The sequence below is a fragment of the Oryctolagus cuniculus genome, chromosome 7 (assembly GCF_051225735.1).
Source record: "Oryctolagus cuniculus isolate XC-2025 breed Fujian yellow rabbit chromosome 7, ASM5122573v1, whole genome shotgun sequence".
Classification (NCBI taxonomy): Eukaryota; Metazoa; Chordata; class Mammalia; order Lagomorpha; family Leporidae; genus Oryctolagus; species Oryctolagus cuniculus.
In genome coordinates, this window is record NC_142873.1 from 29,564,576 (window position 1) to 29,632,048 (window position 67,473).

The window sequence follows — 67,473 nt, forward strand, 5'->3', positions numbered from 1 at the left end:
GGATAATAATAAGCATTTGAAAGACTATTAGCCAAAAACTCCCAGATGGATGCAGTGATAGCTAATGTGGGACATAAGAGTTGATCTATGAGACCTTACCAGCAAAGTATGCAAGTGCCAGCAAATTTGTTCAAGGTCCCAAAGCAGGCAGAGGACCTGTACAGACAAAACAAAAGTGGAAGGGTCTCCCACTTCCAATTCAGGCCTTTGCAGGACGTCGTTTCTCCTAGGCAGGTAGATGAGGATTATAGTTTGTATGACGGACAGTACCAGACACTCTGGCACACAGGTATGTTCAGAGAAATGGTAAGATTAGCAATGCGAGGTAGAATGTGGATGCCAGTGAGAAGCTCCCGTCAGTCCCTAGAGTGGGTTATAGCATCACGAGTGGTTTAGGAAGATTAATTCCCCAGGGCCATTTAAAAGCCCAGTTTCAGAGCAATCTCCCTAAGAAGGAGAAAAGGAAACATCCCTGAAAACAAAAGAGCTCCCTACAAAGAAGAGAGCTGAGACCAAGTTCGTTTGACAGGGTACCAGTAGTCCCAGGAAGACAGAAGGAAAGGAAAAAGGATTCTACTTGGGGCCGGCACTGTGGCGCAGTGGGTTAACGCCCTGGCCTGAAGTGCCAGCATCCCATATGGGCGCCGGTTCAAGACCCGGCTGCTCCACTTCCTGTCCAGCTCTCTGCTATGGCCTGGGAAAGCAGTGGAGGATGGCCCAAGTCCTTGGGCCCCTGCACCCGGGTGGGAGACCGGGAAGAAGCTCCTGGCTCCTGGCTTCGGATTGGTGCAGCTCCAGCCGTTGCGGCCATCTGGGGAGTGAACCATCGGATGGAAGACCTCTCTCTCTGCCTCTGCCTCTCCTCTCTCTGTGTAACTCTGCCTTTCAAATAAATAAATAAATCTTAAAAAAAAAAAAAAAAAAAAAGGATTCTACCAGTCTGCCCTTTAACCTTCCTCACTGAACAGCCCTCTCTGCTTGGCCCAGAGCCCCCTCTTGGCTAACTTGAGGGATCACTAAGAGATGATGTGTCATAATATACTGTTATTGGAGGAAACTTCCAGAAAGGAGATTAAATCACCTTCCCCAACTCCCTCTTTCTATTCCTAGGATCAACAGAACCAACAGAATCACAAAGCCCGGGTCCCAAGCTTGGGAGGCCATGTGGTAAGAGTGGTCCTGGAAGGAAACGTGATGGATGAAATCCAGAGATCTGTAAATCACAACAAGCCAATGCCTCTGGCTACTGTTGTGGGCCCCCCAAAACTCTCTTAGGTCCAGAAAATAGAATAATAAGAAATATAAAGTGCAAAGTCATCTGGAAAAATCTCCCCAAAACCTCACAGATTATGCAAAAATTGAATTGCATGGATAGCACCAGCATTTCCCACACTTTAATTTGCTCGTCTCCCAAATATCCTGGAAATCAGATGACAGAAACCTGTTCAAATCACTCCTGCTCAGCCTGGCTTTCAAACTATGGATTGTCTATTGAATTTGGAAAACAGAAAACTGAAGTTCATAGAGAATCCAAGAGACTTACCAGGTAGCTTCCTGATGACCTCTTACCATATTAAACCCTTAAGCACTACTCCAGGACAGAAACTGAGATTTTAACAATCTTTTTAAAATCTGTTCCAACATCCTAGTAAGAGGTGGAGCTCTGTAAGTTCAAACCATATAGCCATCCAATAATTTTTTGAACACCTGCTATACACTTAGCTGGACCCTAGTCAGAGAAATAAGAAGATGAGTAAGGTGCAGTCTTTGAGTTGAAGACCCAATTATGAGATAATGCAAAGTTACTGAATTATTTATAGAGACCAGAAAAGTCAGAAGATCAGAAGGGGGAGTATTGTAGAAACTGGACTATTAGAAAGAGCTAATTGCCCACAGAGCATCACCACCTATGTGAATGCAAACGCTAAATATGCAGAAATCCCGGTTGGAGACATTTGCTCTATCTGAGAACTTTGGAGAAACAAAAAGAAAAGGCACGAAGATATCTTGCTTTGCTTTGTTTTTTGTTTTTTTTTTTTTTTTAACAAATCCATTTTATTTATTTATTTATTTGACAAGCAGTTACAGACAGTGAGAGGGAGAGAGAGAAAAAAGTCTTCCTTCCGCTGGTTCACTCCCCAAATGGCTACTATGGCTGGCACTGCACCAATCCGAAGCCAGGAGCCAAGTGCTTCTTCCTGGTCTCCCGTGTGGGTGCAGGAGCCCAAGCACTTGGGCCATCCTCCACGCCCTGCCCCGGGGCAACAGCAGAGAGCTGGACTGGAAGAGGAACAACTGGGACTAGAACTCGGCATCCACATGGGATGCCGGTGCCGCAGGCAGAGGATTAACCAAGTGAGCCACAGCGCCAGCCCACAAAAGGTATCTTATAAGAAAATATTTTCCTTACTAGTTCTGTCTCCTTATGAAGTAGAACTGCTCAACAAATAAATTGAGTCTTACTGAATGCCAAACAGTTTTCATTTACTAGATAAAGGTTTTCAGGGACTAGCCCCACATGTCCTATAGCTAACTTAGCACAGCAGCCCACAGGCAGGAAGGCAGCTGTGTTTGTTACAGGCTGAATGAGCCTCTGGGATGGACTTTGAGCAGTGACAGGAGCTTCTCTTACAATGAGCAAGGTGAGGTATCATTTTTAACTAAACCAGACCATTTTTAGAGTAAGAGATGGCACTATTAATAAAGATACCAGCACAGCTGATGTAACTTAGGACTGTCAGGAACAAACCAGGATGAGTGGCTACCCTAACTGTGGGAAAACACGCTCCCGAATTTCCACAAATGCTTGAAACCCCATCATTAGAAGTATATTACTTCAGTTTAAAACATTCCTGTTTCTGGGCTGGTGCTGTCGTAGCTGGTAAAGCTACCACCTGTAGAGCCAGCATCCCATATGAGTGCAGGTTCGAGTCCTGAATGCCTACTTCTGATCCAACTCTGCTATGGCCTGCTAAAGCAGTAGAAAATGCCCCAAGTCCTTGGGCTCCTGCACCCACACCCACCTGGAAGAAGCTCCTGGCTCCTGACTTCGGATTGGTGCAGCTCCGGCCATTGAGGCTAATTGGGGGAGTGAACCAGCGGATGGAAGACCTCTCTCTCTCTCTCTGCCTCTCTGTAACTCTGCCTTTCAAATAAATAAATAAATATGTAAAAAAAATTCTTATTTCTTAAAACCCTTGTTCTACTTTTAATGATTCCTTAGTCATTAGCCACTGTTAGTCCATTTTTCATTAGTATAATGAAACACCTGATACAGGTGTACCTCAGAAGTAAAAGAGGTGTATTTGGTTCAAAGTTTTAGAGTTTAAAGGGCATGCTCCTGGCATCAGCTCAATTCTGGTGAGGACCTTTTAGACTGTGTTTCCTCAGGACAGGAGCGTACATGGGACAAAGAAATTATATCCCCAAACTGGAGGCCAGAGTTCTGAGTGGTGTGTGGGGCTCAGGCTTTTGAGAACTAACCAGGGTCTCATAAGAAATACCTTAATCTCTTTTGCAGGCATGTCCACAGCTGACCTAAGGACCCTCTATGAGGCCTTACCTCTTCAAGGCTCCACCACGCCTTCCTGGGGAGCAAACTCTCCACACGTGAATCTTCAAGGGGGCCAGGCTGGGGGCTGAGGGACAACCTCCAGACCACAGAAGCCACTTAGTGAAACTGTTACTCATAAGCCATGCTGAGCCATGGCTACCTGGGGTAAGGCTCTGAGAGATTCACGCAGGGCATGCACCTGCATTCTGACACTTGTGTTTGACAGCATGCTCACCTTCCTGTGCTCTCCCCCAGGCTTGTGGCTTGGTACCCTGGGGCTGCTAGTGCTTTTGCTAAACTCTAATCATATATTTCTCTGCATTCTTTAAGTCCTTGCTCAAACATCGAGGCAACTACGTGTCTTTATCCAGTCTTTACACACAGAGAAAACTTGTCACACTTCTGCATTTGGGGAATAATTGTTTTTAAGCCAGTTTTATGGTACAAATCATGATCAAAACTATGTTGAAATTGGCAATGTATGTGTCATCCTCCCATTATACTTCCATCTACATTTCCCAATACAGTGACTAACACCTAATAAACACTTCCTACATCTTCATTCCTTTCCCTCCTTTTGCTTTCCTTAAGTAGAGGTACCACATTGCCAATAATCCTACCAGGTGTTAGCTGTGTGGCCCTGTGCAGGTTGCCCTGAGTCTCAGTTTTGCATCTGTAAAGTGGAGAAAGTGATATCTGCCTCAGAAAGTCCTTATGAAAGTAAGTCAGCATATTTAAACTGCTGAACCAAGTGCCTGGTACCCAGTGAGTTCAGAATCAACAGTGGTTATTATTAGTGGCAATATTATTAGATAATTATAGGTATATAATTCAATATATAAAATTAAATAATATCAATATTATATCTAATTCTGATTCTTCCAAATTATGAACATGAGGTCCCATTCGTGGTGGGGAAGGGACACACAGCACACCAACAGCTGCTTCCAAAGAGATACGTGCCAAAGATTCTCTCTCCTGCTCTGCTGTCTCAACCCTCTTCACTCTCTGCTGTGTCTGTGGAAATTGCCAGCTTAGTATCGGGGCACACAGCGGGGCACACAGACTAAAAAAGTTTGCCTTAATCATTTTAATTGTATTTTTTGTTTTCCTTGGCTTATATTTCCCATCTCTGAAAAGCTTTATTGAGGCGTATGCAGCAACTTAAGATTTTCAGTGAATGTTAAAGGGGAATTAGTAATTATCTAGCTCATTTTACCAGGGAAGATCTGAAGTCCAACAAGAATTAGCCTAAAACATACAATGTAAGGGATAATTCACTGAGTTTTTGCTGTCTTTACATTAGAGAAGAATATGAGACTGTTTGAGTATTCTAAGACATGGCTGGCTTCTACTTAACACCGCATAATCCACTGGGCCAGACACTCTCTAGCTTCATTTGACATATACTACCTGGAAGGATATACTTCCTGTAATGCAAGACCCGAAAAACTAAAAACAACATTTGTATGACTTCCTTGCTATTAGGACTTGATTGCAATTTAACTTTTGCATGAGATAGACAACTGAGCTTGGAAGGGAAAAGGAAGCAGAGACTCAGTTTCTGAGCATGTTTTTGGGCAAACACATTCCAACCATTACAGGCAACTATGGCCACACAGGGGCTTCCTCCCTCTGGTAGTCTAATGTCACTAGTCCTGTGGAAGCCCCCTAATTTATGCTCCTCCAGCCCTTCTACATTTTACAAGCCTCTAATTCCATGTATTATGTCCCTTCTTTGTGAAATAGAGTGGTTTCTACTTCCTGAACTAGTAAATGAATGAAATGCACATAACTCATAACTTAAGATTTTAAAGATGGAAAAACCATCTTTGAGGCATGCAGCTTACAGTTAGTCATTAGATTCCCAAACTTCTGTTTCCCAAACAGCTCTTAGGTGCTGTTTCTATACTACGTTTTCCTGACACTGCTGGCATTCCTGTCCTTGGCACTCGGCATCTCTGGCCTAGATTATTGAAACAACCGGATTCTAGTCTCCTTGACTCTGGTCATCATCTACTCTGGTCTCCATGTTAATCTGGTCTTGTCTGATTTTGTGGCTTAATTGTTCAAAACTCCTGAATGGATCACAATCACCTAGAAGATGGTATCCAGACCCTGGAGTATGGCAGTTCAATAGCCTTTATCACCTGTACCCTGTGTGTTTAACTCATCTTCTATTCCCGTCACTTTATGGCCCAACCACACTGAACTAATTGTTCTTTGTCACGTTCTATTTTCTGTGCGTTTGCACTTATTTTTGTCTCTTCCTGTTTTGTGTTTCTTGCTTGTCTATGTAGCCAACATTTATTCATCCTTCAAGTCTCAGCACCACCCTCACTTCCTCCTGAAAACACTTCTGCTTATACTTGTCTCCCAGTTGGACTTACCTGTTCTTGCTGAAGGCTGGCACTAAACTGATTTGAAACATCCAGGTGACACTTACCATCTCTCTCTCCACTAGACAACGTGTGTCCATATGGAAAGCACTGTATCTTCTCATCCTAGAGCCTCCCAAAAGGTTAATACAATGTGTGATATATGGAAGAGAAGAAGTGAGGGAGGTATGGGTGGGAACAAAATGGAAGCTAGAAGAGCAGGTAAAGAAATGAGAGGAAGCTAGAGATCAGATTCAGTGACTTCACAAGTCTGACCTTGCATCCACTAGCTTTACAAAGGTTCATCATCGGGAAGAGTTAGCTCAGCTCCTCAGGTCAAGTTCATTTTACTTTCCGAAAATTGGACTATTTTTCACCGTTGGCACAACAAAATATTTTCTTACACTCCAGGTGCATAGCCTTTGTTTGTATATTCTTTAATTCCAGATCAAAAATAAATAAAAGAATCATTGTTCCCATAATCTCCCAGGGGTTTCATCTTACAGCTCTGGTGACCATATCAGCCACTATTTTGTTTTGTGGAACCAGGACCAGAGACCTCCTTCTTGCCCTTCCCTGTTTCTTTCTTTCCTTGCTCCCTCATTCCCTCCCTTGTTCTTCTCTTATCAGTCCTTCTCTCCTGGGATCTACACCATGAAAAACTCAAGAAAACAGGAATTTTTACTTTAAGAATAATGACTCCTCCCCCTTTCTCACTTTTTATAACAAAAAGACATTGAAGAAAAAGCCATTCTCTTCCACATTTAGAAAACAGCTGGTTCTCTAGGGAGAAGGTGGTTCATCGAGAGGTAAGGCTTTGTAGAATCAAGCATTGAAAGTAAGAAGAGGATATATGGTTTGGTGGATTTAATGCAGAAGACTTGACTTCCACTTCTGACTCTAAGACCTTGAAGAACTCATTTCTTATTTTGGAGTGAGAAAGCTTTATTTGCATTGATTTGGATTGATGATTTTCAAGGTCCTTCCTGCTACAGTATTTAATGTCTACAGTTTGGGAACATTAAACAATCAAGAGAATAAGTCAGTTTTAGTAGGAAGATGCTTTTAAAATTTCGTGGAAAATGGAATTAAAAGATAAGTATATAGTGGCACAAAAAGCCTTTTTAATGCATGCAGTGTTTTTAGAATGTGCACATTCCCATGCCCATTTTGAAGATCCTTCACATCGTAGTATCCCAAAAGTGGTAAAAATGATGAGCATAACCTGTTAATGTTCATCTATGCTTTCTTTTATTGAGGTAAGCATTCCAATACATAAACATCAACTGGTAATTTCTACTGAGAAGCCTCAAGGATTATAGGGCACTCTTGAAGAAATTCTCTCCAGACTCTCCAACAGGCGACCATGGGGAAGAGAGTGGCTGTCGTTGGAGCTGGTGTCAGTGGCTTGGCTGCCATACGGTGCTGTCTGGAAGAAGGGCTCCAGCCCACCTGCTTCGAAAGGAGCGATGATGTTGGAGGCCTGTGGAAATTCTCGGTGAGTGGCACATCACACAACACCAGTGGAAAGAAGTGGGGAGTGAGGGGAACCTGAGTAAAATAAAATCTAATCAGTTCTGGCCAGCACCATGGCTCACTTGGCTAATCCTCCACCTGCAGCGCCAGCTCCAGGTTTTAGTCCTGGTTGGGGCACCGGGTACTAGTCCCAGTTGCTCCTCTTCCAGTCCAGCTCTCTGCTGCATCCCGGGGGGGGGGAGGGCAGTGGAGGATGACCCAAGTGTTTGGGTCCCTGCACTCCCATGGGAGACCGGGAGGAAGCACCAGGCTCCTGGCTTCAGATCGGCGCAGCACTGGCCTTAGTAGCGGCCATTAGGGGAGTGAACCAACAGAAGGAAGACCTTTCTCTCTGTATCTCTCTCATTGTCTATATCTCTCTCTCTGTCTCACTCTGCCTGTCAAAAAATAAACCAGTCAATCAATAAATCTAATCAGTTCTAACTCAGGCATGAGAGGCAGATCACAAAAGCTCCACATCTGGGATTAAAATCTTATCTCCTGCATCACATTGATGTCTGACCATGCAAAACTACCTCACACCAGAAGGGCTTGTCCTAAAATAGGACATGTCTGGCTCATTTAGCATGACCACCTGCATTGTGGAGTCCAGGATTTTTTCTTTATTGACAAACAAACCTGGACAGAGGTCCTGAGATCAGCAGTCTTTAATTCTAGTCTCAATTGTTTGGTTTTCTAAGCAGACAGATTCCAGGCAAGTGTCTTTCTTTCTCGACTTTGAATGTCCATTTGACAAATATAAAGTTTGGAAATCAGGTTACCTCTAGTGTGCCTTCCAATGTCACCAGCATGCGATTCTATAATTAATGCATGTCTTTGGGGCAGGTATAAGTTATTATAAATCATCGTGTGCATTACTTGTGTAGCTATTGAATAGTTTATCAGCTCTTCCACACTCATAAGGGAAAATGACTGTCTTTGTCAGCTGGGTGTATTGTTGTAGAAACAATAGAATCGGGAAATAATCATTATAAATATAATTTCTAAATTTCAAAATACAGGTTTGGAGAAACTTCTAGCCTTTCTATCTTGAATTTCCTAGCCATTGAGTTTGGAGGCAGATGATACAAATGTGGCTTGAGAAGTACTGTATCTACATCATTCATCTTGGAGCCATATTCTATCCAGAGAATATGGGCACCGTGCCCAACCGACAACAGCAGCTTCTTCCAACAGAGGAAGGACAGCAAGGCTGAGACCACATTAATATTCATCACAACATGTTCATTACAAAAGCCTCCTTTAAAAATTTTTTGATTTTGTAATTTCAATGTATTATGTTAAATTTTTATTTCCCATTAGAGAGAAGTGAAGAGTTCACTTTCTTTCATGAAATTCTCTTGTTTATATTTTCTCAGAGAAGTGTGTCTAATTTATACTATATTATATAATGTATCTCTCTTTGCCAACAAATGCTGCTTGCATATACATCCTTTCAGAATTTAGTGCTAGGCACTGAGATGACAAACATGGCACAATCACTCAACATAAATAGGTCCCACTCTATTTGATGAAGCAAGCCATAATATATGTCCACAATCTTTTAAGAGTAAATCAGCAAAAACCCATATGATTGCAAAACCTGTGCTGTAGTAATAAAGATGAGAAACATGAGTTGAATTCACATGAGGCTAAATCTTACTTTGTTTTATGCCACAGAAACTGTTTTGCAGTGCAAAGGTGAGGAACCTTCTTCTGCCAATGGCAGTTTGAATATTTATAACATCATTTGTGAGCCATACAAAATTATCAACTTAGAGTTAGCCTGCTGGCCGGCGCTGCGGCTCAATAGGCTAATCCTCCACCTGCAGCACCAGCACACCAGGTTCTAGTCCCGGTAGGGGCACTGGATTCTGTCCCAGTTGCCCCTCTTCCAGTCCAACTCTCTGCTATGGCCCGGGAGTGCAGTGGAGGATGGCCCAAGTCCTTGGGCCCTGCACCCGCATGGAGACCAGGAGAAGCACCTGGCTCCAGGCTTCGGATCAGTGTGGTGTGGCGGCCACAGCGCGCCGGCCGCGGCGGCCATTGGAGGGTGAACCAACGGCAATGGAAGACCTTTCTCTCTATCTCTCTCTCTCTCTCACTGTCCACTCTGCCTGTCAAAAAAAAAAAAGTTAGCCTGCTATCAATTTATTGAATTTTTTGTACCTCCTGTGGTTGTCTTTTATGGCCATGGGCTATACATTCCGCAGCCCTGAATCACAAATTGTTGCCACAGGTCTCACTAGGAGTGTTATAAAGCCAGGTCCAAAAAAAAAAAAAATCATACATTGCAAAATATATCTGGTCCTTAATGTTTCAGAAGAAATTACAATAAGATATCCCTGGGTGACTGTGAACTCAGTGGACAAGTGCCTTGAGTTCTTGAAAGAGGGCTGACTACTGAAATCTTAGGTCCATCAGTCTTCCTGTGGGGATAGCTCTTAGCTGAGTCTTCAGAGATGTCCTTGGATGAGGGAAGTAGAGGACCACCACGAAACACAATTCCAGAGAGTGCCATTTCTGCCATTTCTTGAGTACCCTGTGAACGGCACCCCTTAATCTTATGTAGTCACTGGCAGTGGGGCCATATGAGGCAGGGGAAAACAGCAATTCATGAAGGGCACAGAGAAAGAGAGCTGAGTTAACCAGTGTAGCCAGATCACAAAATTTATTTAAGAAAGTAGTGACATATCAATGAGATGCAAAGTCAGAGTCTGGCTCATTCACAATAGTCTGTTCTATAAAGTCTTGTGTATAAGCAACAATTCTACTGAAAGGCCCAGTGGGTGATATGAACATATACAAATACTTGAGATTTTACCCCCCTCCTAAGCTATGCAGTTCTCTGTTATAGAAATCAGAGTCAAAGTTTTGAACACCTCACTTCTTCCTTTTCTTAAGAAAAGTTCCTTGGGACAATGTAAAATCTGAAAGGGATTTTTGAAAACTGTTATATAAGCTTTCATCTTGCAAACTTTTCATGTGCTTTTTCAGAAAAATGAACACTCAGTGGGGTTTAAACACCTAGCATGCAGAATATGAGCATGTTTTATGTTCCATACACTTTTTTTTTTTTGACAGCAGAATGGACAGTGAGAGAGAGGGACAGAGAGAAAGGTCTTCCTTTGCCGTTGGTTCACCCTCCAATGGCCGCCGTGGCCAGTGTGCTGCGGCCGGCGCACGGCGCTGATCCAAAGGCAGGAGCCAAGTGCTTCTCCTAGTCTCCTATGGGGTGCAGGGCCCAAGCACTTGGGCCATCCTCCACTGCACTCCCGGGCCATAGCAGAGAGCTAGCCTGGAAGAGGGGCAACCGGGACAGAATCCGGTGCCCCGACCGGGACTAGAACCCGGTGTGCCGGTGCCGCTAGGTGGAGAATCAGCCTATTGAGCCACGGCACCGGCCTCCATACGCTTCTATATAGGGTGAGTCTCATGTCTTCAAAAGACTTCATTGCTGCTTTAATAAGAAATTGTTCAACAAGCACTAAGTTAATATAGTTTTAATTGCAAAAGAGGAAAGCAATGGAACCAAGACTGTCTGGACTTTCTCCCCCACTCATTCATTAGTATATCCATTCAATACATATGTACTGAGTACATTATGTGAAAGGTACTGTTAGGCAGGTACTATTTAGCCAGGCAGGAAGCATTTTAAAAGTAGAGAAAAAAACAAGTATTGGAATAGACGTGAATACATGATCAGGGCATTAAAGACAAAGGGAGCTTGGTGGAAGCAGAGATGATTAGACAGTGAGACAAAGGCGTAATGAAGGAAGCTTTTCACTTGGAACTTGGGTGTATTTAGGCCTGCAGAAGGGGGGCAGATAGGTAGAGATGGAAGGTGGAAGGTCAGGACAGACTGCTAAAATGCATGCTCCACATTCTTGAATCAGCCTGGGACCTTACCCTCAAGTCATTTATGTTCTAGTGGGGAAGATGGGAGATGAACACAGTTAGGATCCAAAGCAGATGGTGCTAACATGCCCACAGCTGCTTCCGTCTCTGATTCTCCAGCAAGCTCTCTCAGCCAGGGGTACAGCTGAGCTTCATTTCTTCTGTACTGGCTCTAGCTACTCCACATATTGAAACAATGAAGACCTGTGCTCTCTGGAGCATTTGTCTGTTATATAACACCTGCCCCCCCCCCCCCAGAACAAACATGCAGGGAAAATCCCAAGCTCTTTCCTCCTTCTGTTATGATTTGCTGTGGCCATGGGTCAACAACTGAGAACTTCATTCAAGACAAAAACACTCCATGGCCTCAGCAGCTCTGTTTCCCAGAGCAGAGACTTCATATTTTTAACCAAACCCTCATCTCAGTCCTCTCTCCTTTCTATGAGCAGCTGACACATCTCCTTCCCACCTTTCCTTCCCAACTCTGTCAACAACAGTCAACAGCTGTGGTTGAACAGAGGAGACTCCATCTGCCAGGCAGGAGCCCCAACCTTCCCCTGAACTCCACAAAAATTTCAAAGAGAATCTAAAAAAGTTTAAATCTCTGAGCTTTGATGTTTATGAGAAATACAGCAACCATGAGTGTTGCTGTAAAGGAAGATGCATTATTTTCAACTTGAGCACCACTGAGTCCTCAGGCAGCCCTCCTACCCCTCACCCCCCAAGACAGAGCTCTCTATCTTTTCCCCAGTTCTCACTCCGTCCTCCAGAGGCCAGCTGGGTTAGGAGACACATAGACATAGACATCCTGCAGCCAGCAGCAACGTGGCTTTCTGTCCCTTTCCAACATTGTGCAAGAATCCCCCCAGGACGCAGGGAAGCAGGGGATGCCAGCTTTTAAATGCATTTTCAAATTGCCACATTGTCACACTTTCATTGTGTCCTTGCCTCAGAAAGGAAATATTTAGTTTTTCATTTAATCTTTGATTGCTTTCTCAAAAAGAAACCGCTTTTCAATTACTCCATGGCTTGGAAACAAAGTGCCAAGATCTAACACATGCTTGGATGCCTCTGGTTTCCTTGTTGTTTTGGTGAGGAGGGAATACCACTTGCTGGTGGGAAGAGAATTCCTCCAGCACAGAACTCATGAACAACAGAAAGGTGGTTCTCAAAGTGTGGTTCCTTACACATGCAGATGCTCAGGCTCTACTCCAGACTTGCTAAATGGGAAATTCTGGGGGTGACATCCAAGAATTGAAGGCCTTGGAGCCCTCCAGGTGATTCTGAGTAGATCAAAGTTGGGGAACAACTTCAGTGCAGGGTTCCTTTGCCAGTGAATATTCACTGGAGTCCAAATATCATCCAAATAGGCTAAAAGTCACAGCCTCCTTTGGATCGTGTGTGTGTGTGTGTATGTGTGTGCTTAACATGAGTGTGAGATCAGATCCAGTGATGGTGTAGGAGAAAAAAAAAAAGACAACTCTAAGGGACACTAAATACAGAGCTAATCTCTAAACACAGAAGTAATACTAGTGGTGTGCAGAGTAAGAGCTTGAATGTGGAGAGAGCACCAGTTCTGTGCCAGGTGCTGTGCAAAGGGCTTTCTATTCTGTACCTTACAGAGAGCCTTTGAATGTTCTTTAATTTTCTAATTTAAAAAGGTTTTTGGCACCTAAGAGTTGATTATGTGCTAAAGAGAACACCATTCTTGGCTTCTGTTTTAACCATTTTTATTCTTCGTAGGACCACGCAGAAGAAGGCAGAGCCAGCATTTACCAGTCTGTATTCACGAACTCCTCCAAAGAAATGATGTGCTTTCCTGACTTCCCTTACCCCGAGGATTACCCAAACTACATGCACCACAGCAAGCTTCAGGAGTACATAAAGTCATTTGCTCAAAAGAAGAATCTTTTAAGATACATACAGTTTGAGGTGGGAGCCTCATAGTTTGTGTTGTGGGTACTAATATGGTTTGGGCTAGAGTAGCAGTAAACCTATACAACCTTCTGTTATAGAAATCAGAGCCATATGTGTGAACACCTCACCAATCCAAGGTTGCCTCAGATGATAAAATATTACTACATTGATGTTTTTCCCTGTTAGATTCATTTGCCACTGGTCTCTGAGAATTTTTAAGACATTAGAAAATGCTGGAGTTACCTAGCCTATCATAGTAAACATTCTACCTTCATGCTTTGGTGTTTTGAATACAACATTCTCTAATGCATATTTATACTTCTGTGCCTTATATGCCAGTAAGTTGCAGTTTAAAAATGTATTTGTTAAGAACCCTGGATTATGAAGACTGTGACAATGTGATTAAAACAGCCATTGCCTTCATCCCTCACCTACCTACTTCATTAGATTTCCTCTTAAAGTGCCTGTAGAGTTATGATACAGAAGCACTGTTTATATCAATGACAATAATGTTTTACAGTTGAATGGAATCCTTAATTGTTAATTGTTAACTGCAGACAGTGTAATGGGAAAAACAATCAGAAAATCATGAATTGGGATTATTTTACATAATTATATTACCTGGAGTTGTTCTAAACATATAGTTTTAAATTCCTCATTATAATTTTTAAAAAATATTTATTTTCATCTACCAGAAATGCAGAGTAACAAAGAGAGACAGTGATAGAGAGATATCTTCCATCTACTGGTTCACTCCCCAAATGTCTGTAATAGCAAGGTAACAGTAAGTCAAAGCCAGGAGCCAGACTTTCCATCCATGTCTCCCACATGGGTGGCACAGACCCAAAGACTTGAGTCATCATCTCCTACCTCCTAGGATGTATTAGCAGGAAACTGTACCACAAGCAAAGTAACTAAGGCTCGATGCATCATTCCGATGTGTGATGCAAGCATCCCAAGCAATGGCTTAACCCCATGTTGTAGCAGGATTCACGTATAGAGACAAGACACCAAGGCCTTTAACAGGAAGTAGTCTTTTAGTATTTATGCCAGCATAAAGACAGGTAGAGTTTTTTATCCAAAACTCTGAGCCCTGAACAAAGAGGAGTATTTCTTATGTATGATTTTAGCTTCTTTGTCTTCCTCATATGGTTACATGCATACACTGGATGAATATAAGAATTGATACAACAGTGTGCATGCACATATATTCACTGATAATGTTTCTTTTAGACACCTACTGAGCTGTACACTTTCTATCATGGGTTGACATCATTGCTCGGTGCTAACACGCAAAAAAATCCAAGCAGATAGTAACTTCACAAGCAAGCCGATGACAACCACTTTTCATTCCCAAGACAGATTCCTCCCTTTTTCTTCTTTTGACTTTTGGAAGGCTTTTACCACACCTTTTATTATGTCAGTTAGAAACGAGCATAATTAGAAGACAGAAGCCACAATACCCCCAATGTTGTCAATTTATTCATTTTTTTTCATTCCATTCACTCATTTTATTGATGAATTTCCAAATGGGATAAGTAGTGTCATTTTTTTAAGATTTATTTATTTATTTTAAAGTCAGAGTTACACAAGAGAGAGGGAGTGGGGGGGAGAGAGAGAGAGAGAGGTCTTCTATCCGCTGGCTCATTCCCCAGTTGGCTGCAACAGCTGGAGCAGAGTCAATCTGAAGGCAGAAGACAGGAGGTAGGAGCTTTTTCCAGTCTCCCACGCAGGTGTAGGGGCACAAGGACTAGGGCCATCTTGTATTGCTTTCCCTGGCCATAGTAGAGAGGCAGATCAGAAGTGGAGCCCATATGGGATGTCAGCACTGCAGGAAGTGGCTTTTCCACCATGCCACAGCGTTGGCCCCCAGTCCTGTCAATTTATAGCAGCAATGTCAACAAATGTTAATGGAGTTCCTACCATCAGCTTGCTTTTACTGTATGCTGTACATCAAAAAATGAAGTCCAAGACTCAGGCCTCAAGAAACCTATACTCTAATTGGAGGTCAAAATAAATATATATAAAACAGTAACAATTAAGATTCAAGTAATGATTTAAATGAAAAGAGAAAAACTTAAACAGGTGTCTATAGCTTATAAATGAAATAATGCTATGGAAATCATGCAACAAGAGTCAAAACTTTGGAGAGAGTTATCTTTCTAGAGAAGGTAAAATTTCAGTTGCATTTGGCAAGTGTTTTAGATAAACGAATGGCTCAAGTCAAAATGGAGGTATAAATATGCCCTACTCATTTTTATAAAAGTGAGCAAAGCAAATTGCTGAGGATGGAGATATATATGCTGTGATTAGATACGGCCACATAAATCAGTAAACCAGTGTGTATTGTGGAAAATCCAGGGTGGTGGTATGCAGAGCTGATGTGATGACACCACAGCCATCAAAGATTCAGCTTCACTCTTTTCAATATTAGGTCTACATTATCAAGTTAGCTAACAGTTTAAAACAGTTGCTGGAGCTTCAGCCGTCATATCTACCTCCTTGGGAAGAAAAGAGAGGAAGGGATAAAAGACAAAAAGATATTCTCCCAACTGAATCAGCCTCCTTTCACAAAGCTTCCTGGAAAGCCTATCCAAAATTATATGCTTATGTTTCATATGTCTCTCTGTTTGCATAGGAGCGTGGGAAGTCTATCTCTTTTCCAAGTACACTGTTATCCCAAACAAAATCTGGGTCTTGTTAGCAAGGAAGAGGGAAGAATAAATACTGAGGAATCATTCAGCTGTTTTTGTCTAAGAAGAAGTTGTGGGAATATTAGAAAATAAAACCAAGAGCGAAAATTGCAGCAAAATCGTGTAGACTTTAATTATAGCATGAAATGTGTAAATAAATCCTAAAGTAACAAAAACAACTTTGAGCACAAGATGAAAATTTAATGTGGTAGATTGATTCCTCTCTGCCTCTCTCTCCCTACCCTCTGTAACTTTTCCTTCAAAATAAATAAATAAATCTTTTAAAAAATGCAGTCCTTTAAAAAGGTTCATCTAAGAAGCAGAATGAAGCACAGCCTGTAGGAAATTCAGTAGTCCATGCAAGGGAGAAATAAGGACTTGAACCACGGCTGTGTTAGCAGCCATGGAATGAAAAAAAAGATTCCAGGAAATATGATAGTTTAGATATAAAGCAAAGATGGAGAAGCAAGCCAAATAACTAAGGGTTTGAAGTCTGGGTGGCTGGAAGCATGAAAATCAGAGCCAGTTTTGAGGGGAACATTAGTAGGTCAATAATGAATATGCTACATTTGAGAAAGCATTGGTAGCAAAAGGGAGATCAAGGCTGGATATATGTATGTGTTCCTACTATGGAGGATATTAATATGTACAATGGGGAGTACCTACACAGGGCGAAAAAGAGACCACAGGTAGACTCTTGAGACATTCCCATATTTACTGAGTTGATGGAAGGTGAAGTCAGATGATGGAGCCATGTTGGGGTAAACTAGCAGGAAGCAAGCAAACTAGATTTGTTGCATGGCATTCTTCACAGTTACTCACTGTTATTTACTCCCCCTAATCAACCACCAGGTGTCAGTGAGTAAGCATACCCCCAGTGAGTAATTTTCCTGGTGAAACTGGAAGCTAAGATTCAGTGTGACTCCATATTAGTATCTTTACACACATTTCTAAGTGACGAGGTGAGTGCATAATGATTATAGGAACTTTGAAAGAAAAGAAGAACTTTGAAAGAAAAGAAAAAAAGGCGGAAAGAAATTCAAAATGTTCATGTAATAAATGGAATTCAAAGATTAGCTTATTGTGGTACAAAGAATTTTTAAATCTGTACATAGTTTTCTCATAATACACATTTTCCAAGAATTTTTTGAAGACTCTCAGAGAAATCCAAATAAAAAGATTTTTTTCTTCTGGTTTTCTTTAAGACCCTGGTTTCCAGCATACAAAAAGGTCCCAGCTTCTTAGTCACTGGCCAATGGGTTGTTATTACTGAAAAAGATGGGAAGCAGGAATCTACTATTTTTGATGCTGTAATGGTTTGTTCTGGACATCATGTGTATCCTAATCTACCAACTGGTTCCTTCCCTGGTAAGTTTGGGAACTATACAATAATCTGGGAACTTACATGTAAGCATCAATGGTTGAAACAGATCTTCCCATAAATTGTAGACAATGAATTTCCTTAAGATCCTAAAGGTTCTTTAAAAAGTTTAGATCAAATCATATGCTAATTTTAGTAATACATGACATCCTAAACCCCTATGTTAAAAGAATCAAAGATCAGCAAATCAGAAATCAGACAAAATTCTTGTTTTTAAAGAGAACTCATATAAATATAAGTCCTGATGGCACCCCATGGTATCTGAGTAGACTTATAAGAAGTCTAGAGTCTAGCTGCCAAGTGGTTTCAAGGAAGTCATGTTTTGCATATATTATTCATAGGAGAAACTTAAGCTTCTTTTTTAAAATATAATTTATATTTTTTAAGATTTATTTATTTTATTTGGAAGTCAGAGTTACACAGAGAGAAGGAGAGGCAGAGAGAGAGAAAGGTCTTCCACCCACTGGTTCACTCCCCATTTGACCGCAACAGCTAGAGCTGCACCGATCCGAAGCCAGGAGCCAGGATCCTCCTCTGGGTCTCCCATGTGGGTACAGGGGCCCAAAGACTTAGGCCATCTTCTACTGCTTTCCCAGGCCACAGCAGAGAGCTGGATCAGAAGTGGAGCAGCTGGGACCGGAACTGGTGCCTATATGGGATGCCAGCACTGCGGATGGCAGCTTTACCTGCTATGCCACAGCGCTGGCCCCACAAAACTTAAGTTTCTAATTTCTTTATCCACAATTTAGAAATGCACTTCAGAAATCTCAGTGACTTATGAATGTTAGTATGTATACATGTGTGCACACACAAGTGCATTAGTAACACACTCCATTAAACCCAACACTTGCAAATATCATATAAATACAATGCATTGAAGCCTTCCTTACTTCCTCTCTTCCTTGAAACAGGAACAAGTCCACCCAGGGTTACTACAGCCCCCATCTCCATGCACAATGATCATAACCCAAGGTTAGTAAAAAAGTTTGAGGTTCAGAAAGAATAGATTGAATCTGTTGATGCAAAGGGGCAGTTTCTTCAGCAGTTAGGACAACGGGATCACAGCACTAGGCTCAGCTCCTCATTCCACAGGTTCTTTACCACATCGTTGTCTTTATTTCACATTTAAAATATGGAAAGCAGTAACTATATTCAAGAATAGTAAACCATTGTAGCATTTATTATTAAACTATTTTTACAGATCTAGCCTGTAGTAAGTCTTCAATAACTATCAGCTATTAGTACTATCAAAATACAGGTTATCATATCTTCAGATTTATTTAGGGCACTAAAAGTAATCATTTAGATTTTTTAAAATTAAGATTGGTAATAGAAGGTATTAAGAACACAGTTAAAAATTGTACCTTCGTAATTTCTGAAGATCAACTCAAACCACTTCCTATGTTTCACTTAGGCCTAGACCAGTTCCGAGGCAACCACCTCCACAGCAGGGATTATAAGGGCCCAGAGGCTTTCAAGGGAAAGAGAGTCCTTGTGATTGGCCTTGGGAACTCAGGATCTGACATCGCTGTTGAGCTCAGTCGTCTGGCTACACAGGTATGCAGCATAAAAGGTTTGGAGAAATAAACCTAGGGAAGGCTGCGCCACTAAGTCAACAGCCTAGACACTGGGGCTGGAGTTTGCCTGCTGTATGTGCCTTCTCGGTCAAGGAGGACTTTGGGCATTCCCCAGGTGAAGCAAGGCAATGGGGCCCATGCTCGTTAAGGTTCACTTTGTTAAAACCAGGATTAAGTATAGGAATGTGTGCATGTGTAAACCAACAAAAGTGTGTGTCATTTTTGTTTGTTTGTGATCACTTCCGAGTAGAATGGCTGCTGATCAGGCTCTGTCTTTATTTATTTAACACTATTTCTTGTCACCTACCATACATGGGGTATTATGTTTACCACCTAGAAGATTTGGAAGGTATATGAAACTTGAATTTGCTATCAGTAATTTGTTCAATAACAGGTACTCAATATTGGAATCTTTATGTATAAGAACTAAACTAGGAATAAACACAGAAGAAGTTGGACTAGTTCCTGACTTCCAGGAGAAACTAATGGATGGAGGTAGGGTGACAAGTACAGGAGCCATCACAAAAAGAGGTCATGAATCTTCCAGTGAAATTAGGAATGACAATAACAACCACATGAAAAGAGAATTTAACTTGGATGCAGTCAAGACTTGCTACAGGATTCCAGGCTGAGTCACACATGACCAGTGGATCCTAAAGAGAGAACATATTTTAGGTAAACACGTACTTAATCAATAAATCTATAAATGGAAATAAATAAAACCTAAAGTATTTTTAAGCTGAATATTCCCTTCAGTTATCCCAAAGATGACAAAACAAACAAGGAGTCAGTCTTGCCTCAGAACATAGGTTGATGCTGGAAGTCCTAGGGTGTGAGTGTGTAGGCAAAGGGACACCAGGCACAGAGAACAGAATTAAACTCTTGGATTCTTCTCAGCCTAATTTCATCTGGAGAGTTAGCCACATTTTCCCACTCAGCCCATCAACCACCCACACCCACCACTCTTTGGGCACACTGGATCGGTGATCTCTACCAGACCTCTCATCTTGGGCTATGAGTACAGGAAGACTGAATCTATCACAATTAAATACAAGAGGTGTGGCTCTAATTCTCTCCACAGCTATGCACCAGTCCTCTCCCTAGTTTCATTTGCGGACTACTGATCCAGATCTAACTCTTTTGAAGTATTCCCATCTGGAAATTGAGGAAAATGCATAGAATTGCCCAGAGAATTGTGTCTCATTTGCTTATTTCTTACAGAGTGATATTGAAATCGAAATCTGTGTTGCCTTTCCCCACCAGGTCATTATCAGTACCAGAAGTGGTTCCTGGGTCATGAGTCGAGTTTGGGATGAAGGCTACCCTTGGGATATGGTGTATGTTACCCGCTTTGCATCGTTTCTCCAGAGTATCCTCCCATCGTTTGTCTCTGACTGGTTATACACCAAGAAGATGAACACATGGTTTAAGCATGAGAACTATGGCCTGATGCCTTTAAATGGGTATACAAATCACATGTATTTTACATTCAAAAGAGAGCACTGGTTCAAGTGAATAATTTCTGCCTAGATATTACTTCATTGAGGCTAGTTGGATTAAATTGGGGACTGTATGGAAGAGACAATATACCCAGAGATCATGTAGGGAGTTAAAAATCTTAATGAAATTAGTCCAGTGGGAAAGGAGTATGCAAGAATCCAAAATGAGAATGGGTAAGTGATAGATCACTCTGACATACAGAATTCACATATGATAGCTACAAACTGTTGCAAAGAACTTGGAGGGTCATACACACTGAAATTGTTTTGAAGAATCTTCTCCATGCTTATGGGTAAAGAGGGATATCAATAATAATACCAGCTTCTCAATGTTGTAGTGATATCCAGTAAGACTATATATGAAAATTATATATATTTATATAAATTTATTTGCAAACTATACAAATACACAATGTATTTAGTTTATAAATTATAAATTTTAAGGCTGGCGCCGCGGCTCACTAGGCTAATCCTCCACCTTGCAGCGCCGGCACACCGGGTTCTAGTCCCGGTCGGGGCGCCGGATTCTGTCCCGGTTGCCTCTCTTCCAGGCCAGCTCTCTGCTGTGGCCAGGGAGTGCAGTGGAGGATGGCCCAAGTCCTTGGGCCCTGCACCCCATGGGAGACCAGGAGAAGTACCTGGCTCCTGCCTTCGGATCAGTGCAGTGCGCCGGCTGCAGCACGCCAGCCGGGGTGGCCATTGGAGGGTGAACCAATGGCAAAAGGAAGACCTTTCTCTCTGTCTCTCTCTCACTATCCACTCTGCCTGTCAAAAAAAAAAATTATAAATTTTAGTAAAGCTTTATAGATATTGGTTCCTTTTTTTAATTTATGTAAGGTAAAAAGAAGCTCATGTATTTCAGATATAGATTTAGGAGTGTTGTGATAACTCCCACCCTACTCTCCCTTTTGCCCAGGCTCCCAACATGCTCCTCCTTCCTTATTCTTTCTTTTGTGATTCTAAAGATTAATTAACAAAATAGTTAATCAACATGTAAGAAATCTCAGAACAAAAGTACACACTTCCTGCACCCCTGAAGCCTGGATGTTTTTGCAGGACAGGCAGGAGGCACGGAACATGTAAAGCATTGGACAGTCACAGACCTGATGTGGCTCATAAAATTCACTAATTTATTTCATTATAGAGACAGCCCCAACACTTACTAATGAGGAAAGTATTCTGGGTAGGGGAATCAGTCTATCAGTATAAAAAAATATTTAAATTGGCAAGAAAAGAAAGGATTCACTAAGAAATTTTATCTTCTGGCCCATATTAGCCAAAAACTTTTATTATGTTTAGAGAAACAAGTTTTTAAAAAGTAAGAAGGAACTGTAAATCAGAACAGTAAACACCAGGTTTAAGAGCCAACCCTCATTCCAAGCTGCTTATCCTACTCAGTCTGTAGATTATTGTGTCCCTAAAAACTAAAATACATATATATATATGTATATATATATACACACACATTTTAAATTCCGTTAATCTAATAAAAGTTCTGAAGTTTGAGCTAGTTAAGATATTTATCTTGTAAGGATAACTGCTAGGAATATTTTGGCTTTGCCACTGAGACAATTAAAACATGATTTTGGATATCCCCTTATACTGAAACCCAGGTTCCCTCTCCAGAAAGGTTCCAGTTACCCTAACTGGCTGCTGACACTTTCTTACTTTTCCCTTCGTTGGGGAGGGGAGGAGAACAGGGAAGAATCCAGGTTTCTCTGTGATCCACCTTCTAAGGAAAAAGCAGAGGTTGCAGAGCTACAGAGGTGGAAAACAGTGTGGATGTAGAGATAAATTTCAGGATTTACAAAGCCTGTATGTGAGGTACTCACAAGAAATTCCAGAACCTTGAAAGGATGCTTCAGTCAAAATGAAGTATGTTGTCATGAAAAATGCCATTCCTAGAATTTGGACAAGTCAAGTGCCATTTCAAAGTTCTCATGCTTTCTTTTGTGACCACAGCTGATGAAAGAAAACCAAACATGGCCACAAAACATTTCACCACCATCAATCTGATTTCCTCATGCAAGACTTTAAAGTTACAACAATAGCACACTTATAATACAATGGCACTTCACTAAGTACATGGGAAAATGGAATTAAAGGCAAGTTTATTTTGGTGCAAAAATATTTGAACTCCATGCGTGACTTTATATGACACACTTTCTATTTTGAAGACCTTCATTTGCATAGATTTCATAACTTTTTGCACCAAAATAAACATGTATTTTAAATTCCATGTTTTGAAAATTTTTAAAAGTACCTTGTAATGTTATTTGCGTGTGCCAGGTACTGTTTTAAGTGCTTTATAGATTATTGTTAATTTAACTTTCACAACCCCAAGAGGAAGATTCTACCATTATCCCCATTATACACATAAGTATAAATTAATAGATGGTAAAGCATGGAGCTAGTTTATAATTATCTTGGGACAACTGGTTCCCAAGTTTGTACTCTTAACCACTTTATTGTGTCTAGAATTAGTTTTGTATTCATCTTTTTGGTGAATCCTCAAATTGTATAAGTACCTATAAGAGAATCTGCAAGTTTCCAGGAACAAAATGGACAGCTCAAACAGATATTCTTAAGGACTGTAACAGACAACAGGAAAGGAATTGCCACAGTGTGGAGAGTTCATTGCGCCTTATGCTGATGTTTAATTTTTAGAATTTGGTTTCAGTGCTGTGGACTGTTGTAGGTATTTCTCAGAAATGAAGTATTTTACAGCAAGAATGTTTACCTCTTGTTTCTGCACAGTCCCTTGAGGAAAGAGCCTGTGTTCAATGATGAGCTCCCAGCTCGCATTCTCTGCGGCACTGTGTCCATCAAGCCCAATGTGAAGGAGTTCACAGAGACCTCAGCCATTTTTGAGGATGGGACCATGTTCGAGGCCATCGACTCCGTCATCTTTGCAACAGGCTATGAGTATGCCTACCCCTTCCTTGATGACTCCATCATCAAAAGCAGAAACAATGAAGTTACTTTGTTTAAAGGCATCTTCCCGCCACTAATAGAAAAGCCAACCTTGGCGGTGATTGGCCTTGTCCAGTCCCTTGGAGCTGCCATCCCCACAGCTGACCTGCAGGCCCGCTGGGCGGCTAAAGTGTTTGCAAGTAAGTGGATCATTCTGTCTTTCATTTATTTAGTCAATGAGCATTTACTGAGCACCTACTGTGTGCCAAGGAAACAAAGTGAATAATACAAACATGCTCCTTGGGCTCACAGAGCTTAAAATTGGTGTGAGAGAATGAACAATAAGGGAAGTTTGTAGGTATTCTCAGGGAAGGGCATTGCTAGGTAATGGGTTATTCCAAGAGGAGGGATATGAGGAAAAATTTGAAGGTGAAGACCAACATGAAATATGTGAGGAATCAGAAACATTTTTGTGCAAGGGAATGTAAAGTAGAGGTAAGGAGTAGCAGGCCAGGGAGGAAGATCTGAGCATAAGCTATGCTCTCATAAGCTATGGTAAGGAAATTGGGAAAATTTTTCAAGGCTTTAAGAGAAGGACTTCAGTGGAGTAACTGTATGTCAAGGTAGGATGTTGGGAGCTTGCTGGAGATCACATCAGAATCACAGTGTCAAACCACTGCATCTCTACAGTTAATCTTCTCCCCTCTCCCTCCACTCTATCATGTCTGCTCTCCAGGGGCTACAAGGATGCTTATGTGAAAATACCAAGAATATGAAAATTACATCCAGAAAAACATGTCTCAAATAAGTTGATTTAATTTAGGACATTTATATTGATCTTTATTATTAAAAGTGTCCTTTTACTTTAGGTGCAACTTATCTAATGTAATGTTCATAGAAACTTATACTGTTGATAATGAAGAAAATATGAGCCATTTTCAAAATGTTCATGGGAAATAAATATTAGGAAAAAAAACTATGCATGGACTTCAAAAATTTTTTTACCAAAATAAATTTACCTTTTATCAACACTTATTTATTTTAATGGCAGAGTTACAGAAAGATAAGGAGAAACACAGAGAATGAGAGGCATATCGTCAATCAGCTGGTTCACCTCCCAAATGGCTACAAATGGCCAGGAATGGGCCAGGCCCAAACCAGGAGACTGGAACTCTATTTAGATCTCTCACATGCATGACAGAAGTCCAAGAAGTTGGGTCATCTTCTGCTGCTTTCCCAGGTTCATTAGCAGGGAGCTGAATTGGAAGTGGAGCAGCTAGGAGTCAAACCTGTGCTCATACAGAATGCTAGTGTCAAAGGCAGCATCTTAAGCCACTACATCATAACGCCAATCCCAAACTTATCCTTTAATTGCATTTACCACAAACTTTTTGGAGTACACTCATATTATAATCATGGAATGTGTGTATATGTTTTCTGAAAATATTGTGGACAAATAAGTTTTTATTTCAAATGTACCATGCAGGGCTTGTCATGAAATCATTTGCAAGGGTGCTCCTCTGCAATACTTCTATTGTCTTTTACTCTTGAAAGCCACAATATTGCCAAGGTGCTGAAGTTTTATGAGAATATTTGGTGCAGTTAATAAACTTAGGAAATTTACATGAAGAAAGGAGTAATTTACTCACTCAGCAAATATGTATTGGGTACTTACTATGTGCCAAGATCTGTCTTGGCACTTAGGATACAATCTTAAACAGAACATATCCAAATTTTCATCACTTTGTTGTGAGATGCCCAGCAAATATCTGACCATAAAGTTCTATTAGGCTGAGACGAGATGCCAAAGAAACTGGGAAGTGTTCATGCATTGCAAATGTCATAGCAACTTTCTTGCATCATTTTAAAGGTAAGTGAGCTACAGGCATACTAAATAAATTAATAAAATAAAACAACAAAACAAAGAAGACAAGATCAGACATGGAGTTTATTATTTTCCATAATTAGGGTGTCAGGTATTAGAAAATAATGATAGTAATAAGTTTTGAGACAGGCACATTACAGTGTTTCATTACATTTCAGCCAAGAACAGTTGATGAGGTAGGGAGAGCTTAAATCTGACCTACTGAGCTACAATATATCTTGTGAGTTAGGAATGTCTAATATTTGGTAGAAACCATCTCATCTCATTGTTCCCATCTACACTTCTCCCTTATACTGGAAATTTTCTATCTATACTATTGTTCCTTGTCTGAAATAGTGCATGTGGCTAGTGGTATATTAAGCCTGTGATTATAGAGTAGACTGAAATTATGTATTTGCAAAATTCAAAGAAAAAAAGAAGGAAGGAGGAAGATTGAGGATGGGAGAAAGGGAGAGAGGGAATTATGAATAAAAGCAATCTTTTATTTAAGGAACACAAACTTCATGTATTTCATAAGTACAACTTTAGGAATAAAGTGATTCTTCCCACCATACCCATCCTCTCACCCTCCTCCTCCTGCTGCTCCCATTCTCAGTACCATTATCCACTAAGATCCATTTTCAATTAACTTTATACACAGAGGACCAACTCTGTACTAAGTAAGGAATTCAACAATTTGCCTGAAAAATAGCAACAAAAACTGTTCCTCAACAGTGGAGACAAGGGCTGTTCAAAGTCATTGCATCTTGAAGTTAATTTCACTTCTTTTTTTTTTTTAAAGAAACTTAACTAACTTTAAAGAAGCACCCAAGAATGATATATCTTTTGCAAGCACTTAGACATAGTTATAATACAACTATTTGAGGACAGAGGTCCTGCATGGGAAGTTAGTGCACAGGGACTCCTGTTATTTTTTTTTAACAGGCAGAGTTAGACAGTGAGAGAGAAAGAGAGAGAGAGAGAGACAAAAGTCTTCCTTCCGTTGGTTCACCCCCCAAATGGCTTCTATGGCTGGTGTGTTGCACCGCGCCAATCTGAAGCCAGGAGCCAGGTGCTTCTTCCAGGTCTCCCATGTAGGTGCAGGGCCCAAGCACTTGGGCCATCCTCCACCTGCTTCCCTGGCCACAGCAGAGAGCTGGACTGCAGGAGGGGCAACCAGGACAGAATCTGGCGCCCCAACCAGAACTAGAACCCGGGGTGCCAGCGCCGTAGGCAGAGGATTAGCCAAGTGAGCCATGGCGCCAGCCTCAGTGACTCCTGTTGTTAATGTAACAATTAACACTCTTATGTATGACCTCAGTGATCACCCAAGGCTCTTGACATGAACTGCCTAGGCTATGAAGCCTTTTGAATCCACAAACTCCATCTATATTTAGACAAGGCCATAATCAAAATGGAAGTTCTCTCCTTTCTTCAGAGAAAAGTATATGGTTATCTTCTTAGAACTGTACTTTTGAAATACATGAAATTTTTTCTCTTTATGTAAGTAAAACAATTCAGGCTGGTGCCGCAACTCACTAGGCTAATCCTCCACCTTGCGGCACCGGCACACAGGGTTCTAGTCCCGGTCGGGGCACCAGATTCTGTCTCAGTTGCCCCTCCTCCAGGCCAGCTCTCTGCTGTGGCCCAGGAGTGCAGTGGAGGATGGCCCAAGTACTTGGGCCCTGCACCCCATGGGAGACCAGGAGAAGCACCTGGCTCCTGCCATCGGATCAGCGCGGTGCGCCGGCCGCAGCGCGCTGGCCAAGGCGGCCATTGGAGGGTGAACCAACGGCAAAAGGAAGACCTTTCTCTCTGTCTCTCTCTCTCACTGTCCACTCGGCCTGTCAAAAAAAAATAAGTAAAACAATTCAAAAAGAATTCTTGTAAGGCCAAAAAAAGAATTTTACAAAACTAAAACTCTCTTCTGTCCCTGAACCTGCAGGTTCATTCAAGTCTCCTGCTTCTTTTCATTTAACTCATTTAATCATCATGTACCTGAGAGTAAACAATTTCCCCAGATTGTTTCTTGATGGAAGGTTTGCTAAGAGGATGCAGAAAGTACGTATGAGATGTATTGAAGCATATGGGAGATTAGGCCCCCGTAGTGTTACAGTAATAGATCGGTGAGCTACTACCATGTCGGAGGTTATGATCTGTCTACAGGCCAGTTTGCCCTTCCCAGACATGGTCTGTTAAATTCTCAGGTGTTTTTCTGTGGGTTGTTATTCTCCTGAAGATAGTTTTTCTAAACAGAAAATCATTCAGTCACTTAGTCCATAAACAATAATGAATTCCATCACTTGTTATCAAATATTTCTTCTTAAACTGTCCAGATTCATGTACCCTGCCAACAGCAAATGAGATGATGGCTGACATTGATGAAAAAATGGGGAAGAAACTCAAGTGGTAAGCAGTTGCCTCCTAATGAAACAAACAGCCTTTATGTTGGAACACATTATACATTCTATACCGTCACTAGTCCGAGTTCATGATTTTGGACAACACTTGCAATAACTGCAAAGTATTAGATGAATAAACAGTCACCACAATTCTATAACTGTAGAACAGGGGTTCTCTAATGGGGACAACGTTGCTAAGCATCTTTCAATGCAGAATACAGTCCAACAAAGCAAAGAATCATCTCGCTCAAAATGTCAGCAGCCTGACAATCTATTGCCCAGCGTGGTGACAATAGCCAGCAACCTCACTCTGTGCATTTCAGGACAGCCAAGAGTTAAAGGTTTTAAATGCTCTTTGAGGCCATCCAGTGGGGCTAAGTGTCTGTGGACCCCTCAAATTTTGGTAGGATGTCCTGTGCAACCAGGCTGCAAGCCATGGGTGGGAGGCTTGCTTTGTGACCTATGGTCATTTTTCCCCGCTACAACACCCTGTTCTGTATGTATGAGCTTGTGTTTTTAACTAGATCTTCAATCTATTTGCAATTTTCCACCCACAACTAACAGAGTAGAGGGTTGAGCCCACCTAAGGTGAATTAGACTTTCTCTAAGAGACCCCCCCATCTCCATGTGACCCAAGTGAATCAGCATACAGTATGTGAAACTCTCATCGATGGGTACCCCTAGTAGAAAGACCCAATGAAAAGACAGTGAAGCCTTAAAAACTTTGTGCACTTCCTGAAAACCAGTGTCCCACTCCAGGCACTCCATCTAGTCTCCTCTTGAGTGATATGCTTCACTGTCACTTTGCAAAACAAAATATAGTTTCTGGGTTTTTTTCCAAATTTTTTCTTGGCTCTTTCTTTCTACACTAAGCTGAGGAAAAGAACCCACCTATGACTACCCTCCCTGCCATGATTTGTAACACTCTCAAAAAAAAAAAAAAAAAAAGTATTTGAGGTGATATTTAATTAGCCTTATTTAACCATTCTACAATGTATACATATATCAAAATGTCACATTGTGTCCTCTAAATATGTACATTTAATTCTCCATTACAAATATAAATAAATATTTTAAAATGTCAACAGTGCTGAGGGTGAGAAGTAACTTTATAGTTTTCCCCCAAGCTCCTTCTCTGCTAGGCACATGTGTGCCAGCACGTAGACTAACTGGAAATTGCATGATGTCTTCCAGTTTTTGTCATAAAAAAGCCAAGTGAATTCGCTTGTCCTAGTAATTTCTATGAAAATTATACTAACTCTGATGCATCCAAACATGTGTTTTCACATGCATCATAAACGAGATTTGTTTTTTTTTGTTTTTTGTTTGTTTGTTTGTTTGACAGGCAGAGTGGACAGTGAGAGAGAGAGACAGAGAGAAAGGTCTTCCCTTTGCCGTTGGTTCACCCTCCAATGGCCGCCGCGGTCGGCGTGCTGCGGCCGGCGCACCGCGCTGATCCGATGGCAGGAGCCAGGAGCCAGGTGCTTTTCCTGGTCTCCCATGGGATGCAGGGCCCAAGCACTTGGGCCATCCTCCACTGCACTCCCTGGCCACAGCAGAGAGCTGGCCTGGAAGAAGGGCAACCAGGACAGAATCCGGCGCCCCAACCGGGACTAGAACCCGGTGTGCTGGCACCGCTATGCAGAGGATTAGCCTAATGAGCCGCGGCACCGGCCCATAAACGAGATTTGTAGAAAGTAATTTAAGTGGTGAGATATCAGATATTTCAATATACTCTTTTGTGTTATTTTCATATTAGTAACTCCTTTTCAAATGATATGCCAAATTAAGTTGAAAGTATCATTAGTTCAGAGTTGCATTAATAAATGACCACGCTGGAACTTTGTCTCCTCTTTCAAGCCTCGAGGCTCCTAGATAGTTATTGGCTTCATGCTTACAGAAGAGAAAATGTGGGATCCTGAGATTCAATAAAACCTCCCATCCCCACATTATTTCATCCAGTTCACAGGACAGAGTTCTCAGAGGTAGGCACTCCTAAGTGCTAAGACATCGTGCAGCCTGATGCCCTTTCCTTTAGAGACCAGTAGAGACAAAGAGGAGGAAAAGAGACTTAACATCAACTTCATTACCTAAATAAATAAGCTTTTCTTCAGGTTTGAATGAAACAAATGAGGCCAAACTCCAAATAGAGCAGGAAGCAATTTATGTTAAATTGCAATAAATTGCAGAACATGAAAAACATACATAAATTCAATTTTAAGCAAACCAATATAAAAAGCTAAATGTTGTGGCAGACTTCAAGCAATGTCATTTAACTAGTAATTGTGTTTTAAAGAGTAAACTAAGTTTGTCAGTCACATGGAATTGAGGGTCGTTTTCCAGCAGGCCATACAACCAGTGGCAAGAGCCCAAAATTATGTCCAACTCAAATAGGGAATAGGAAAGAAAAAACACTTAACCAGAGAATGAATAATAAATTCAATTTTATAGAAACAAAGAGGGTGGGGAGTGGATATAATTGGAGACACTGACTGATGATTTTTCTGCAACAAACAATAAGAAACAAATGCTTCTTCTGCACCTGTGACACTCATTGCATTATATTCTTTCCTTTCCTCAGGTTTGGGCAGAGCAATACCTTGCAGACTGACTATATCACATACATGGATGAACTGGGCTCATTCATAGGGGCCAAGCCTAATATACCATGGCTCTTTCTAACTGATCCCCAGCTGGCCCTGGAGGTGTTCTTCGGCCCTTGTAGTCCATATCAGTTTCGACTGATGGGACCAGGAAAGTGGGATGGGGCGAGAAACGCAATCCTGACGCAATGGAGCCGGACAGTGAAGCCAACCAGGATGAGAACTATTTGTGAAGCTCAGCGGCCCCATTACTTTTGTAGTTTGCTAAAAATGCTTTCATTCTCAGTGCTCCTTCTGGCTGCTTGGCTTGCACTTTATTAATGAGGGAATCCTTTAGGTGTCAGAGTTCAGCCTAGTAGTTTTCTTGCAGAATGCAACCCATACCCATGCACACATAGAATCCTCTTTCCCTTCCTGAGGAATGAAAATGAATCCTGGCCCATTTAAATAGATGTATAAATAAAATGGAAAATTCCAAAACTCTCTGTTTCTGATGGTAATATGTCCTCTAGAAACCTTTCCACATGCTGACTTGGCAAGTTGGGAGTGCTAAGATAAGAAAGAAGGTGGGAGGATTGAATAGGCACTGAGCACAGATTTTCAGGCTAAACAAAATTGTAGCTTTAACTCATCAATTATAGCATATCAACCAATGAGTTTTCCATAATGGAAACTGAATTGTTAGACAATTTGACAGTGTTTCAATATGACAGATAAATTGATACCAATACAACTTATGTAAAATGAACAACGTGCTTCAAACATTAAGTATACTGCCAAAACTCTCTTGGGAAGAAACACAAAGCCTGAACAGAAATAACATCAGGACAAGACAGCTTCACTGGTGAATCCTACCAAGATTTAGGAAAATAACAATGCCAGTTATGCAAAAACTCTTTCAGAAAATTGAAAAAAAAAAAGAATACTCCCTGCTTATTGTATGAAGCTATCATTACCCTGATAACAAACCAAGACAAAAACATTAGACCCAATGAAAGCATTAAATTGCAGATCAAAATTCCTCACAAATATATATGTAAAGATTCTTTAAAAATGCTTACGAATATAATTCAACAGGATTCAAAGTGAATAACATATCATGACCAAGCAATATTTAGTTCAGGAAAGCAAAGTTGATTTAGTAGTCAAAATAATTCATGATATTTTATAAACTAAAAATGAAAAACCACATTATCATCTCAATAGATGCAGAAAAAGCATCTGACAAAACCTAATACCCATTCCTGATTGAAAACAAAAAACTGTCATATGGTTGGCAGTGTGGTACAACAGGTTAAGCTGCCTCCTGCAATGCCAGCACCGCATGTTGTTCCAGTCCCACTGCTCCACTTCTGATCCAAGTCCCTGCGAATATGCCTAGGATCCAGCAGAAGATTGTCCAAGATGGAGTTATAGGCTCCTGGATTTGCTTTGGTCCAGCCTCAGTCATTGTGACCCTTTAAAGTATGAAGCAGCCGATTGAAGATCGAAATCTCTCTATATCCATCTCTCCTCCTGCCTTTCAAGTAAATAAATAAATAAATGCATCTTTAAAAAAAAAAAAACTCTCAGCAAAGTAGGGATAGAAAGAAACTTCTTCAACTTGGCAAACAACAACTATGAAAAACCTACAGCTAACATCATACTATCACACTGAATGGTGATAGACTGAATGTTTTATTCCTAAAATCAGAAATAAGGCAAGGATGTCTACTCCCTCCAATACAACATTGCAATGGAGCTTCCAGCCAGTGCATTAAGGCAAGAAGAAAAAAAGAAATAAAATACATCCAAATTGGGATGGGAGATGTAAAACTACCATTTTATTCTTAGTGCTATGTATTGAACAGAATTTGGCTCCCGAAATTGATGCAAATGTTTAAACTCTGATGTCTTAGTATTAAGGGTCGATGGAGTAAGAGAGACTCGCAATAACTATGGTGTCTGAGAGGTGGATCTGGAGGGAAGACTGCACTGGGGCTTGCCCTCAGAAGACAGTTCCCAGGAGAGGGCTGGTTATCTAAGCCAAGCTGAGCCTCGCTTCTCTGTGCTTCCTGACTCACCATATGATTGTTCCTGCATTCCCACTCCGCTGTGCCAACCTCCCCAGACACCTGACCAACAGAGAAACCCAATCCTGAATATGAACCTCTAAACTGCATGCTGAAATAAACCTTTTCCTGCCTAATAAGTTCCACTTGTGTATTTTAGTTAGTGTATTGAAAAACTAATACACTAGGCCGGCGCCGCGGCTCACTAGGCTAATCCTCCGCCTAGCGGCGCCGGCACACCGGGTTCTAGTCCCGGTCGGGGCGCCGGATTCTGTCCCGGTTGCCCCTCTTCCACGCCAGCCCTCTGCTGTGGCCAGGGAGTGCAGTGGAGGATGGCCCAGGTGCTTGGGCCCTGCACCCCATGGGAGACCAGGAAAAGCACCTGGCTCCTGGCTCCTGCCATCGGATCAGCGCGGTGCGCAGGCCGCAGCGCGCTGTCCGCGGCGGCCATTGGAGGGTGAACCAACGGCAAAAGGAAGACCTTTCTCTCTGTCTCTCTCTCTCACTGTCCACTCTGCCTGTCAAAAAAAAAAAAAAAAAAAAGAAAAAGAAAAACTAATACACTTAGCATGACTCTTTAAGTAAAATTATTATGAAATCTAAATTTCTACATACTAAGAATTGACAAGAAATTAATTTCCAAATTATCATTTATAATAGCATCCAAAAATATTAAATATATAGGATAAATCTATAATAGCTGGTATAAGATCCAAACCCACGAATCTACAAAACACTGTTGAGAAACATTAAAATATATCTTAATTAATATAGAGATGTATTATGTCCTGGGTTTGCACATCATTCTATTGAGATGTCAGTTTTTCCCAAGTTGATTTATACTTTCAGTATATTAAGCAAATCCTCAACATAATGTTTTGTAGAAATCAAAGCTATTTCTAGAATTTATAAGGAAGGCAAAGAATCTAGAACTGTCAAACAACTTTTAAGAAAAGACCAAATATGGAGTACTAACATTAACTTATTTTAAAATTTTATGATTTTATGAAGTTACAATAATCAAGGAGGGTATTATTGGTGTAAAGATAAACAAAAGATTAACAGAAAAGAATAGAATATCCAGAAACATAACTATTGACATGAACAAAGATGAAAGAAAATTCATGGAGACAGGAAAGCCTTTTTAACAGTGATGGAAAAATTGAATATTCACATGATATTTTAAAAAATGGTCTTCAGTCAGTATCTGGTACAATATATAAGAAGCAACTCAAAGTGAATCATAAAACTAAAATCTAAATATTTAAAACTTCTAGAACACAAGAGAAAGCTTTTTTGAATTAGGGAAATATAATTTAGATACCATGCCAAATGTACAATCTATTTTTAAAAATTACAAATAGGAATTCAACAAAATTAAGAATAGTTCAATTCCTTTAAATTATGGTGATATCTATGAAATCCACATTAAATTTACATGTAACAAAATGCAATGTTTTTATTTTTTTTAGTTTATTTGGAAGACAAAGTTACACAGAGAGGTAGAAACTGAGAGAAAGGTCTTCCATCTGCTGATTCACTCCATAAATAGTCACAACAGCTGGAACTGAGCCAGTCTGAAGCCAAGAGCCAGGAGCTTCTTCTGGGTCTCCCACATGGGTGCAGGGACCCAAGAAGTTGGGCCAGGCACATTAGCAGCAATCTGGATCAGAAGTGGAGCAGATGGGACTTGAACTGGCACCCATATGGGATGCTGGTGCTACAGGCTGTGGCTTTAACCCACTGTGCTGCAGTACCAGCCCAGCAAAAATGCATTTACTAACTCAACTTTTCAAATTTGAGAAATGAACAGGGTACACTACAGAAAGCTATAACTTAAGAAGAAAATTTTAGAGACAGGATGTCATCTTCTCAACAGTACTGGCAGCAGTGGCGGGGAGATAGCAACATTCAGCCAGTGGCCCTTGTGTACACGTGTGATCCAGAGATTCTAGTGGAGGGAGTAATCCGTAGTTCACACTGACTTTGAACCTGTCTAGGGTAACTACGTACAATGGTGAGGTACCTGAAGCCTCCCAAAAGCAAGACACCTAGGCAGAGCTGTCTCAGGGAACATCTGCCTCTCTACTTTCTGCCCTGCCAGCCTGCCCAGTCAATAATCTGTATACCCAGCTACTGTGGGAGCCATGTGTGCTGAGACTGTGGGGACTCGATGGTGACATGAGAAGGTACAGAATATAGCAGATTCTCTGTGAAAACACTGGGTGCAGTTACACATACTCAGAACTCCTTGGTTGCCTACATCAGGTCATTGCAGCAGGAACTGTGCTCCGGGTGAAGACTGTGCAAATCATTTGTGTGGTTCATTCAGTGGCATGGAGCACCCTGATACTTGCCTCACCCATGAGTACTGTCCATTGGCCACACACACACCTCTTAGTATTCACTGAAAAGTGTAGACATTCCATTAAGCCACAGGGGCATAGCTCAAAGATAAAATCATCAAAGGAAAAAACAAAAACCAACTCTAAAAATGCCTAAAAATAAAAGCAGAAATTCAAAAAACAAGAATAAGAAAGACATCATGACACCTCCAAAGAAACACAAAAACATTTCAATATAAAAATGTGAAGATGAAGGTATTAATGAAATTCGAGAAGTAGAATTCAAAAAAATAATCATAGGATTACTCAAAAGGAATCAGAAGCAAATCCACAAACTAAAGAAAACCATACACGACAAGAATGAAAATTTTTCCCATGAAAATGAGATTTGAAAGGGAAATCAAAAGGAAATATGAGAAATGAAGAATTCAATTGATCAAATAAAAAATGAAGTGGAAATTTTAACAGCAGATTTGGTGAGGCAGATGGAAAAATATCTAAACAAGAAGACAAATCTTTGGAAATCTTACTATAGTAAGACCAAAAAAAAAAAAAAAAAGCAAATAGGAAATTTAAACACAGTGTTGGAGATTTATGGAATACTACCAAAGACCCAACATACAGGTGTTGGGGTCCCTGAGTCCCTGAAGGTGTGGAAAAAGGCAATGGACTAGAAGGCCTATTTAATGAAACAATTACAGAAAACTTTGCCAATTTGGAGAAGGAAAGGGACACCCAAGTAGAGGAAGCACACAGGACTCCTAACAGACAACCAGAAAAGATCTTCACCACAACACATTGTAGTCAAGCTTTCTACAGTAAATCATAAAGAAATGATTCTAAAATGTGCACAAGAAAAAAACCAAATTACTTCCAGAGGATCTCTAAGTAGATTCACAGTTGAATTCTCATCAGAAATCCTACAGACTAGGAAAGAAAGGCAAGATACATTCTAAGTCTTAAGAAACGAAAATTTTCAATCCAGAATACTATACCCTGCAAAGTTCTCATTTATGAATGAAGGTGAAATAAAGATCTTCCATAACAAACAGAAATTGAAAGAATTTGTTGCCATTCATACAGCCTTACAAAAGATGCTTAAGGATGCGCTACACAAACACAGAAAACTAGCCATCATTATGCAGAAATGTGAAGGCAGAAAATAATACAGTCAAACAACAAAAGAAATTCAAAGTAAACAATGGTCTTCAAAGAAGGAGGTACCTTTCTCTGAAGGGAGGAGAGAACCTCCACTTTGACTATGACCTTGTCTAAACAAGATAAGAATTGGAGAACTCAGAGGGCTTCCATAGCATTGGAAACTCATGACTGGAGCATAGGGAGACTACTGATGCCATAGACAGGAGTGTCAATTGGTAAAGTCAACAACAGGAGTCACTGTGCACTTACTCCTCATGTAGGATCTCTGTCCTTAATGTGCTGTGTATTGAGATTTAATGCTATAACGAGTACCCAAACAATATATTTCACTTTGTGTTTCTATGGGGGTGCAAACGATTGAAATCTTTACTTAATGTATACTAAACTGATCCTCTGTAAAAAAAAAAAAAAAAGAAAGAAAGAAATTATCAACTCCCAACTTGACTCTCACTGGGATTAAACATGACAATAGGTCGGATCTGATTTCATCATCATTTAAAAAAAACATCTATTATTTTTCACTTTATGTTTCTGTGTGGGAGCAAACTGTTGAAATCCTTACTTAATGTATACTAAGCTGATCTTCTGTATATTAAGATAATCGAAAATGAATCTTGATGTGAATGGAAGGGGAGAGGGAGTGGGAAAGGGGAGGGTAGTGGGTGGGAGGGACGGTATGTGGGGGAAGCCATTGTAATCCATAAATCGTACTTTGGAAATTTATATTCATTAAATAAAAGTTAAAAAAAGTAAACAATGGAAATATTTATGGAAAAATGACAGGGCAAAGTCATTTCTTATCAATAGTCACCTTTAATGTAAATGGTCTCGACTCTCCAGTTAAGATATGGACTGCCTGAATAGATTAAAAAACAAGACCCATCTATTTGTTGCCTACAAGAAACAAATCTCACAAAGATACATGCAAGTGAAAGTGAAAGTTTGGAAAAAGATATTCCATGCTAACAGAAAGCAAAAAAGGGCAGGTGTTGCCATCCTAAAATCAGACAAAATAGACCATAAAATAAAAACTGTTAAAATAGATGAAGAAGGGCACTACATAATGATCAAAAGATCAATTCAAGAGGAAGATGTGACTAAAATGAATGTATACACACACAATTACAGAGTGCCTGGCTATTTAAAAGAAATATCAATAGATCTAAAATGAGACATAGACTTCAATACCATAGTAATGGGAGACTTTAGCACCCCACCTTCATCAATGGACAGAGCAACTAGACAGAAAATCAAGAAAAAAAAAATAAAGCTAATCTACATTATGGACCTAATGGACCAAACTGATACCTACAGAACTTTTCAACCCAGAGTCTCAGAATACACATTCTTCTTATCAGTGCAAGGAACTTCTTCTAGGATAGACCATATGCTAGGCCAAAAGAAAGTCTCAGCAAATTCATTAAAAAAAAATCAAAAACATGCCATGCATCTTCTCTGACCACAATGTAATGAAGCTGGAAATCAACAACTCAAGAATCTCATGATCACATGAAAACACATAGAGACAAAAAAAAAAAAAAAAAAAAAAAACAACAACAAAAAAAAAACCATGTTTCTGAATGAACAATAGGTTATAGAAAAAATAAAAATAGACATCAAAAATTTCTGGAAGCAAATGAGGATGACAATACATAATATCAAAACTTATGAGAAACAGTAAAAGCAGTATTAAGAGAGATTTTAGAACTCCCTACCTACCAGAAGAAAGTAGAAAGGTACCAAATAAACAAGCGATCAATGCATCTCAAGGACCTAGAACAACAACAACAAACCAATCACAAATAGTAGGAGGAAAAAATAATTAAAATTAGATGAGAAATGAACAAAATTGAAACAAAAAATAATACAAAAGATCAGTGAAATGAAGAGCTGGGTGTTTGAAAAATAAACAAAAGTGATAAACTATTGGTCCAACTAACAACATAAAAGAGGGAGAAGACTCACCTCAATAAAATCAGAGATGAAAAAGGAAATGTAACAACAGACAATACATAAATAAGTAGAATCATCAGGAATTACTACAAAGAGCTGTATGTCAAAAAAACTGGGAAACCTAGAAGAAATGGATAGATTCCTAGACACATACCAAAATTGAGTCATGAAGACATAGGAAACCTAAATAGACCAATAACCAAGATGGAAAGTGCAGAAAAATGGATGGAACTGGAGTTCATTATGATAAGAGAAACAAAGCAGTCACAGAAAGACAAAAACCATAGGTTTCTCATGCATGAAGAAATGGATCTGAACTTAGAATGGTGATTAACAATTGGGCACGACAAGGAAAGGAAGGATGGAGGAAAGTTGGATCTGATTCCCAAAATGTAGTCGGATAGAAGAAACAAGTTCTGATGTTCCTTCAGATAGCAGGGTGCTATAGTTCATAATAATGTATTATATACTGTATGAACATATGGAAGAGAAGAGCTGGTAGACTCCAAACAGAGAAAGAGTGAGGAAATGGAAGGGCTGGGTGTCTGGTTTGATTGATTTACACTACATGTGTTCGGTGAGATATTGCACCATACACAATAAAAATGTATGATTGTTACATGTTAATCAAATTTTTTACAGCTTAAGAAAAAAGAACTATAGAATAATTTCCAAATGTCATCTTCATGTTTTTCTATGATCCTTCTGTTTAAATGCAGAGCACAAATGAAGAGTGATTATAAACTTGGAGTGACGCTTGTAAAGAACAAGAAAAAGGATACTTGAGTAAGAGTGTCTGTGCTTCTAGAACAGATTCAGGGTGTGAGGATTTCTTCCCCTTCTCAGTACAGGAGGGTATCCTCTCTAGCCAATACCCTGGTGGAAATGTGCCTATACGTAGTGTTGGACCCTTCAGACAGAGTACTACTGGAAAATTCTGAGAGATTAGACATGATGTCCTATTCATTCATAGGGTAGTATTAATCTTCACTTAATAAATTTCATGGAATGATGCTTATAACTTCTGGTACATGGTCCTGTGTAACAATTAGATGTATGTATGACTTTTCCCCTGTTTTTATCAACAATGCAAAGTATGAGAACAAAGGACCATGGAGGAGTGACAAAGGCTTGGGAAGCATGCTAACCTAGCACACTTCATTCCTTTGATTTGGAACTTAGCTTGGTCATCTGTGAAGTCTGTGCTTGTGTGTGTATGTGGGTGTATGGGTGTGTCTCTGTGAGGGTTATTCCAGGCAAACTCATTAACAAATTAAATAAAACCATGTTTAACAATTCATGATCAAAGATAATTACTGATTTTCAATCAGACTGGTAGCAAGTCTAACAATGAGTAGACTGTTGTGTTTTGTATCATGAGACACAAAGGAAGCTATATCTCTAAAGCCTCACTTTGTATTTATACTGAACATAAATTAACTTATTAAAAGAAAAAGTAGCAGATACAGAACTGTGTTCAGAGGAACTAGTGAACGTTGATTGTCTTCTCTGTTATGATCACGTATTATTATATCATGTTTGTATATTTTACAAATATTTTTTCATAATCTGTATGGCATTTCCTCAAACTGCTAACTTCACCCCGCCCTGTTTTACAATGAGAAAACAGAAACTTTGAGCTGTTCTGTGGATTAAGGGCAAAGCTAAGCCTCTTCTTTCCCAATCCTAGCTATTTGGCTATCAATTCCTCTAAACAGCACAGGAGGGCACTGAGAACAAAAGGACACCCATATAATATTGTTCTTATATGAAACAGGTGCTACTCTTTAAAAATATAATTAAATACTTTGTGTCTATGTATGCATGTAATACATATATATGTACATATATAATTGGCACAATGTGTACATGTATGTATGTAGCACATATATGTACATGAAATGGGCACTATGCATTTATTTAATCATGTCTGTGAATACTACAAACTTCATATATGAATATTATACATGTCTCTATATGCAGTAAAAATTTGACCAAGATTTTAACAGAGATATAAAAAGGGTAGTGTAAGAAGCAGAGAATTATTCCCTGGATACTGGAGAAGGTTTTCCAGAAGAGGTGTCATCAGAAATGGACTATGAATAATCTGCACCAAGAAGATAGAATGTGCTCTAAACATGATAAATCAAGTTTGATGATAAGAGTAAAAGATGTGAAGGGGAGTGGTAGAAAATGGTGTGAGAAGGTAAACAGAGTTACAATTCATACAAAGCACCTTGAAATTTATTATGTTTACCACAGAAAACCAACAGAGAAAAAAAGTAGATGACATTACCCTAATTTTGCAAAGAGAACTCTGGCAGTGGTATGGAGATGCACTAGTTTCTACCTGAACATGTCGGGTGAATGGACAGCTGGAGTCAAGGAAGACACCACCATTTTCATTGGAACCTGGGTGGATGGTAATTCTTCCACTTGAACTATGTAATAGAGAAGGACTAGGTCTGGAGCAGGAAATAGTGATGATAAGTTAGAGTGAGCTAAACTTGAGATGCTTGTGGAAATGTCGCAAAGGAAGTTTGGACATATGATTTGGAGGGCAGAAGAGAGACATATCAGTTTATTATGGGTAAAATTCATTGTTGGAGGCATTGATCTATGTGAAATCAGTCAGGGAGAAAATGTAGAACCAAAATACAATAAGGGGGAGAATCCCAATTAGAAAAGCAAAAGAAGGGAAGTAAAAAGGAATAATCACAAAGCAGAAAAAAAATCAAGAAACAGGGATGTATTGGAACATAAGGAAAGAAGTTTCAGTGTGTTAGTACACCCAAAAACTCCACACTAACATGACAAGTACAAAACCCATCTAGAAGAATTCATGAAAAAGTTGATTCTACACACAGGGCAGCAGGTCTCCAAGTTGGAGAGAGGATGTGTCTTTTGTTGGAGCTTTGGATTTGGGATTGAGGCCTGCATGTACCCATCACATGTGCTCTTTATTGCTATAACCCTGGTTGACTTGATAAGGAGATGGAAGAAGACCAGAACCTCTCTTACTTTCTTTAGGATGCCTTGGTCTTTTTTTTTTTTTTTTTTTTTTTTTTTGACAGGCAGAGTGGACAGAGAGAAAGGTCTTCCTTTTGCCATTGGTTCACCCTCCAATGGCCGCCGCAGCTCGCATGCTGCGGCCGGTGCACCGCGCTGATCCGATGGCAGGAGCCAGGTACTTCTCCTGGTCTCCCATGGGGTGCAGGGCCCAAGTACTTGGGCCATCCTCCACTGCACTCCCTGGCCACAGCAGAGAGCTGGCCTGGAAGAGGGGCAACCGGGACAGAATCCAGCACCCCAACTGGGACTAGAACCCGGTGTGCGCACCGCAAGGCGGAGGATTAGCCTAGTGAGCCGCGGCGCCGGCGCCTTGGTCTTTTTATTCATGGTCTTGAACTCAGTTTACAACTTTACTTTTCAGTTATTTATATACATTTTATCTACTTCATTAAACTCAATGATCCATAATCCTTTAAAAACAACTAAAACGCAATTAAAATAGTATATCTAAGCAGACATTTCTCAATGGACAATATACACTGACCAAGAGGCGTATTTAAAATATGGTCAACTTCACTAACCACAGGGGAGATGCAAATCAAAACTACAATGAGACATCACCTAACTCCAGTTAGATTGGCTGTTGTCAAAACAGTGGAGAAGAGAGAGCACTCACAAACTGCTGCTGAGAATTTAAATTAGTACAGCCATGTGGAAAATAGTACGGAGTTTCCTCCAAACACTAAAACTATCATAGTATCCAGCAATACCACCATTGGGTATACATACAAGAGAAATGAAATCATACTGTCAAAGAGATAACTACGAGTGCTAAAAAGACACCCTCACATGTATTGCATCAATATCCATAGTAGTTAAGAAATGGAAACAGCCTACATTTCCACCCACTGATGTACCAAGAGAGGAAATGTGGTAAATATATGAAAAATGGAATACTACCCAGGCATTAAAAATGTTAAAACCTTGTCATTTGCAGCAAAAAAAAAAAAAAAAAAAAAAAAAAAAAAAAAAACAGAGAAAGAGTCTAAAAAAAATTGACTAAGAAAAATGGGAGAAAATCTTGCTCTATCAGATTTGTAAATATAGTATAAAGATACTTTTATGTAAATGAAGTATACTTGTGTACTACTAATATAAATGAAGACACAGAAAGATGTAGCAGAAGACATTGTCCAGGAAAACACCAAGTCCTCAGGAGGAAAATGGCCAAGGAAATGAATAAAAAAAGAAACAAATAAAATGAGGAAATAAAATGAATCAGAACCACAGTTTTTGAAATATCAAACTCAATTATACCAAAATACAAATAATGACAAGCTACTTCTGCCATTTAGATTAGAAAAAATTAAAGGAAAACAAGCGATGTTGACAGAGTGTAAAGAAAGAGGTCTCTCTGGTATGGTGATGATGAGTGAACATAAACCAGATGAAGAGGAGGGGTTCCCACTGAGGGATATAAGGAAGGGCAGAATACCTTCGGAAGAAAGGAGAAAATCCTTTATAGATTTAATTAGGGGAGAGGTGGTGGAAGGGGTGAGTCTGGAGAGGAAAGCCTCTGGGAGTGTTTACATTCTTGTCCTAGAGACTCAGTAAGGTGTGAGCATTTAGCCTGCTTCAATACCTGACTCCCTGATAACACAGACCCTGGGAGGCAGCCCAGTCCCAGCAATGGAGACATTTGGGAAGTCAGTCAGGTCATGGGAGAATGTTCTCTTTGCCTCTCAAATAAATAAAATATTAAAAAGTCAAGACTAAGTAATAGACTTACTTACTAGGTAACTATACCTATAGATCACAAGGCATACACCTTGCTCCATATCTAGCAAACTCTTTAAAATGATAAAGTACAATCTAGTAATATAAAACTTTGATAATAAAGATAAATATGGGGGCCAACACTGTGGTGCAGTGGATAAAGCTGCTGCCTGCAGTGCCAGCATCCCATATGGACACTGGTTTGAATCCCAGCTGCACCACTTCCAATCCAGGTCTCTGCTGTGGCCTGGGAAAGCAATAGAAGATGGCCCAAATCCTTGGGCCTGTGCACCCTATTGAGAGACTGGAAGAAGCTCCTGGCTCCTGGCTTTGGATAAGCTTAGCTCCGGCCATTGTGGCCATTTGGGGAGTGAACCAGTGGATGGAAGATCTCTCTCTCTCTCTCTCTTTCTGCCTTTGCCTCTCTGTAGCTCTGCATTTCAAATAAATAAATAAATCTTTAAAAAGGGATAAATCTGGATGCATTGTCAAAATACATACTAGTGAGAAAAATTAAAGCCCCAAAAAAGTGATAGCTGAAAATCCTATACAAATATTAAATATTTGCATTGTAGGGTGAATTGCAGTGACCTAGGCTCATTCATTGGCCTTCTACTTAGATTTAATAAGGTATTGCTTCACTGATTATCTTTCCTTATCTTGTAATAAAGGATGTAGGATAACCAGAATCTCACTATTCACCTTTGTTGATCTCTTCTTTCTTAGAGACGGCATCTTCAAGTATTTGAAACATTATTAATTCGTCACAGATTCTTCACCACCCCACCCTGCGAGTCATCTAATTAGTTTTGCAGCTGTGAAGACTGACCCATATTATAGATATGCCTTCAGTTCCATAAGGTTTTGACCCCATCCCTGGTATGCAAACCCAGAGGCCTTCAGGAACTAGAGTGATCAATCAATGAGTAAACTAGACAGACTGCATGTTAATCATTTTGTTGGCAAATTAAACATAGAGGAAATGTTCTTTACTTCCACAAGGGATTTTCAATCCTTGGAAAGCCAGATACTCTATATTCTTTAGAGAAAGCTGGTATTGATATTTTTATCTGTTGTTTTATGAATTTTTAATGTTGAATAGTTACATTTTAGAAAGATATTTAAGCACCAGATGGCTCAAATAAAATTCAGCCAGGGTAGCCTTCAATGTAAGGGCTTACAGTTCAGGATTTTTCTCTTACCTTCCTTGAAAACAGTACGTTTTCCAACTTCCAATCACCATTCTCAAAGTTCAAAGGGAGTTTTAAGATCTCTCAATTCAATCTATTATTGGTTGATATTTGTGTCCTCTCTACATTATTCAGTCGCCTCTGTCATACTTCTTTGGACACATAGTCTATGCATTACCCTCTGTGGCAGCCTTCAGATAACTGCCTGCCTCTAGCTGTTACTCAATGTGACCACCATGCATTCAGAGAGGTGGACACCAGCCCTGGGAGACAGAAGAGATGATAAGTGCTGCAGCTCCCTGCTCAATAACCAAAAGTAAAGCATTGAGTTGATTCTGAGCTAGAGTTTTAATTACTTGCATGATTATTGATAAAGGAATGGATACGTCCAAGAATCTTCCTATAGAAAATTCTTGCATAAATGCTCAAAGATACATAAACAAAGACATTCATTGCAGTTTCATTTGTAATACTGACAAACCTTAAGCTTACCCTAGTATAAAACAATATGCAGTAAAATATGAGATCAACCTGTATTTGTTGACATGGAACTCTCTTCAAAATACTATTTAATGAAAAATTACTAAAATAAAATGCCTAGCATACTTTCTGGTTCATGTAAGAATGCATGTATATATCCATATATAGAGATAGATAGATAGATGCCAATTGTACACAATTATATACATTGATGGCTTTATCTCTGAGGATTGGATTGGGATTAGGATGGAAGCATAGGGACTATTACTTATTTTTCAATATATTTTTGTATTGTTTGATTTTTCCAATGAGCATGTTTTCATATGTGATTTTAATTGTTTTTAAAGAAAGCTACTATTCAGTCAAGAAAGGACATGTGAGATGCTTGATTGGTGAATTTGTGAAAGAAAATGAAAGATTTTGTGTTTGGATTCCAGCCTCAACTGCAAATCATTTTCCTGCTTTTTCAACAACGCTCAGTTTTGTGTTACACTACTGCCCAGGTGACTGAGTTTTGTGTATTATATAACGATATTTATTGTGCAACTGCCAGAGAGGTATGTAATTTTTGAGTCACATACTCGCTGGAATGCACTTCAGCAGAACAAACAGTAGTAGATGAGCTAACAAAAGGTCAAATCAAGGCTATGGGCAAACAGTAAACCACAATGCTCAACCTGTGGGTAAAAACTCTTGGGGCAGATATTCCCTGGACAATGGTAGCAGGACATTTGGTCTGGTCTGGTTAATAAAAACAATGGAATCACAAAAGTCTTTAGGTCACTTATGTGAGAGGCTTCATAATGGATCACCCAGATAAATACTGAGATCTCGAAATAAATAGCCACAGGTTTTGATAATGCCCAGTCACTCCCTGTCCATCCTAGACACTGCTGCAAGCTTGGCCGTGATGCAGCCCTTCTAAAATCCCTTCAAAGGCTTCTCATCATCTCTTAGATAGTAATTCAACCTCAATAGCAATCAAGGCCCTCCAAGACCCAGCCTGTATTCCTGATTCTTACCTGTTGCTTCCTCTAGGAAAAGTTAGACTCAATATTTCATAACACAAGTGATTCTCAGGCCAGGTTATGCATTACATATACCCTCAGTACATGTACCTTCATATACATATATATATACATATATATATATACATACCTTCATTACATATGCCTTCATATACATATATATACATATATATACACATATACATACCTTCATTACATATACCCTTCATCTTCCCACACACATCTGTGCCACCACCCCCTTAGATAACTCCTGTTCTTTACTCCTTCTCCATGTCATCACACTTCTTTTGACCATACTTGGCTTACACACCTATCCTTCCCCATGGAAACTGGCTTTCAATAAACAAACAAACAAACAAATAAATAGATCTGGAGCCAGTGTTGTGGTGCTGTAGGTTAATCCTCTGCCTGTGGTGCCAGCATGCTATATGGGTGCGGGTTTGAGTCCCGGTTGCTCCAGTCCTGACCTAGCTCTCTGCTATGGCCTGGGAAAGCAGCAGAAGATGGCCCAAGTCCTTGGGCCCCTGCACCCACGTGGGAGACCTGGAAGAAGCTCCTGGCTCCTGGCTTCGGATTGGCACAACATCAGCTGTTACTGCCATCTGGGGAGTGAACCAGCAGATAGAAGACCTCTCTCTCTCTCTCTCTCTCTCTCTCTCTCTCTCTGTGTAACTCTTCCAAGTAAATAAATAAATCTTAAAATAAAAGAAAAGAAGTAAATAATTTTTAGTACATCTCCTGCAGTTTCTGTATTTTATTTGACATTCCTCTGTCCAGAGTACCTGAATTCATCAATTTAACAACTAAGATGTGAAGCATTGAGTACTAAAAGCTTCAAGTGGATGAGATGGTTAATTCCCCAAGAATGGGACTTGTGGTATCAACCAGCAGAGGGAGAAGGCATTTTTCTGGTCAGAGTCTTCACATCTCTCCTGAATCACATACCCTGAGAGAAAGGCCTTTTCCTAAATCGCATCTTAGCATATCCACATCACACTTAGAACCACCCTCTCCCTGCCACAACTTTCAGATCTGTTAACTCCCAAGTCTAGTCTTTTGCCCTCACTGTACTCTGCACAGACCCACAGATTTCACTGCCTCAAGTATCCTAGGCCCAATTCTAAAACCAGGTTCCAAACAGGCTGCACCAAGAAAGCTCTTGTTCATAGTTCATAAGGTTGGAAATTTTACAAATAATCTTTACTGTTTCTCTCTCTTTAGCTATTTGTAGCTATTAGGTTATCTAGATGCAAAAATAAAGGCATTTGTGGGAATAAAAAAGGGATGATCAAACCGCAAGATATCCATTCTCCTTCTTCATGCTTCTCTGTGCAAGAAACCAGCCACCACACTGCATGCTTATGATGCAGACTTTATCAGGCCCCACTTCTCTCCCTCAGCTTGAAGTTCCTGTCTTCATTTGATCATTACAAGTCAATTCCTTGCTAAAGAATAACTCACTAAATTAAGGAAGTGGCACAGGGGTCAGTCTGGCCTCACAGGACCCCAGATATCAAACACTCAACATGCAGGTATCACCTCTATAGTTAACATCCTCAAGCTAGACTATATTCTGACATGCTTCATGGGTACTCTGGGCCAAGATCAAACAAAGCAAGACCCAATCTGCCTAACCCAGAGCACTGGAACCCACTTTGCCATCATGAAAGAACCTACCAGGCTCCTGTCACCAAATCATCAACAGCCTCAGGCACTGTGAACCCGGCAGAGACACACACAAGCTGACCATGCGCTGCTCAACCCCCAACTAATCTAGAAAATTCATCACCCTTAATCCCTCAGGGAGTTTTGCCTGGCTCTTTGCTCTGCTCATTGCAAAATAAATGCCTACCTTTTCCAACACCCTGGTATCAGTGATTGCTTGTTATATGTCAGGCAAGCAGAGCCAGCTTTTCTGGGAGGTTCTGCAACACACACACTCACACACACATACACACTCAGAGAGAAACATACATACACGCAATTGAGCTTAGTGTACATTGAATTTATAATAAATAAATTAACCCTATTGACAAACTGTGTTCCCATCCCTACTTTAAAGTAGGCCTCAGCCATTCCCTACAAACATAGAAAATTCTATGGAATGTTAAGAAATTTTGTATACTTTTTCTGTGGGAAAACAAAGGAATACATGTGACACCATAAGGCAAAACTTAATTTAAAAACTAATCATTAGACCTCCAGCTTTTCTCAAAGTTTCTCTTGGATGATTTGTCACCCCACATTCTTGTCAGTCCTTCTCCCTCTAGGTGCTTTATCTTCTGGATCCAAACAAACTGCCTCTTTTACCTTCTGTAGGAAAGACCAGATTTCTTACCCATCGCAAGGTTCAAAGCTAAGTTCCTTCTAACAAGACAGGTTAACAAGAGTTTTCTCTAATTAGATTTTACATGATGCAGGAGCCTTCAGAAATGAAGATCCAAAGCAACACAGAACACAGCGTGTCCTATACTAAGTTTGATGAAATGGAAACTTGCAGAGACATTTGACTGGAGAACAAAAGAGTATGACTTAATGATAAGAAACTTTGCCAGGATGACTTAGTGAGGCCTGTTTGTTCAGCATCTCGGCTTTGAGGATAAGGATATTGCTTTCTCTTGGGCATAGGGAGCGCACCTCTGGGAGGAGGGTGTTTTGGTGTCCTTTAGAGAAATAGATCAGAAAATTCTTTTATTGTCTACTTCAGAAGAGAAGGAGAGGGGAATGTCAGAGAGACTTTGTTACTTGTGCTAATTTCCCAAATGCTAAGGATCCATATCCTGAACCCCATCATTTACTAAACTTTGTTCTCTTTTCTTGTTAAGCAATTTAGTTATTCTGGCTTCTCCAGTCCTGCATTCTTCTGTCTATCACCCTAGTCAACAAGCAAAGGAACCTCCTTAGAAAACTTTGGAGATTCCCAATAGAACTGTTTTTCTTCCCCAATGTGTCACAATTGCTTGTCCTGTCAAGTGGAAATTGAGTCACCTTGAAAGTCAACAGAAAGAGCAAAGAAGTATTCTGCATCTAGCAAGAGGCTGTAGAAAGTGTTACCAGATCAAGATGAGTCTGCACAAACATATGAGAAAACCCAATACTGAAGCCAGGAGCAATGCTGACATCTGTTGCCCTGCACAGCTTTTACAAAAATATTTATGGGAGAAGGGAGTTCATTATGGGAGAAGTGGAGGTGGGACATGGGGGTTTATTGGTTAACTAGCAGAGGGGAGTCCTTTGTCCTGCACAGGCATGAGTCAGCTATGTGCCTCTTCCTACAACATGTGCTCAAAAATGGTTGGTGGCCTTCCCACACTTGGCAGGGGGAGATTTGGGCTCCTACATCATCCAGAAGTCGGTGGTACCTGTGCTGCCATTTGTCCTGCTATGGTTCTGGCTGGTTTATACCAATTTTTCCAGCAAGTTTTAACAAAGCACCTTGTTGCTTGTAAGACAACTTCAGATTTTTATTAGTTCTGTTTCTTTATCTTATGGGGTATTGCTCCAAAAGGAAAAAAAAAAAACAGGCAATCAATTTGTTTTCTCTAAAATGTAAAGCCAAAAAAGCTAAAGTTAGGAGTTTGGTTTTTATTCTAAAATTTGGGAACTTCCCCCTAATCTCTTCTTTGGACACACTATAATTCCAGACCTGTATCCACATGTAGACTAATGGGTTTTGTAATTCTTCTAAATATCTGAGTGTTATAAAACTTGTTGTTGATTGGCTTCACTGTTTCATTCATCTCTCTGTGGTAATATTTCTTGTTTAATAAACATGTTACACACAATAAGCTGTGATTGCTCTAAAATATTTATAACATATTGATGAGGTTCAGTATGTACCACCTCAATATGACTGAAGGAGACTAGACTATCCCCCTTCAAGTAGGCGTCTTTCACATACAGATTATTTTGAGCTGATTATCTTGAGAGATGGCAGACACAGGAGAAGCTCTGAGAACAAATTTACATCTACAAAGGAAATCTCCATTTCAAGGGTATGTCCCCTTGTCAAGAGGCAATAGAATAATGTTAAGTCACTAGAAAATCTTATTAGTGAAAAAAGCATCTTCATAATTATGCATATTAAGCCTCTTTGTTGTTTACCAGGCTTTTCCAAGCCTTCTTGTCCTGAGTTTCTCCCCACATTCCATCTCTGATATCTATGTTAGAGATGTAATCATTTTTTTAAAAAGATTTATTTATTGGAAAGCCAGAACCACAGAGAGAAATCTTCCACCCATGTTTCACTCCCCCAGATGGCTGCAACTGCCAGGGCTGGGTCCAGCCAAAGTCAGGAACCAGGCGATTCTTTCAAGTCTTCCAGGTAGGGGACAGGGGCCCAAGCACTTGAGTCATCCTCTACTGCCTTCCCAGGCACTAGCAGGGAGCTGGATTGTTAGTGGAGCAACCAGGACATAAGGGGTGCTGGTGTGACAGGCGCTGGCTTTACCCAGGACACCACAACAAGGCCCTGAGATCTATTCACTTTTTCCCTGTGTAGCTCCCATATGTATATGAAAGAGAGCACCACAAAACTGGTTGGAGGAGTTGCTGTAGAAGCCTCAAAATTGCATACTTGCCTAACACCAGAGTGGTGAAAGAAAGGAGGAGTTTATTGCAAAGTGCAGAGCAAGAAACTGGGCAGCTATCCTTAATTCCTAGGATCCACGAGTTAAAGCTTATTAGAGATTGAGGTAGAGGCTGAGAGGTGTGAATTCAGCTCATGTCTAAGCTCCTGGTTTCATTGCTGTTTTCATGATACTCTTTTGATTGGTCAGCAACATCCTGTGCTTCAGGCAATTGTAGATGAAGACAAAGTAGGTTCCAGTCAGTCTAGGGATAACATACACATGGTAGCTGGTAGAGCCTGGGGTTCCTGGAGAACAAACAGCTCAAGACAAGATTGAATATTAAGGGAAAAATAGGGAACATGTCGGAAAAAATAAATGAGCTCATGACTCTAGTGATTAGCAACCTTTTGGTGCCAGGTGCACCACTCCCTCCAGTCAGAGAATTAATTGTAGTATAAGAGGTTGATTGCAATCACAAAAGCAGGACAAGGAAACTTTAAGCTAAAGAACAGAGGCTGGGACCGTGGGAGGAGACCAAGACCTGATGGCATCTAGCATCTGTATTCAAGGCACTATCAAAGGGCCCAGCCTCACATGATCATACACTTCTATTTGCTTTTCTCTTGGTAATCTGTTTTCTGGTACAGAAGTCTACCCCAACAAACAACTCACAAAGTGTAGAAAGAAAATTATTCTCCCTTTCACCATTCACTAAAAGACTCAAAAAGGAATATTTCATGAACACTTAATTCTACAAACAAAATATGACATAAAATATAAATGTTTGTACTGCAACACAGGACACTTCATACACACTAGAAGCAACCACATTCCCACGATTATTTATCAACCATTATTTGCTTTTGAAAGTGTGTTCTTGAAAGACCTTCACTGGGAAACAATTTGTCCAGTGGTGGAAGTATGTGCAATAGTTGGCACATGCTATGTACTCAACATTCACTACATAAATATGCACTTGCATCATTTCTTTCAAACAACCCCTTACTCAGATATTATGCCTATTGACTGTTTTACCATCTTCCTCTACCTGTTACTATGAATAAAGTCTTCTACCCATAAAATATGTTTGAAGAATAAAAGCTAGCTGCTATTCTTATATATAAATATTTTAAAATAGACCAGAAATTATCTTTTTAACTACACAAAATATGGGGTTCAAATTTTGGATGTGTCTTCAGAGACAAAAGCCAGAAAGTTCAAATCTTTTTCCCCTAAACGTGAGTCAGAGTCATATTGAAGATATGTTGTTGTTGAGATTTGAAGGACCTGCCTAAAATAATAAAGAACTTCCTGACAGTGAGGACTACCAAAAGAAGAACAAGACGAAGAACTCATCATCTCTCTTTATAGGAGGCTTCCAAAAGATAACAGTCACTCCTCAGTCCCACTAAATCCCCACGTAGAATTCACAGTGTGTGAGCCAACATTTAATTTTGCTAGGGTTGGGGTTCAGAAAACGGAACCCAGAGTAAAGATTCTCTCTGATCTTCTGCCTTCCTCTCACACCTCATTCTCCTCCAAATCAAATTATAAACACAAGACTTCACCTTTCCCAAGACTGATCATAGAGACTAGAACTTCTTTTCCTCAAAATCAGCCATAAAACTTGAAAATATGATTCTAGAAGCCAGCATTGTGGTGCACCAGGTAAAGCTGCTGCTTGCAACGCTGGCACCCCAAATGGTTGCAGGTTCAAGTCCCAGCTGCTCTACTTCTTATCCAGCTCCCTGCTAACATCCTGGGAAAAGCAGCAGAAGATGGCCCAAGGTCCAAGACCAAGGATCTGGGCCCTTGTCACCCATGTGGGAGACTCCTGGCTCCTGGCTTTTACGGCCATTCAGGAAAGTGAAGCAGTGGATGGAAGACATCTCTCTCTGTCTCTCCCTCTCTTTTTGTAGCTCCAACTTTCAAAATAAATAAATACATCTTTTAAAAAAAATACCTAACCTTCTGTACAAATGTTGGCCATAACAGAATTCTCTGACTGACCTTGTTTAAAATGAAGGTCATAAGACCTACACTCCAGAAAGGGTTCTGCCCCATACCTGGAAGGGAGGAACGCTACACAGAGAGACCAAGAAGAAATTGAACAGGCCTGTTGAGCATTACCTAAGTCCATAATGGACACTTTCTTTGTCCAATCATATTTTTGCATTGTTACACAGGCTTCATCAAACCTAAGCACGGAAATAGGCAGTTCACATTAAGCTTCACATTGTCAATGTGAACATAAAACCATGATCAAATAAATGTGTGTGACATTTGGGGGCTGGGGGAGGGACTAGCCATGACCCTGTATGATGAAAAGAAAATAATCACACCCCTTTTACCCATACACTCGCTATGAATTCTGTTTTTTAGTTCAAAAGGCATATGAATGAACACTATTTCTGTGGGAAATGTTAAGCCTATCTAAGAAAGCAAACTGCAATCGGGTACTATTATACACAAAATCCATAAAAATAAGATTTGTAATGATCATAAATAATCAGTTTCCTAAGAAAATGTTCATCCAAGATTCTTGCCATAATTGAAAGTAATTGCATTACATGTATTTGAAATAAATCATTATTTAAACATCGCACTAATGTACACCAGTACCCTAAAAGTAAATATTAGGCTTGGGCTGGCGCCTTGGCTCACTTTGTTAATCCTCCGCCTGCAGCACGAGCATCCCATATGGGCTCAGGGTTCTAGTCCCGGTTGCTCCTCTTCCAGTCCAGCTCTCTGCTGTGGCCCAGGAGTGCAGTGGAGGATGGTCCAAGTGCTTGGGCGCTTGCACCTGCGTGGGAGACCAGGAGGAAGCACTTGGCTCCTGGCTTCAGATTGGTGCAGTGCCGGCTGTAGCGGCCATTTGGGGGGTGAACCAATGGAAGGAAGACCTTTCTCTCTGTCTCTCTCTCTCACTGTCTAACTCTATCTGTCAAGTTTAAAAAAAAAAAAAGTAAATATTAGGCTGTTCCTTTGGCTTAAATTCAAATCGTAACATAAGTTCAAAACTAGAAGGACCATTCTCATCATTACTAAGTACTACTTGCTGTTTGACTCAATATTGTATTTATGAGATCTTTGTTTTCTTTTTTTTAAGATTTATTTATTTATTCAAAAGGCAGATTTACAAAAAGGCAGAGGCAGAGAGAGAGAAGTCTTCTATTTGCTGATTCACTCCCCAAATGGCCCCAATGGCCGGAGCTGGGCCAATCCGAAGCCAGGAGCCAGGAGCTTCTTCCAAGTCTCCCATGTGGGTGCAGAGAGCCATCTTCTACTGCTTTCCCAAGTCATAGCAGAGAGCTGGATTGGAAGTGGAACAGCCAGGACTCTAATTGGCACCCATATGGGATGCCCACACTGCAGGCAGCGACTTTACCCACTATACCAGCGCACCGGCCCCAAGATCTCTGTTTTCTAATTCAAACGATTTTATTTCATTTCTTTTCATCATATGGAAAAATTCTTTGTATAAATATAGCATAATTCATTTGTTTCCCTTTGGTGAATATTTAGATTATTTCCATTTTTTTCTAATACAGACAATACTGCCGTAACATTCTTGTATCGTTTACTTGTGTATCTATTCACAAGATTCCCGAGAGTATAGGCCTAACTTGCTTCTCCCTTCTTTACTCCCTCCTTTCTTTTCCATTATCTAATTCTCTAGACACAATTTGCCTTCATATTTTGTATTTTTATGATATTGGAGTATTTTCTAAATTCTTCATTTAATGGTGCCCTCTTCTGAAAGAATAAAAAATTTCAAGTATTTAACAACTTTTTGTTTTAATAAAGAAAGTGTTGCAACTACATTTTTATGATTCTTTTTATTGAATCCTAAATTTTTTCTTTATTTTCTTTTCACTGCCAATTTGCAAATGACTTCCCTTCTTTCTGCTGTTTTCTCTCCTAAGCCTATGCTTTCAAAGACCCTCTCTCTGAATGTATTCTATTCTTTTAAAATGTGTCTGTCCCTTTATACTGCAAAGATCCTTTTCAATAGTGTCTGGTCCTTAAAATCACCAATATTTCTATGTGCTCTGATCTGGCTAGGTGCCTGCCCTAACTTTCTAATGTGTGGTGGGCTTAATTAATCTATGAGTTGTTCAGCCCTTCATTAGATCCCTTCACTAGGCGCCCCCATTTTTCTTCTGTGTGTCTTTTCTTGGTCTCACTCTATGAAGTCTTGTGACTAAGAGGGAAGGAATGGCAGAGTAAGAGATCACACATCATGATTTGGAGACTTTTGTCTTTTACTCAAAATATATATCTTTTAAGATTTATTTATTTATTTGAGAGGAAGAGTTATGGGCAGAGAGAGGGAGAGACAGAGAGAGAGGTTACACTGTTTCACTCCTCAAATGACCACAACAGCCAGAGCTGAGCTAATCCAAAGCCAGGAGCCAGCAGCTTCTTCTAGGTCTCCCAAACAGGTACAGGGGCCCAAGCACTTGGGCCATATTCCACTGCTTTTCCAGGCAATAGCAGAGAGCTGGATTGGAAGAGGAGCGGCAGGTACTCCAACCTATACCCATATGGGATGCCAGTGCCACAGTCCAAGGCTAGCCTATACATAACAATATATTTTTACATTTTTTAAAGGAAAGTGAGAGAAGAGACAGATAGACAAAACGAAGAAACTAACCAGAACAGAGACAAATTTTCCATTCTGCTGGTTCAATCCCTAAATACCATTAACAGTAGAGCAGGGGGCTAGGCCAAAGCCAGGATCCTGAAACTTAATACGAATCTACCACATAGGTGGCAGGGTACTCACATACTTGAGCCATTAACTTCTACCTCTCAGAGTGTGTGCATTAGCAGGAAGATGGAATAAAAGCAGAGGCTTGACTCACAGGCACTCTGATATGGAATGTGGGTATCCCAGGTGACAACCACACTACTGAATTATTCTGAAGTGTTGGCATTCTCTATCTTGAAGTTACATTAAAAGCACATTTTATTTTAGAAATAACTTTTTTTCTAATTTTTATTTGATGAAGGGGTCCTGGGAGATGGATTGTTATACAGTTAGCACTGTATTCAGCACAAGATTTTTTGTTTTTTTTGTGTGCTTGAATGTATAATTCATTTAGATAATAAATTATTAGAATACATAATCTAGCTATTTTTATCTTGCTAGCAGAAATCCCTGTATGTACTAGGTGCTAAATTCTAGCTAAAACCCAAACAAAAAGTTGACCTGGTGAAGGACTCTGAGGCCTAGTTTGGGCATATGAACAACAAGAGAAGCTAATTCCAGTATCAACTGTAAGCTTCTCTCCTTATTGAACTATTATCCCCAAGATTTTGTTATTTCATAGCATTGTCTAAGGAAATAAAACTTAAAATCACAGTGGAATATTATTTCACATCTTAACATCAGCAAAAGTAAAAATAAAAGCCTAACAATACCAACTTCCAGCTAGAATGAGGAGTAACAGAATCCTTCCCTGTTCTGGGAGCATAAGTAGGTACAACATTTTGGGGAACAATTAATTGCCATCCAGTAAATCTGAAAGCATTCATGTCCTAAAACAGGCATTCCACAGCTAGGCATGAACAGGTGCACAAGTAAAGTATTAGAAAAAGTAGAAATGATCTAAATATCAACGGGGAAAGCTACAGAAATGATAGCATATTTATAGAAAGGAGTTATTACACATAATGCAAATAAATGAAACAAGTTTGCATAAATAAGAAAACAGCTCTCATAAAGATAACGTTGCTAAAAGCAAGAATGTGTATATTATATTTTATTATATAAGAATGTTTTTATTCATACATATGCAGTACAAATACAAAAACATGTGAAAAAGAAATAACTAAAAAGATTACTTACCTTTGGTAAAGTAAAGAGAGAAATTAATAAAATCAGGGAGCAATTCAAAAAGGGATTTGATTAGATAAGGAGTTGTAAATACCTTCTGTATACCTAGCATTTTAATATATAATTTTTTGTTGTTTGTTTTTTTTTTTTTTTTGACAGGCAGAGTTAGACAGTGAGAGAGAGAGACAGAGAGAAAGGTCTTCCTTCCGTTGGTTCACCCCACAAATGGCCGCCACGGCTGGTGCTGCATATATAATTTGTAAAGATTTATTTATTTGCCCAGGACCAGATGGATTCACTGCTGAATTATACCAGACATTTAAAGAAGAACTGACTCCAATTCTTCTCAAACTATTCAGAACAATCAAAAAAGAGGGAATCCTCCCAAATTCTTTCTATGAAGCCAGCATCACCTTAATTCCTAAGCCGGAAAAAGATGCAGCATTGAAAGAGAATTACAGACCAATATCCCTGATGAACATAGATGCAAAAATCCTCAATAAAATTCTCGCCAATAGAATGCAACAACACATCAGAAAGATCATCCACCCAGACCAAGTGGGATTTATCCCTGGTATGCAGGGATGGTTTAATGTGCGCAAAACAATCAATGTGATACAACACATTAACAGACTGCAGAAGAAAAACCATATGATTATCTCAATAGATGCCAAGAAAGCATTTGATAAAATACAACACCTGTTCATGATGAAAACTCTAAGCAAACTGGGTTTGGAAGGAACATTCCTCAATACAATCAAAGCAATCTATGAAAAACCCACAGCCAACATCCTATTGAATGGGGAAAAGTTGGAAGCATTTCCACTGAGATCTGGTACCAGACAGGGATGCCCACTCTCACCACTGCTATTCAATATAGTTCTGGAAGTTCTAGCCAGAGCTATTAGGCAAGAAAAAGAAATTAAAGAGATACAAATTGGGAAGGAAGAACTCAAACTATCCCTCTTTGCAGATGATATGATTCTTTATGTAGGGGACCCAAAGAACTCTACTAAGAGACTATTGGAACTCATAGAAGATTTTGGCAAAGTAGCAGGGTATAAAATCAATGCACAAAAATCAACAGCCTTTGTATACACAGGCAATGCCATGGCTGAGGAAGAACTTCTAAGATCAATCCCATTCACAACAGCTACAAAAACAATAAAATACCTTGGAATAAACTTAACCAAGGACGTTAAAGATCTCTACAATGAAAATTACAAAACCTTAAAGAAAGAAATAGAAGAGGATACCAAGAAATGGAAAAATCTTCCATGCTCATGGATTGGAAGAATCAATATCATCAAAATGTCCATTCTCCCAAAAGCAATGTACAGATTCAATGCAATACCAATCAAGATACCAAAGACCTTCTTCTCAGATCTGGAAAAAATGGTGCTGAAATTTATATGGAGACACAGGAGACCTCGAATAGCTAAAGCAATCTTATACAACAAAAACAAAGCTGGAGGCATCACAATACCAGATTTCAGGACATACTACAGGGCAGTTGTAATCAAAACAGCATGGTACTGGTACAGAAACATATGGATAGACCAATGGAACAGAATTGAAACACCAGAAATCAATTCAAACATCTACAGCCAACTCATATTTGATGAAGGATCCAAAACCAATTCCTGGAGTAAGGACAGTCTATTCAATAAATGGTGCTGGGAAAACTGGATTTCCACATGCAGAAGCATGAAGCAAGACACCTACCTTTCACCTTACACAAAAATCCACTCAACATGGATTAAAGACTTAAATCTATGACCTGACACCATCAAATTATTAGAGAGCATTGGAAAAACCCTACAAGATATAGGTACCGGCAATGACTTCTTGGAAAACACCCCAGAAGCACAGGCAGTCAAAGCCAAAATCAACTATTGGGATTGCATCAAATTGAGAAGTTTCTGTACTGCAAAAGAAACAGTCAGGAAAGTGAAGACACAACTGACAGAATGGGAAAATATATTTGCAAACTATGCAACTGATAAAGGGTTGATAACCAGAATCTACAAAGAAATCAAGAAACTCCACAACATCAAAACAAACAACCCACTTAAGAGATGGGCCAAGGACCTCAATAGACATTTTTCAAAAGAGGAAATCCAAATGGCCAACAGACACATGAAAAAATGTTCAAGATCACTAGCAATCAGGGAAATGCAAATCAAAACCACAATGAGGTTCCACCTCACCCCAGTTAGAATGGCTCACATTCAGAAATCTACCAACAACAGATGCTGGAGAGGATGTAGGAAAAAGGGACACTAACCCACTGTTGGTGGGAATGCAAACTGGTTAAGCCACTATGGAAGTCAGTCTGGAGATTCCTCAGAAACCTGAATATAACCCTACCATTCAACCCAGCCATCCCACTCCTTGGAATTTACCCAAAGGAAATTAAATTGGCAAACAAAAAAGCAGCCTGCACATTAATGTTTATTGCAGCTCAATTCACAATAGCTAAGACCTGGAACCAACCCAAATGCCCATCAACAGTAGACTGGATAAAGAAATTATGGGACATGTACTCTATAGAATACTATACAGCAGTCAAAAACAACGAAACCCAGTCATTTGCAACAAGATGGAGGAATTTGGAAAACATCATGCTGAGTGAATTAAGCCAGTCCCAATGGGACAAATATCATATGGTCTCCCTGATTGGCGACAACTAACTGAGCACCAAAGGGGAAACTTGTTGAAGTGAAATGGACACTGTCAGAAACAGTGACTTGATCAGCTCTTGTCCTGACGGTTGATGTACAATGTAATACTTTATCCATTTTAGTACTTTTTTTTTGTTCTAGTACCATTGGTTGAACTCTGTAATTAACACACAATTATTCGTAGGTGTTTAAATTTTAACTGAAAAGTGATCCCTGTTAGGAATTCGGAAAACATTATGCTGAGTGAAATAAGCCAATCCCAAAGGGACAAATACCACTTGTTCTCCTTGAAAGTTGACAACTAACTGAGCACCAAAAAGGAAACCTGTTAAAGTGAAATGAACACTATGAGAAACAGTGACTTGATCAGCCCTCACCCTGACTGTTGATGAGCAACTTGATATGTTATCCCTCTTAGTATTTTTTTTGTTTGTTCTACTTAATACTTTTGGTTGAATACTGTAATCAATACACAATTCTTCTTAAGTGCTGAAACTTAACTGAAAAGTGATCACTGTTAAATGTAAGAGTGGGAATAAGAGAGGGAAGAGATGTGCAATTTGGGACATGCTCAAGCTGACTTACCTCAAACGGTAAAGTTAGAAACATACCAGTGGATTCCAATTCAATCTCATCAGGGTGGCATGTACCAATGCCATCTCACTAGTCCCAGTGATCAATTTCTGTTCACAATTGATCGTAACGATAGGACTAAGAGCCAAAGGGAGCACATAAACAAGAATAGTGTCTGCAAATACTAGCTGATAGAATAAAAAAGGGAGAGAATGATCCAACATGGGAAGTGAGATACACAGCAGACCCATAGAATGGCAAGTGTCCTAACAGCACTCTGGCCTCATAATCAGCCCTTAAGGCATGCGGATCCAGCTGAAATGCCCATGAGAGTATTTCAGGCATGGAAAGCCAAGACACTCTGGGAAAAAAAAAAAAAAACTAAATGAAAGATCTCCGCAAGTGAGATCCCAGTGGAAAGAATGGGTCATCAAAGAAGGAGGTACCTTTCTCTGAAGGGAGGAGAGAACTTCCACTTTGACCATGGCCTTGTCTAAATATGATCAGAGTCAGTGAACTCAGGGGGCTTCCATAGCCTTGGCAGCTCATGACAAGAGCCTAGGGTGATTACTGATGCCATAAACAAGAGTGTCAATTTGTTAAGTCAACAACAGGAGTCACTGTGCACTTACTCCTCATGTAGGATCTTTGTCCTTAGTGTGCTGTACATTGAGATTTAATGCTATAACTAGTACTCAAACAGTATTTTTCACTTTATGTTTCTGTGTGGGAGCAAACTGTTGAAATCTTTACTTAATGTATGCTAAACTGATCTTCTGTATATAAAGAGAATCGAAAATGAATCTTGATGTGAATGGAAGGGGAGAGGGAGTGGATAAGGGGAGGGTTGCAGGTTGGAGGGACGTTATGGGGGGGAAGCCATTGTAACCCATATTCTGTACTTTGGAAATTTGTATTCATATTCTGTCTTTGCTACTTGCAAATAAAGATGTCAAAAAAATTTTAAACTAAAAAAAAAAAGATTTATTTATTTGAAAGGCAGAAGAGAGAGGGAAGGAGGGAAAGAGGTGAAGGGCAAGAGAGAGAGAGAGAGAGAGAGAGAGAGAGAGAGAGAGAGGATATCAGTCCTCCATCTGCTTGCTTACTCCCAAATGGCCAAAATGGCCAGGACCAGATAAGGCCAAAGCCAGGAACCAGTAACTACTTCTTGGTCTCCCCCATGGGTGCAGGGATTGGGTCATCTTCTGCTGCTTTCCCTAGGACATCAGCAGGGATCTGGATCAGAAATGGAGCAGTTAGGACTAAAACTTGCACTCATATAGGATACTTGCATTGCATGAGGCAGCTTAACTCACTGTGCTACAATGCTGGTCCCTGTATATTTTTTAAAGATTTAATTTATTCATTTGGGAGGTAGAGTTACAGACAGTGAGAGAGAGAGAGAGAGAGAGAGACAAAGGTCCTCCCTTCATTGGTTCACTCTCCAAATGGCAGCAATGTCCAGAACTGCACCAATCCAAAGCCAGAAGTCAGGTAGGCACCTGATCTCCCATGTGGGTGCAGGGGCCCAAGTGCCTGGGCCATCCTCCACTGCTTTCCCAGGCCACAGCAGACAGCTGGACCAGAAGAGGAGCAGACAGGACTCAAACTGGCGCCCATATGGGATGCCAGCACCACAGGTGGAATATCAACCTATTGTGCCACAGTGCTGGCCCCTGGTCCCTACATTTTTAAAAAAAATAAGGTAACATCTTTATATTGCAGTAGGGACTTAGAGAGGAGATGTCTTGAACTAAGGATATTCACATAGTTCAGCAATAAAGAAAAGCTGTTGAAAAGATGTCATTAAAAAATTCATTCAGAAATAAAATGTTGGCAAGATTATGAGACCAGAGCAGAAGAAAATGAACAACTTTTCTGGACCTAATAAAGAGAGAAACCCTTCAGAAATAGCTGATAATTAATTAAAATCTAGCTATGCTGGCTAGCTTGGTATTTAGTAGGCTTTCTACTAACAATGATTATAAAGACTAGATTAAACATTATCATTTTTCTACAAATATATTCTTTCTTGAAATATCAGAGAATGACAAAGGCAGCAAGAATAAAAATCCTGAAAAGAACAAAAGCCTGATGAGGATGAACACTCAGCTTTACTTTCTGTTTGAGACATGTGTCATTAGAAAGCAGATATTGGGAGATTGGACTTTGGAAAATCCCAAGGAGCTAGGGAGGCAAAAAGCTGAAGTTCAAGGAATGTGGAGCTGGCAAATATTCCAGGCCATTAACTGTGACTTATGAGGGACTCTTAGTCTGTCAGGTTCGACCTAAGTACCTTCCAGACCACCCCAGGAAAATAATCTGTGCACCTAGTAGTAAAACTGATGGAAACCAAGTGCTGGGGAATATTTTTAAAAATGTTGCAGGAGATAAAAAAAATAAATAAAAGACAGCTACTTTCAAACAATAACAGAAAGACCAGCAGGTGACTTTTTGAATGAAATGATTGAGGACAGAAAGCAATGGAATAACATCATCGAAGTGCTGTGGGAAAAGTACTGCCAATCCAGAGTTCTGAATCTTTTGAAAATAGCCTCCAAAAAAAGGTAAATTCATTCATATTTTTAAAAAAGCTAAGATAATCATCATAAGACCCACACTAAAGGAAATATGACTGCTCTTTGGACAAATGAAAATGATCCTATATAAGAGCACAAAAATATTGAAGAATAGAGAGTAAAATTGTATGTAAATTTGAAAGAATGTGACTGTATGAGGAAACAACAAAAATGTCTTTTGAGGGGTTAAATTCAAAAAGAATTAAATATCCAAGATACTGGCACCACAAAAAGTATGAGGTAATGAAAGAATTCAAAGTGTTATGTAGACCTCTCATTTTGTTGTGAGTGGTAAAAATAAAAATATATCTTCATACTTCAAAAAGGCAAGGGTGCATATTGTAATCACTAGTAATCACCCTAAAAGAAAGAAAGAAAATTAAACAAACTGATGAAGGAGAAGAAATATTTTATAATCCAAAGCAGGTACCAAAGAAAAAGAACACAGAACAAAAAGAGACAAATAAAATATAACTGCTAAAATGGCAGATTTAGAGAATAATGAAAATATTTAACCTGCTTGCATTTAAGACCAAAATTGTCAAACTGCATTTTTAATGAAGCAGTTGTGGAACTGTTTGAAAATTGCTAAATTTGAGAAACTGGCATAGCCATGTAGGAATGAAGTCTACAAAGAGCAGGGAGGTGGTGCACTATGAAAATGAACATACCATTCTAAGGACTTTGAATTTTACTCTGTTAATTAAAACTAATCCTGGAGCAAATACTGCTGTTCCTGATTTCCAGGCTTAGAAGCGTGAAGAAAGGTGAACCAGCAACACTGTTACAGAGACTCTCATCTAATTAATTACCTTAATTAATGTCACACAACACGTGAGTCTCCACACACCTACCACCTCTAAGTTTGTCTGATGATACCATGAATAAAAGGATATCCTGCCCGGCGCCACGGCTCAATAGGCTAATCCTCCACCTGCAGCACCGGCACCCCAGTTTCTAGTCCCGGTTGGGGCACCGGGTTCTGTCCCGGTTGCTCCTCTTCCAGTCCAGCTGTCTGCTGTGGCCCAGGAGTGCAGTGGAGGATGGCCCAAGTGTTTGGGCCCTGCACCCACATAGGAGACCAGGAGGAAGCACCTGGCTCCTGGCTTCAGATAGGCGCAGCGCGCCAGCTGTAGTGGCCATTTTGGGGGGTGAACCAATGGAAGGAAGACCTGTCTCTCTGTCTCTCTCTCACTGCCTAACTCTGCCTGTCAAAAATAAATAAATAAATAAAATAAATTTTTAAAAAAGGATATCCTATGAAGTTAATTCCTTGGCTTAACATCCCCTTTTTGGTGAGATTTTCAGCATTTTATGTAATTCTTCTGTGTGTCAACTTTGTTGCTCAAAAAATACAGCTAAAAAATTTATTTTCTCATAGGATTGCACTTGCAATCAAGTGAGTTAACCTAGATAAAATTTAGACAATTCTTGACAAATAATAAGTACCACATACATGGTGCATTTGTATAGCTTTTATCTACCTCTATGGTATAAATTCCACACATCTCTGCTCCAGGCTTCTCCCACCTTTTCTGGGCCATCACATCTGCCCTAGTTAGTCAAGATTATTCTATGGAAATTCTATTTTTCACACTGCCAAATTTAAAAACAACTCCAGAATGGGAGAAAATATTTTCAAATAATGTACATGGTAAAGGATTTGTATCTAGAATATATAAAGAACTGATAATTCATTATAATGAAGGAAAAGCGGGCAACATATCTGCACAGCCATTCCTGCAAGGAAGATATACGAATGGCCACAGAGGCTAGGAGTTTTCTGTAGCAGTGAAGACACTTCAGACACCCATATCCCACTTCATAGTGCCTCTTTTCAGTCCCAGCACCGCTCCCAGTTCCAGCATGCTGTTCATGCAAACTTTACAAGGCAGCAGGCTGGGGCCCTGTCACCCACATAGGAAACCCAAACCAAATTCCCAGCTGCTGGAACTCCCAGCTGCTGGTTTCAGCCTTTCCCAGCTCTGGCTGTTACAAAATTTGTACAGTGAACCAGTACTTGGGAGATTCTCTGTCTCTATCTTTGTTTCAAATTAAATAAATGAAAAATCTTAACTATCTAACAAGTATGTTAAAAGATAATGAGAAATGGAAATTCTCTTTGAAAATACAAATCAAAACCAAGATACTACTTCACATCCAATAGGAAAATCATAACCAAAAAACAATGACAAGTACTGGAGAAGTTACAGAGAAGTGAGGATATTCATACATTTCTGGTAGTAATATAAAATGTTACAATTTATTTGGGAATACTTTTGCAATTCCTCAAAGTTATAAGCACTGAGTTATCATATAACCTAGCAATTTATCTCCAAGGTATGTATATCTAAGAGAAATGAAAAATACGTCCCTAAAATTTATGCATGCCTGATATCATGATATTCAAAGAGTAGAAAGAATCCAAAAGTCTATCATCTGATGAACAAATAAAATACAATATTCATAAAATGGAATATTACTCAATAAAAAGAAATGAAGTACTGATATTTTCTACAATGTGTGAACCTTTAAAAAGTATTCTCTTAAGTAAAAAAAGCCAGTCACAAAAAAAAAAATAAAAGAGAAAAAATCATAGTATGATGCACTCATGAATCTTTTGGAATAGATAAGTTTATAAAGGTGGGATGTAAGTTAGTGGTTGTCTACAGAGTAGGGATATTGGAGAGAAGTGAAAATTGACTGCTGATTGACACAGGAGCTCTGGGGAGTGATGAAAATGTTCTAAAATTAACTGTTGTGATAGTGCACAACTCTGAATCTGCTATAAACTAATGGGTCTTACATTTTAAATGAGCAAGTTATATTGAATACAAATTATATTTCAGGAAATCATTTTTTAAAAATTTGACCCACATAACATTCCCCATTCTCCATCCTGTCATGGGTTTACTTGTTTTGTATAACTTTCTTACCATATCAGTCAGATCTTGAAAGAGGAAATAAATGTGGTTGCTCAGTTCATGCTCTTGCTCTAGAAGCTCCTTAGGATTATTTTACAAGAGAACAGCTCCCGAAAATTTAGGGCACACGAAACTTATGGGATTGGATGTATCACACAGGATCTATCATTGAGTTCACCCAGGCAGGAAAATCTCAAGTCACAGTGAAGGGCTGAGAAGACTAACTGGGCTTGCCGTTTAAGATCTAAAGCAGTCGAGAGAAATTGTCCTCCTGGATCTTTGCTCCTTGGAGAATGTAACATGGTTCCAAGAAGCTTTCTGTTGAAATATGCGATAGAGAATTTAAAATGCAGTAGGAAGAGATACATTGCTCTCACAGGGGTATGCACAATGAAGAACACTTGGACTCTTCCAGGAATGGTTCTGTAATGTGGATCGGGACTCCTCTCCTGCACCACAGGAATCAAGTTATTCTCAAACCCAATCCAAGGGCTTCTCAGCACCTTTTTTTCTTAGAACTTTAGTTGATAATCACAGGGTGTCAGGTCTCAGACCCCACACTGTTGGCAACAACTTTACTTCACCATCAAAAGCACACGGACCCCTCTATCATCCACTACCAAGTGGACAACTAACTTCTGTTTGGGAGTTTACAGTGACATGAAATCCACTACCTTACAACAATCTTCATTCTTTATTTGTACAGCATTATGGACTAGAAAGTTCTTTCTTATTTTAGGAATATTAAGTTTTTCTTTAACATTCACACATTGGGTCCTAAGAATTTGGTTTCTACTCAAACATCTTCCTTATGACAGCCTTCTTGATGTTCATCATTATGAACTTTTTAACATATGTCCTCCAGGCTAAACTCAAAACTTTCATCACTATCTCCTTATGTGACAAGAATTTTAAAAGCTCATTATCATTGTGGTTATCCTTGAACTCCCTAGTAACTAGACTGAACTTGTTTCCACATCTATAAAATAGGGATGGGTGATAAACCTACCATCCTGAACTAGAAAAACGAATTAAATATGTGAGAGTGTTTTCATAATCTTAAACACTTTCTAAACATATAATGCTTTTAAAATGAACCTGCTTCCTGGAAGGCCTCTTGGCAACACGCGTTAGGAACGTGCAGTTCAGAATGCAGTCTGCAGACACACCTGGAATTACCTGGAAGTTTGTTCACAATAAAGAATCACAGGCCCACCCCACAACCCTTAAATCCCTGTCTGCATCTTGACAAGATCTCCAAGTGTTTCATATGCAATGAAAGTTTGAGGAGCACTGTCAACTTGAAACTCTGCAAACACTTGACTGTGCAACTCTTGTGTTGGGAATTTATCATGAGAAAATGATTAGACAAATGTGAAGAGATGTGCATAAAGTGCACACCATTTTCACCACAGCAGAACCTCAGAAAGAACCTAACTGTCGACTAAGAGAAAATTGGCCAGGTGCTTTATGGCTCATATATGGATATATCTGTTTCCCAAGGAAGTTTTTTTGGTATTTGGCATGCCTAGACCAATTGCCAACTAGGACATTGGTATGCCAATGTACCAAAATACCAAAAATGCCATTTGCCAGCCAGCGCTGTGAAGAAGTAACTACCTGACCTGTATGGTACCAAGAAAATGCCAGCTGCTCAGTTGATATATGCTTCTTAGAACACACTCGTGGGTTTAGTTTGGCACAAAAAACATCAGTATCTCTACATTATTTATATCTGGAGGAGAATCAGGGTTTAGTCAGTAAAAAAATGGCCAGCATATCCAGGTGTTTCCTTTGCTTTGTATGATAATCAGATATAATTATTACTAATAGGTCTTCCATTGACATAACCAACCAAAGGGATAGTGAAGATATAAATAATTCTTTACAAGCTACTTACAAAATCTGTGACACAACTGTCAATGAAGCAGCTTAAATTTTGTTTCCTTTTCAAATGAGAAATTGATTTAGTTCTTTATTTCTTAGCCACTGATGATCACCTTTGTTTAATTTATTACTCTTATTGCAGACCTGTTCTATTTGTTAAAGAAAGCCTTTCTTCCTGACCAAATTCAGTTTGGCAGTTGGAGGGGAAAGGGTGCTTCCTGCACAACTTACGTAACCTTGCAAATCCACCCTGCACGCCTGAACCCCAGAGCTCCCGTCTCTCTTTTATTTTCCTTCATAACTCTCATCACCACATACCACTCATTTCATTTTACTTGTTAGTTGTCTGACTCCTTCCACTAGAAAGCAAGGTCCACAAAGCAGGAGGTTTTGTCTCTTTTGTTCATTGTTATATGTGGAGCACTTAGAGAGTGTCTGGCACTTAGGAAGTATTTAATGCCTATTTGTTGAATGAATTTATGTAAAACATTTTTAGGGTCCTTCTAGACTGGCCTAGTTGTGTTGGGATAGAAAGTCCTTTACCATCATAACTTAGGCTATATTCATAGTGCACTAGGGTTTTATAGTCTCATGATTTAGTTGTTTATAAACATTAATACTAATAAATCAGACTGTAAGAAAATGCAACTTAATCAGTTCTCTATTAAGACAAAAAGTGGGCAATGGATAGGAATCTCACAGAAGTCCCACTAGGTTCATCTAAGGCAGAAGAACCAGCGTAATACTTAATTATGGGTAGGGTAAGTATCTGTGAACAGGTGACAACAGTATATGAGGACCCAGAAGTCCCCATATCTAGGAAAGTCAATCCAGAAGAAGATGTGAATCCCACGAGGTAAGGGATTCAGTCAGTCTTGTTCAGCTAGGCACAACGATATGCCAGAAATAATTCCTAGTACACAGAAATTACTACTTGTTAAATGGATGAGTAAACCAGTAAGTCAATGGAATTCACATAACCATTAAAAATGCTGCTATAGGCTGGCGCCATGGCTCACTAGGCTAATCCTCCACCTGTGGCGCCGGCACACCGGGTTCTAGTCCTGGTTGGGGCGCCGGATTCTGTCCTGGTTGCCCCTCTTCCTGTCCAGCTCTCTGCTGTGGCCCGGGAGTGCAGTGGAGGATGGCCCAAGTCCTTGGGCCCTGCACCCACATGGGAGACCAGGAGAAGTACCTGGTTCCTAGCTTCAGATCAGCGCGGTGC

At 39.8% G+C, this 67,473-nt stretch overlaps 1 protein-coding gene and 1 long non-coding RNA gene across 3 annotated transcripts; one reads left to right on the forward strand and one right to left on the reverse strand.

Annotated features, from left to right (window-relative positions):
• Positions 1-7,159: 7,159 nt before the first annotated feature.
• On the reverse strand, positions 7,160-11,532 carry LOC149125387 (uncharacterized). The gene is made up of 2 exons (XR_016210415.1): positions 11,356-11,532; positions 7,160-7,414 (listed from the first exon to the last, which is right to left on the reverse strand). It is a non-coding gene; the product is annotated as an uncharacterized LOC149125387 (long non-coding RNA).
• On the forward strand, positions 7,297-30,688 carry LOC100347582 (putative dimethylaniline monooxygenase [N-oxide-forming] 6). Of its 2 annotated transcripts, none has more exons than XM_002715214.6 (8): positions 7,297-7,429; positions 13,087-13,275; positions 17,159-17,321; positions 18,749-18,891; positions 20,175-20,374; positions 23,168-23,523; positions 27,524-27,596; positions 30,171-30,688. In XM_002715214.6, the coding sequence occupies exons 1-8, from the start codon at positions 7,298-7,300 to the stop codon at positions 30,511-30,513; spliced, it is 1,599 nt and encodes a 532-aa protein (XP_002715260.1). In that variant the 5' UTR covers position 7,297; the 3' UTR covers positions 30,514-30,688. The 2 variants fall into 2 exon arrangements, with proteins under 2 accessions (XP_002715260.1, XP_089155721.1); XM_089299595.1 differs by having other exon boundaries at positions 20,175-20,248.
• Positions 30,689-67,473: the final 36,785 nt, after the last annotated feature.

Coding starts and splice junctions, on each gene's coding strand:
- LOC100347582 (XM_002715214.6), top strand. CDS start 7,298: ATGGGGAAGAGAGTGGCTGTCGTTGGAGCTGGTGTCAGTGGCTTGGCT. Junction 17,322..18,748: donor ACCAACTGGTTCCTTCCCTG/GTAAGTTTGGGA, acceptor TGTTTCACTTAG/GCCTAGACCAGTTCCGAGGC. Junction 20,375..23,167: donor GGCCTGATGCCTTTAAATGG/GTATACAAATCA, acceptor GTTTCTGCACAG/TCCCTTGAGGAAAGAGCCTG.